Below are 72089 nucleotides of genomic sequence, written 5' to 3'. Positions count from 1 at the left end.
TTGACTTTGAGATCAATAATTACTATCCCTAATTTTTACAAAATTAGTTCTCCTGATCATTGTCATTGTGTTTGTGTATGTTTCTTGTTTTCTATTCCTGCTAACTCTTCTACTTTACTTCTACCTATTAACTTGCCTTACTATTACTTAACCTCCCCCACATTAAGGATTATCCTTTGATTAAATCATATGATCTTCCCTTAAGTACACCAGATAATATGGTTTAATTTTTCCAGTATTGACTCAAATGTCTCATCCTTCCATAAAACCACAGGGCTTTAGAAATATATTAGACATTCTTGTGACAGTATTTTTAAAGGCAGGAATAATGTCTTGCACACTGATGCCTAGCATTGTAAACCAGTGGTTTCTGAAAGGTTTTTGTTCTTCCCTTTTGTGATGATGGATTTTCCTGTGAAGGAACACAATGAACATTCACAATAGACTTTCTAGAATAGCTCTGTAATCATTGTGTAGTACAAGGATTCCATCTGCTCTGGTTCCTCTTGAAATTGAAAACAAATAATGGGGGCTTTTGAATAGTATTTGATCTTTTTAGATTGTTCATCTCTACCAAATTTGTCAGCTGGGAACATCTGAAACTAATTCAGCTCTAAGTATTTTACTGCTGACCACAGTAACTAACAGACCCAGGGAAGAAACAACATTAAAAAAAATTTTTTTTTATTGAAGTATAAATGGATGATGAAAAAACAGAAAACAATTTCAACCATCTTAAGAATAAATAAAAATTCATTCTCCTTTTCTTTCCTCAGATGTTAAGCTCCAGCAAAACCCATATTTCTAAAGACTCAGCAGGCTGACGGTTTACTTTGGTAGTTTGTCTAGTTTCCCATGGCCAAGATATTTCTTCTCTTTGCACTGTGAGACCTCAATGATGTTTCAGGTTTTCTAATATCCAGGATTCTGCTATTGCCATGTATTGGCATAGATCCACTAGAGACATCTATTATTCTTCCAGCCAGTGGTAGTGTTTTATCAATCCTCTGATGAAATTAATCTTATAGTGGACACACATTTAGCATCACTGGAATTAGAGTTCTTGTTCTCACAATGAATATTTATGCTCTGAGCCCACGAGTTCTGGAAAATGCAGCTTTTCCCCCCACTTGCTTATAATTGTATCCTTAAAGAATGCTTGTTGACTGCCAACAGATTTGGCAAAAAGGTCTTTTGAAAAATATTGTGGAAAGTATATTCAACAATTTATTGAAACAATGCAGCCATCTTGCACTCATTGCTATTTATGAATGCTCTTGCAATTACTCCATAGAATGAGGCATCTTGACATAGATCCTTTGAATGTTATACATATCATAGATTTTTTTAAATCAATAATAAATAAAAAATCGGGTAATGTTAACTATAGTGATAATTCCTGAACTTTCTTCTGATAAATTGTAAAATACATGTTCTCTCTAATTGATTCTTACTAAATCTTTACATTTAGAATCACAATGCTCCTGTAATCTTTATAGATTATAGTGTTATGCCACAGTTCTCTTTAACTGTCCTGACTCAGTTTCCCTGTACGAGTTTCCCTTGTCTCAGTTTCCTTAACTGTTCTGTCTCAATCTCTTTAGTTGTAAATCCCCCTCTGACCCAATAAGACTGAGGACTATTTGTTCAAAGGTTATAAATTAGCAAGATAAACAAGAGACTATACCTCCTGATTCTTTTCTGTCCTCAAGGATTTACAATATCCCTCTAAAATATTCCAAGATACCTCACTGATATCTTTATTTCTTTGTATTCAGACATCCTGTCTCTGGGTTCTTAGAATTTATGGCCTCCCCATCTTGATAGAGGTTTTCCCTCACTTCTTACTCCTTCCTTTGTTTAGAGAAAAAGTATTTAAGAAGTTGGAGTTCTCCCATTCATTGCTGGAGGCTGGCAGCTGGCAGCTGTATGCTGGACGCTGGATTCTTTGGGATGACAGTCTCCTCCAGCCCTGGGACCAACATGGATTCCTTGGTCCCAGTATATCTTTATCTCTGTCTGACTGGATAATTTGAGATGAGAGTCCTGTTCAGTCAATCTTACTCTCCCATTAATAAAACATTAAAAACTCTCTAATCTCTCTCCTGCCTCTGTTTCTCTGGCATTACAATAGGTTCATTATCCTGTCATGCTGATACACCAGAATAGGACTTGTGGAGACCGAATATATGAAGGATTTGATAAATGTTTTCTGAATTAAATTGTGAAGAGTTTGTCATTCTGGAGTGAGGATGGGGAAAAACTTTGTGGTAACTGACCAATAGGAAGCTCAGTAGTTTACAATGAGGCTTAGCTCATGCAAAATATGACAAAATAATTTAACAACCTGCCTTTATTTTAAAATAGTCAGTAGAAATAAGTGAACAAATGAAAAATGATCTGGGGATATTTAAATTTACTGTTTTTACTGTTGGGAAAAGCTCTCTATAATTGGTTATGAACAATAGGAATATTTTAAAAATATATTCTTTTTACTTTTTGTGACTATTTCACTAACTGGGGCTTGACTCAGAGGCATTATAAACATAAAGTTTAGTTCACAGCAATAAATGCCATTGGAGTACTTCATCATGAACTTCACATACAAGATGACACCACATTTTGTCTGGAAAAAAGTCCATAAATTGTAGAGCTGAAATGGATGGGGTAGCTCAGAGATACCATGCTCTCAGTGAGTTTTTTGAGAATCTCTGAACAGTAAATATAATTATTGTTGAGACATTAGATTTTATTAATCCTACAAGTTCATTAAATATCTTAGTTTTAAAGGAAGCAGGCAAATGAGACATGTTAAGATCATGGGGCAAGACCAAACTTGTGAGATCATTAATTTAGGAAATTCCCAAAGAGGAAATTTCTTCTATCAATCAAGATGAGTACTGTCTTTGCAATTTATAATCCTAGAGACTTGATTTGGGGAACTGAGAGGTTAAATGATTTGCTCAAGGTCACCCAGGCAACAGGGTTATGCCATCAACATATCAAAAGTGGGATTTCAACTCAGGTTTCCTGACCTGCAGACTGACTCTGCCTGCTAAATCATTACTTCCTTTATTAGGACCAGAAGACTACAGATTTGGAGTAATAAGGAACCTTATTATAATCATGTAGTCCAATGGTTCTCAAAATATGGTTCAGAGAATCAAAGGGGGTCTCTGAACACCTTTCAGAGAGTCTACAAATTAAAAATTCATCTTTATTTCTAATATGGCTAATATCCATAAATATAACTCACATAAAAAGTCTTTGGAATCCTTGAAAATTTTTAATACTATAAAGATACTGAGAACAAAATTTGAGAATCACTGATCTAATCCAACCTTGTCATTTTATAAATGGGGAAACTGAAGCCCAGGGAAACTAAGTGTCTTGCCCAAAGTAACATAAGTGATAAGAATTACAAGTGAGAATTAAATGCAAGTCTTCTCACTTTAAATCCAGGACTATTTTCACTGCACTGCCATTATCATGGTCCCATAGACTGTTGAGGGTATAGGATCCCAAACTTAGAGCTGAAAAGAAACCTTTGAGACCAAATAGTTTAGTCCCCTTATTATAAGTGAGTAAAGAAAATTCAGGGAGTCTATGTCCGAGGTACCTAGGATATTCAGTCTCCAGGGCCAGTGCTTTTCACTGTAGGAATAAGCTAGTAGTACTTGTTGCATCCTGCTTCATGGCAGATAGGCTTCTTTTTGGTCTCTCTCCTATTGGACTGTATGTTAGCAAATATTGCTGAGGAAGTTATACAACTGGGTTGACTGAGTTTGTTATGAATTTAAATAAAGTAATATTAACTGGATGCTCGCCACTGTATAGCAATACTTATAGACTTCCCTGACTGATTCTGTCATATTCTTTATAGCAATTGTATCAAATCTTTTTCTCAAATCTGTCTCTACTGATTACACACATAGTCAAGTCTTTTAAAAAAAACAAAAAACAAAATTTTTACTTGATCTTGACATGTTGGTATACTATTTCTTCTCTCCATTTCACAGCCAAACTCCTAGAAAAAGTTTATATTCATTATCTCTACTTTCTCATTTTTTACTACTCAATTCTTGCTCTCTGCCTTTTGAATTCAACATTTGACTCAAATTAACAAAGATCCCTTAACTATGAAATCTAATAGTTTTTTCTCAGACCTCATTAAAATTTATATCTTTATAGATTTTTAATCTTCTTATCATACTTTTCTAATGGATATTCTTTTTCTTGATCATTTCACCTGTTTTTATGGTTTCAATTATCATCTTTACAAATAGCTTACAAATAGCACTGGTCTCTGTTGAATTTTGATCCCACATTGTCAACTACTTGCTAGATACATCAATCTTGACGTACTACTTGGACAGCAAACTTAAAATTTCCAAAAATAGAATTAAAACTTTTCCTGTCCAATCTGTCTTCCTAAAAACTTGATTATTCCACCAGAGAATATCAAAGTCATCTATCATCTTTCCTTCTCTATCATCTCCCATACTCAGTCAATTGCAAGTCTTATCAATGAATTCTACCTTCCCTAATCTCTCTTGTTCCTACCCTTTTTCTATTCATATATATCTTCCTAGTTAAAATCTTTCATCTATTTCATTACCTCTTACCTGGACTATTGTAATAGCCTCCTTGCTCTCCAATGTCTTCCCTTCTAATGCATTTTTCCATAATTGCCAAAATAATCTTCCTAAGACACAGACCAGGTAATATCCCTATAATTCTCAAAAAGTTTTCAATGGTTGCCTGTTGTCTCTAGAATAAAATATAAACTCCTAAGCCTCACAGATAATATTCAATATTCTAATTTGAGCTTGCTTTTCACATTTATGGTTTATGGTTAGAATGTGAGCTTGCTTTTCTAGACTTATTTTATATAGTGAACATAATATGTATTATTGTATTTTATAATTGTAGACTATTGTATATTCTACATTCCAATCATATTGGTAGATTAGGTATTCCTTAATTAGGTTCTATTACCTGTCCTTTTGTCTTCCCATCATCTATCCCTCATGTCTACAATATACTCCCTTCTCACCTCTCCCTTTTAAAATCCTTAGCTTTATTCAAGACTCAGTTCAGATGTTATTTTCTAAATGAAACCTTTCCTAATTCCCTAGTATTTAGTAAGGGGATAGGGAGAAACTTTGCAGCTCCTCAAATTGCCTAGTATTTAGTAATTTGAAAACGTATCGTATCCTGTTAAGAGATGTGAGGACAAGGACTGTTTCATTTTTATTTTGTCTCTATCTTAGATGGAATGTCTAAACATAGCACATACTTAGCATTCATTGAATTTGATTATTATTGTGGTTCATTTATGAAAATCTAAACCCCTAGAGATATCTTTTTTCCCCCAGGTATTTCATGAATTGAAAATTTTCCATGCTTTAAAAAAATTTTTTTTAATATCACCTCCAGTTGTTCCATACTCCAGTTCCTTTCTGCCCTTTCAATATAGATATTATCTTTCTCTTTCTTTTCTGTCTTACTTTCATTTTATACTTCCAATATTACCTGGGAAAATTTACCTGTGGACTCATGAGACCACGTACTTTTACTATTATATGGCCTATTGTGATTTTATTCATTAGTAAGGTAGGGATAAGAGGAAACCCCCTTTGAGATGAAAAGGATAGAATGAGGAAGGAAAAGAAAGCATCTTCTCATTAGGCTACCAGGACTTCCCAATAGAGTGAGAGCAGACTGAGATGACAATCTTCAGACTCTGCCCACAATGGAGAGTGTGCCTGAGCTTGAAACTGTTTCCAAAAAACCCTATGTAACCACAGACTCAGTGAGCTTGGTCATACTCATGTTTAGAAATGAAGCAATAGATTAGGTAATGCCATAGTTCAGACTGAATTAAAAAAAAATTCCCCTCCATATTCTGCATCAAAGTAATTTTGGAGCACTGGTCTTGAAAAGAGGTCTAAAAAACCATTCATCTGGGAGGATACATGATGCTTTTGGGGTAGATTATTTTGGTGGACAGTTTTTCCTGTTGATTTTAGGAGTGCTTACCAGAGGTCAAACATTTTTGGTTCATTTTATAATGTTATATTTAGGATTTGTATAGGTATAATACTGATGATAGGACCCAATCATTGACTCAAATAGCTTAAATAAGTGTAAGGGGATTCAGAATAATTGATGTTTATTTTGGTCTTTAAAATTTGCAACATGCTTAAAGTTTCCCAAGAATCCTATGAGATAAAGACGAAAACTATTATTTTAAAAATAATAATAACTTTTTATTTTTCAAATTATTTGTAAATAACCTTGTAAAACTTTGTGTTCCAAATTTTTCTCCCTTCTCCTCTCTCCATTACCCTAGATGCAAAATAATTCAAGATAGATTAAACAAGTGCTATTGTTCTAAACATATTTCCATATTTATCATGCCATGCAAGAAAAAATCAGATCAAAAATATATATATTTTTTAAAATAACTTTTTATTGATAGAACCCATGCCAGGGTAGTTTTTTATATCATTATCTTTTGCATTCACTTCTGTTCCGATTTTTCCCCTCCTTCCCTCCACCCCCTCCCCCAGATGGCAAGCAGTCCTTTACATGTTGAATAGGTTACAGTATATCCTATACAATATATGTCTTCAGTTTTCTTGTTGCACAGGGAGAATTGAATTCAGAAGGTATAAATAACCCGGGAAGAAAAACAAAAATGCAAGCAGTTTATATTCATTTCCCAGTGTTCTTTCTTTGGGTGTAGCTGCTTCTATCCATCTTTGATCAATTGAAACTGAATTAGCTCTCTTTATCGAAGAGAACCACTTCCATCAGAATACATCCTCAAACAGTATCATTGTTGGGGTATATAATGATCTCCTGGTTTTGCTCATTTCACTCAGCATCAGTTCATGTAAGTCTCGCCAGTCCCCTCTGTATTCATCCCTCTGGTCATTCCTTACAGCAGATCAAAAATATATAAAAGTGAGAGAAAAATACAAGTGAACAACAATCAACACCTTAAAAAAGATGAAAATTCTATGCTTTGATCTACATTTAGTCTCCATAATTCTCTCTCTGGGTGCAGATAGCTCTTTCTATCACAAGTCTATTAGAATTTCCTTGAATCATTGCATTATTGAAAAGAGCCAATCCATAAAAGTTGATCATTATATAATCTCGTTATTGCTGTGTATAATGTTCATTTAGCATCAATTCATGTAAATCTTTCCAGGCCTTTCTGAAATCAGCCTGTTAATTATTTCTTATAGAAAAATAATATCCCATCACTATTTTGTTATTTTTAACAGAAGAGGAAGCTGGCTCTTGGAGAAGTCTTGCTCATGATCATACAAATAGCTAATAAGTATCAAGAGCAGGATTTTAACTTTGGGAAGTTTGATAATTAAGGTAAACTGAGAAACAATAATCTGAGAATAATCAAATTATTATTTAGGCTAATAGTAACCAATAAATTGGGGCAGTGGCCTCTTTCAATGACGAAATTTCTTCTGATTGACCTGGCAATATATCTTTTAGATCTTCCCTTGCAAAAGTAAGATAACTCCAAGTTGTAGAAATTTTAATAAGGAGTTTGTTAAAGAGTCGCCTCAGCTCCTCTCCATTACTTCCTCATTGAATTATGGGAGTAATCCTCAAGTAACAGGAGTAGTCTGCAGACTTGGGCTCTTTGATTGAATCAGCTTGAATCTGGACAGTTCCAGGGTAGAGATATAAACTAAAATAACACAAGTGAGACTGTTAACTCAGAATTGGAAGTTACCTTAGTAAATTTTAAATTTTAAAAGACAAAAAATTGATCTTGTAGATGAAGGGTGAAGTTATAAGGGTAAGGAGTTTAGACCTACTTGGTATGGAAAGAGTATTAAATCTATGCCAACTTTCTCATGCTTTCTGTTGATGTTTGCTTGCATTTTGTTTTCCTTTTTTTTAATTTCAGGCTTTTTTCCCCCTAGATCCGATTTTTCTTGTACAGCAAGATAACTGTTTAAATATGTACACATATATTAGATTTAACATATTTAACATATATTGGATTACCTGCCATCTAGGGGATGGGGTAAGGGGAAGGAGGGGAATATTTGGAACAGAAAGTTTTGTAAGGGTCACTGTTGAAAAATTATCCATGCATATGTTTTGTAAATTAAAAAAAATAATAATTAATTTAAAAAACATGCCAATTTAATTAAGCCTTACAAACAGAATTAAAATCAAATTTAATTTTACAATATAAATATCCATCTGCTTATTCAAAACAACTACAATAGCCCAGAATCTTACTGTTTCAGAGATGAAAAGGCCATAAAAATGAGTTTTCCTGATTCTAAGGCCAGTCAGTGGTCTATCTATCATGTCACCTAGCTATATGTGTTCAGGAAAATTTGGTGTGAGGGCTTGCCAAACCTTTTTGATGGCTGCTCATCCACTTTTGGTGTTCATCTTTCACCCATTTCTCAATTGTGGCTCCAAGAAGTTGTAGAATGTGTATTGACTAAACCCTAGTAAAAAAAAAAAAAAAAAAAAAAAAAAAAAACAACACCCCAGCAGATGGACTAAACCAGTTTGAGGTTAATTAACAAACCTCAGACTCAAAACAAGTATGTGAACACTTCCTCTAGTGGAATGGAAGGATAAGAACAATTTGTCCTATTGGCCATGAAGGTGGCTGAAGTAGGTGCTATGGAGAGCTTAGAATTTGGTCAGATACTAAAGATACCACTATTATTCATTGCAACCCAGCCACTGCTAGTCATCTTGATTTTGAGTGCCACTGGACTTCAATGACATTGCTAGGATCATTTAAGAGACTTGGCATGTAATATTACATTTGATATTGATAATTTGTATCACTATATTAATCATTTTTCTGTCATTTACACAACCTATACTCTCCCTTCCTTCAGCAAGTCAATGATCCTAATATCTTAGAAACAAATTCTAGGCAATGATTTGTATCTACTTGATTCTGACTTCTGTGATCACTATTCCACCAGTTATATGTTTGGTTAGGTTTCTTAAGACTAATAAGATACTTAGATATGAATAATAATTTGCACTAACTTTCACTTCCTAACTGGAAGGAAAAAAAGAAAAACAAATGGAAATGTTTAATGAAGGAACCTAAGATTCAGCAGATATGTCTTATGTTGTTAAATGGCTTATCAGAAAAGAAGAGCAGGAACTTCTACCTTGAAAGGAGAGGTATTTTAAGTAGGCACACTCTCTGTATGACATCACTCTATGAAGTTCTACTAAAATAATTACAGCCATACTGAAGTGGGCTTGACATAGCTCACACTGGCAAAAGCCACACTATTTAAGAAAAAAAAAGGAAATTAAAAAAAAGTCACATTGCTTAAAGAAAACTTCTGAACCAAGCAGAGAGAACTGAATTTCCTCCAATGGTAATGAATTGAGGGAAATGTCACATTTCCGGCCTGCCCACTCAAATTACCAACGTCCTTTCCCTACCCCACTCCAACCCTCCTTCCCCTACCCCCTACTTTTAACAACAGAAAAAGAAATCACAGTAGTGAATTATTAGTGAGGTGAGCCAGACTTTCCTTCATCATGGGTGATTCAACTGGCTCAGCCCGGAAGAGGGGGGTAACCTAGGTAACTTTTGAAGATTGTGGGCTGTCTTTCAGTATTAGACATCTGGAGTTTTTGAAAATTAACACTGGAACAAAAGTGACAGTTACAGTCTACACCTTATTCCTTTACCCAAGTTAGATCCAAGATCATATCTTTCTTCTATTTGTCTTTATGACCTCTTTAAAAAAGGAAACAATTGGAAAAAATTGCAAGAGAATGGGAAGTCATAAGAGGGGGGAAAAAAGCATATAAATAATCCTCTATGTCTGTGACAAATGCCAGTAGTAACCCAGAGGAAAAAAGACATTTTGCCAATAAAGGACAATACTAAATCACTCCTCCTTCCTCTGACTTTCTAGCATATCATTATTTTATCATGCCTGACTACAAGACTACAAGAAGGTAATGTAATGGTTTTTGTGTAGCCTCATTTAGTTAAGAATGCTTGTTTTAAGAAAACATATGTGATCACTAACCTGTAGGCATTCTTGAACTCACTGAACTGGACCTGACATCAAAGGCTTTTCCATGGCTACTTGGCGGGGGCAGGAACACAGTGATTGCTATCTTTAGTTATGGCTTCTCTATCTATTTCAGGGGTTTTTTGGTGTTGTTCAAAGGTACAAAAAGCATTAAAGGATTCACCAAACTGAAGGAGTACACTAATAAAAAACTATACTGACCACTCTAAATTTCTCACATTCACACAAATGATCTATAGGAATTTGTTTTGCTATCCCTGACTTCCATTATTATACTGAGATCCTGTTTTGGATCATAGGGTTGAAGTCAGATCTTATTAATGATTTAGTCAAAGAATTAATAAAGTACAGTAAAGGGGCCAACCCCTGTCCATCAACTGTTTTTGTATATAGGGAAAGCTAAGAATGTTTTTTTGTTTGATTGGGTTTTTTTTTTTTTTTTTACATTTTAGAGTACAATGAAAATTTTATTTAAAATTGTAAAACAAAATAAAACATTTTACTCTTGGGTTGTACAGAAGCAGATAGGCATGATTTGGAATAATAGCTATGTTTTTCTAACCCCAATTAGTCCAAAGTCCTCATTTTATAGATGAGGGAAGAAGGTCTTGAGATTATAAAATGCTTGTTCAAGGTGGCAAGTAATGAGAAAAACAATAACTAATGTTAACACAGCACTCTGAAGTTTGAAAAACTCACTACAACTTCATGAGGTAAATACAATAACTATTATTATCTTTATTTTACAGATGAGGAATCTAAAGCTGAGAAGAAAGGTTAAGTGATTCTACCACATTCATACAAAATTGTTTTAAAATATTTATTAAGCTCTAAGTCCCTTGGACATAAGTTCTAAGTATGGGAAGCAGCATTCAGGTCTGTTTTCCTGATTCCAAAACTAGTGTTTGATCAAATATGTATTCTGTATGTCCAGTGGATTTGAGATTCAAATCTAGGTCCTCCAACTGCGGATCTAGTTTTCATACTTCTTTCACATGGTACTATATCTTCCTTAGCATGTTATAATTAGGTATAGAATGTGGACAGAGAAGGGGGAAAACCAATAATAATGTTGGCCCCCTGTTTACCAGGACACTTGGCCCATAGTCATACAGAAGTCTATATAGAACATCTTATTGAATCAGGTATTTTCAAGTGTGTGAGCAATAGTGTTGGATAGCCAAAAAAAAAAAAATGGTCCTTTAAATTGAAGTCCTTGCATGCTCCACATCTTAAAGGGGTGAAGAAAAACCACAGAATGGTAGAACTGCAGAGCTGAAAGGACTTCAGAGATTAGTTTAGTTCTAACCTGTATCCAAACAGGAAATCTCTCTACAATATCCTTTGAAAACCTTTAGGGGGAACCCCATCTAAGACTCATTCCACTGTTGGACTACTCATTCATTGAGAGGTTTTTCTGTATGTGGTGTCAAACCTATCTCTCTGCAACTTCCAACATTCCATTTTTAGTGGAATAATAAATCTAATCTTTCATATGAAAGCCGCTTAATTACTTTCTAAAACAGCTTGCTATTTGCTAAATCTAACTTTGGTCCCATCAGTAATAAGGTAACACTGCTCTACTCTGGCAAAAGTAGGAGAAGCCTTTGAGGAAAGCCTATTGATATCTTTTCAGAAAAAAATGTTTCTAAATGCACAAAATAGGATATGTATACTAAAGCATCCCCTTTGTTTCAAATTCTTTGCTACAACAGAAAGTGCTTCTGTAAGTTTTTTTTTTAATATACATACATCCTTTATCTTCTTCTTTGATCTCTTTGGGATATAGCCCAGTAGTTGGAACACTGAATCTAAAATTATAGACAGTTTAAATGATTTTTTTCCTGGAGATTTGGCTCCAAATAGTTCTCAGAATAGCTGCATAGATAGCCTTATTAAGAGTGCATTTGTGTGCCCAGCCTAAAATTGTTGTTTTAATCATTCTTATTAATAGAACAGCAGTATGATACAGTACAAGGGAACACAAGATCTAGTTTTAGGTTCCAATTTTGCCACTAAATAGCTGGATGATTTTGGACAAGTCATTTAGCTTATCTGATACTTGATTTCCTTACCTATAAAAATGAAGTGGTTGGACTAGGTGATCTTTATAAGGTCTCTTTATAAAATTAGTTTAATCTCTTGCTTGTTGATGCTCATTTTCTGCAAGGATTTTTGGACTTCCTTTATTGTCTCACCATCTTAGAAAATATAATTTTACTTTGCTCTATTCTTTAAATGTGTTGTATAAGACCTGATTTTTTTTGAGATAATTTTTTTTTAGTTCTATTATAGTTTCATATCTGTCCCCACTAGTGTGAAAGGGGTGAGAAAAAGCTGATGTCATACTATTTAACAATTCTAAAATTCAAACTTATTCAAACTTAGCAATTACAATGTAAAAGAAGATAACTTTGAAAAATGAAAGTAAGAATTAGTGATCAATGATGATTCCAGAATACTTATCATAAAAGTGCTTCTATGAGAGATGGTATGCTGGACACAGGAGCTCTTAAGTTGTGTTAGGGACGCTTTTGCCGGTCTGATGTAGTCTATTAATCCCTTCTCAGAAAAATGTTTTTAAGTGCATAAAACAGGGTATATGATATTGCAAAGGATTTTTTTGTTTTTGTTGTTTTACTTTGCTTGACTATAATTCTTGATTACAAGAGAGGGCTTGTATTCGGAGAAGGGGAATTATGAGATAGAATGGGGAAATAATGATAGTAATGTTGAAAACCCCTTCTTCAGGAAAAAAAAGAGCATTAATGAAATATACAGAAGAGAACAGAAGGAAATTCAGAAGGGAAGACAGGCAATCAGAGATGAGTTGGCGTTAATATGTTAAATTTAATACAAAAATAAGATCTGGTCCTGTACCAATACATAATGATAAGCAAATTTTATAGGATTCCATCCAAATGTACGTGGAAATTTGAGAAGAGACAGTCTTTATCTACTTAGTTTTTCCTACATGGATAGATATGCCAAAGTCCTTTGAGTGATTATAAATCTCTTTCAGGAAATAAAATAAGATATTTGTAAAATACTGGGCAAACTTATTCAAAGTTCTTAGCGATATCATTGTCATTTTTCAGCAGATCTGTAATTTTCTAGGCTTGATGCAGTCAGCATAGTTCATAGTTTATAGTTCATAGTTCAGTTCATAGATAGGAACATCTGAAGGAATTTATCATCCACAGGGAAAACCTCTTCAATCTAGGCTGTCTGCTGGACCCCATTGTTACAGTGATGAATATATTTCTCTATTGATTTTCTCTCAATTTGTTTTTTTTAAGTTTTAATAAAGTTTAATGGTTCACTGTCCTCCTTCCTCCCCCTTCACCAGTATCTGAAGTATGTCTGACTGACTTCTGAGGTATCTGAAGAAGAAAAAGCTACTCCAGATAATGATTCCTCAATGTCCTTACAATTATGTTGCCTCAAGCACAGATCTCTGGAATATTCTTGGTCTAATATGGCTGGTTTTTTCCTATCCTTGTTCTCTTCCATACCATTTCTACCTACCTTATCAATATATCTCTCAGTTTATGATATTAGGATCCAAGTAAAGTGGTTTCACTTTTCCCTGATGAAGAAAAATATCTTGTCATAATGATGTGTGTGTATTACCACTTTTTTCTATGTGCAATCCTTCCACTTTTATTGTTGGATTTAATTTTTTCATATTTTAAAAAAATATTTGCTATTAATGCTAGAATACATGATGATCAACTGTCTCATAGAATAATTCTTCTTGGTGCCTTTGATTGTGCAATAAAACCTATTCTATCAACTCCAGTCTTGTTCCTTCAAAGACTACTTGTAAGCTTTCCTTGTATCTAGCTGCAGTTTCCTCTTCTTTTTCTGTTAATAGTAAAATGGTCATTATTGATATGATTTGGTTCTTCTAACAATATATGTACTCAATGGTTATTTGACAGGGATATCACATATATAGTATCAATAGTCAAAATGAAGTTTGTTATTGGTCTCAAAACTGTGTTATTCTTAAAACCCTCTACCTTCTTTTCCTTCTGCTACTATCATTGCAGAAATTAAGGGGGCCACACAAATCTCCGTGCCATTTTTTATTTGTCACTTACTGGAGTTGCCATGAATTTTTTAAAAAATGATGTTGGTGGGAGGAATTATCTCTGGCTAGCTAATCTCCTGATAAGGTGCCTATGTGTAATTAGTTAGTCTGCTTCTGAGAAAACAGATTTGGTCTGTTGCTGAGAACATACTGGAAGCTTTCCCAGGATGATAGAATCTGTCAAAACTTTCATTATGCTAGTACGGTCTTAAAGAGGTCAGGGTTATTCTTAATCCTAACTAAGTTATTGGAGTAGGATTTTGTTGAGCTTATATTTATATATTTATATTTACATTACTATGATAGAAGCATTACCAGTCAGGGTTTTCCCTCCTCTTCCTGAACAAAGTAATCTAAAGTATATCAGTTTTTCTCTGAAAGGTGAAAAGGCTGTTCTTGAGACTTGGTTGGCCCACTGGAGTAAAATTTAGGCTGTGCTTTTTTTTTTTTAATCAACTTCCTAATAGTCTCTGGTCATATTAATCCTGTTTCCTGGTCAACGAAGAACATAAAAAAGTCTACCCACATGAAAGCAGGATACTTTAGACTTGGAGGATTTCCAAAACCAAGTGAGTTGCCACATCCTATCCTACAGATTAGACATAGTTTTGTAGGGAAGCAAGGGGGTTGGGATGTCTCCTCAAATTAACTTGAATATCTTTCCTTCGTTATACTTAAGTAAACTTCATTTTGTTAACTCTTGAGTAACCGATTAGTGCTTCATTCATTCTTACACAGACCTTCAATTAACCTAAGCTGAATCAGACTCATTAAAACCTAATCTCATCAAATTGTCATGAAGATCTAAGGTGATCACATACATGAAAAAGCTTTTTAGTTATAACATGTTGCCATAAAAATCTCAGAGTTGGAAAAGAGTCCAGAGTCCTCTGATGTATAAATTTCTTCTATCTAAATATGTATTACAAGCATTCTAAACTAATCCATGAGGAGTAGAATATGGGTTTTCCTATCAAGCTTGTTTCTAGCTTAAAGGGAATTTAGAAATTAGCCAGAACAAAATTTCCATTTAACAGATAAAGAAACTGAGGCTCCTTCATGTTAAGTTACAATGTCACACAGGTAGTTAAGTAGCAGAACACACATTTAAGCCCTCATCCTCTGACTTCATAACTAGTCCTTGTTTTTACTATATCACAGTATCTTTCACCTTCTCTGCTTCTTTTATGTATTTGTATTACAACAAGAACTTTGAATTTGTTCCCTCCAAAGAGAGAGTGATTACGGAATTTTGAACAGTGACATCTAGTCAAGGAGGTATTTTAAGGCAGGCTGTAAGGAGCAGGGAAACTTTTAGGGCCCTTTACAGTCACCCTATGTGGGCAGCTGTTTCTCCTCCCACAGACAAGACTGGTCTGTGTTTTACTTAGATTTAGTTTGAAATTCATTTGCATCCCATGAGCATGTACCACGTGATGAAGTTGAGTGTGAGAGGGAAGGCATCTATGAGATTAAGTATTGCTAGAGTCATTTGCTTGTATTTGAACAGAGATACCTGATAGAAAGACCCCTCTTTCCCTCCTTTCAAGCTGAAAATACTCCATATTTTACTCTCCAAGTTCCTCATTTTCCTTATTTCAAGTTGTCCTTTCAATTATTTCGTATGTTGTTGAAATTCACGTTCATTTCAGAACTGTCTTACTTTTCAAGATCCCATTTGGAATTTTTTAGGCAAAGACACTACAGTGGTTTGCCATTTCCTTCCTCAACTTAATTTTAGGATGAAAAACTGAGGCAAAAGGGTTAAGTGACTTGCCTAGGTCAGGATCTGAGGTCAGATTTGATCCCAAGAACATGAAACTTTCTGACTTCAGACCCCTTACTTTCTCTATCATAATACCTAGCTGCCTAATTATTTCAACAAGATAACTTCCAACCATTATAAACCAGCTTTTAAAATCTGGTAGTTTTTTTTCTCTATCAATGATTGTGTGTCTTTACCTTTCACACAATAATAACAATAATCATAAGAATAATAAGAACAATTAACAATACAATTTTACTAAAAATCTCCCATGCAGCAGATCTCAGAATATTCAATATAAAGGAATAATCACAGTCTATGTCTTACCATAGCACTGTTTCAATCTGAATTATGCTAAAAAGTAGCAATGTGTTTTAGTGGGTAGAATGCTAGACTCCAAATAGGGAAAACTTGGATTTAAATTCCAGCTCAGACACTTATGACTTCCTTATCCCTGAGAAGTCACTTTGCTTTCCCTCAATTTTCTCTCACTTGCAAAATGAAAGGATTGTATTTGATGGCCCTTCCAGTTCTAAAGCTAAGACCTCATAAAAAAGAGTAGTTTCATCATAATAATGTTAATAGTAAACACATTTCTATTGCAGCTCATAATTTATAAATTTCTATCCTTAATATTCTCTATAGTTTCTAATTCATACCTGAATGAACAGATTTTGTAGGGTATAATATACTTTAATGGCTTCAAGTTGAAACTCTAAAATGAGAAAAAGGCCTAACTTAGCAGTGAGACCTAGTGTTCTCCAGGGAATCATTTGAGATTTGTCTGGAGACAGAGTAGTTGCTGCCTTGCTGAGGCTAGCCAAAGTGTGGGGAACTGGGTAATGACTCAGAGACCCAAATCAATCAGTTTCCATTTGAGTGGAATGTGGTCTTGAGGTTAGAGCAAGGGACTGGGAATCAAGACTCTTGAGTTTTTGACCCTGCTTATCACCAGTCTCTTAAACCACAAATTTTAGGTCCTCTATTCTTCATATTATACATTTTTTAAACATCCAATCCAATTCAGTTCAATAAACACTTATTAAATGCCTAGTATTTGTAGATCAATAGCCTTTGCCCTTAGGGACAGGGAGAGACACATAATAAAAGAGGCAGGAAAATGATGGTTGGGGAAAGACCAAGGGGCATATTGTTCCTTGGAGTTGAAATCAGGTAGAAGAGTAGAAGCATAGTGGAATGAGACAAGAAGCCCATTTTCTATTTTTCTATAATGGAAGGCATTGAAAGGAGTTTGATATTCTACTCTCTAGTCCTCTAATCAGACTGAGACAGGTGGTTAGAGTCACTAGTATAGTGATGAGATAAGAAGTGACGAGCTTAATCTGGAAAGGGCATCTTGTTCTGTGTAGTTGAAATCAGGCAAAGCAATAGAAGCAGTGTGGAATGAATAACCCACGACAGTAGCCCCTTAATTATAGGTCTATTGTGACAGTTACCAAGTAACTGTAAAAAAAAAAAGCTTTTTTGGTGGTCATATGAAACTATTGTCATTTCTAAGTAGATGCTATTCTTTGTTTAATGCTGTATGTTAAACAACATTTCTCTACTCAGATATAACTATATAAGTAATTCAAGGGATACTGAGTAAAGGCCATATATCCTCAATTATTTTCCTCAAGAAGTATTTTATACTTTATGAAAGCAGCATGAAATTCTTTGAATCTTGAAAATTTTCCCATCTTTAAGAGTCTTTAAAATATATATTTATATAAATATGCATACATAAAATTACTTATATACATATAGATGTATACATATATATATGTGTGTATATATGTGTATGTCTGTTTGCATGTGAAAATTTAGTTAGAAATCTATTTTCTATTTCTACAACTCCTTATTCCATTTTGGGGGAAATTCCTTTTAATAAATAAATATGTATAGTAAAGCAAAATAAATACCCTCATTGGCCATATTCAAAAAATATTTCTTTTTCTGCTCCCCAAATCCATCACCTTTCTGTCAGAGGGTGAATAACTGTACTTCATCATTGGTTTTCTGGAATCATGGATTACAATTGCATTGATCAAAATTCTTACAATTTTCAAAGTTGTTTGCTTTCATAATGTTTTTGTTATTATACTAATTGTTCTTTGGATCCTGTTCATTTCACTCTGTATCAGTTCATGTATCAGTTTTGTCTTTTTGAAAGAATTTATTTCCTTGAAGTGGTCTAGTGCCTTTGCTAAGTCAAAAGACATGCATTTGGGGGTGTTGTCAGCTTTGCCAATCTGATGGATGTGAGGAAGAACATTAGAATTGTTTTAATTTGCATCTATCTTATTATTAAAGATGATTTGGAATATTTTTATATGACTACAAATAATTTGGGTTTTTTCCCTGGAGAATTTCCTTTTCCTGTCTTTAGACTATTTATTAATTAGGGAATCATTTTTATTCTTATAAGTTTGATTTCTTATATGTCTTGGGAAAAAACCTTTATCAAAGAAACTTGCTTTAAAGATTTTCTTTCCAATTATCTAGCAAATATCCAAACATCTAGCAATGTTATCTAGCAATATCTAGCAAAATATCTAACAAAAAAATCTATGAAGAAAAGTTCATTACCAAAGGATAGAGATCTTAGAAGATAAAATGGCTAATAGGAAACAGAATCAAGATGGTGAAGTGATAATTAGCAGTTTTGCATAGATCACCCAGTATATCTATTTCACAAGCTAGAAAATGCTCCAGACTGAATTCTGATTGAAAAATCCCCCCCCCCCCAAAATGGAGTTCCATATACCAATGAAAACACTTGCTCGGTCCAAAAAGAAAAAAAGTATGAAATAGGGCAGAGATAAGGTGTGTTTTGATGAGGGTAGGAAGGTATCTAAAAAGGTTCAGTAATGTTCTTGACATGTATATTCTTTTAAAAATTTACTTAATTAATTAAACTTATTTTAGGAAACATTCTAGGAAGACAGGAAAAGAACTGGCTGTCTCTATTATGTTCCCTATCTCTGGTTTGCTAAATTGGGGACCAAGGAAATTTTGGGATGAGAAGTGGAACACTTTCTTAGTTGAGCTGAGTTATTTTGCTCCCAATGGGAAAACTCCTTCATTCTGTATTGTCTGATGTATATTCTCCTGTATATACTTTCTCTGATTATTGTTTTGCTACCAATTTGGAAAAATGGATTTTCTGGGATAAATGTTATATATGTTCATTGTAGAAGCTGGTATTTGGTGGGAAAGGAATAATCTTGGATATATACAGCTTGGAGTCCTCCTTTCCTCAGTAATGGCACAGTCATAACAAATTAGATTGAATTCCCTAATCTAACAATATCTAATGGTATAGGTATTATTTTAGCTGAGGACCCTTTCTTTTTGAAGAGAACAAAATGACTTCTGGCTCTAATCTCTCATTTTCCTTCCTAGAAGTTAAAGAGAACCTTGGAGAAGGGTGAGAGAAGAAGCTAGATATATCTATTTTGCCTCCCACTGATTCACACAATAACACCACCATACTGCCTGTGGGAAGAACGGCCCTTGTTGCATAGAATTATCTATGTCTTTTCTTTTCTTTTTTTTTTTTTTTTAAATTCAAAGATGCTAAATTAAGAACCACTGTTAAATGATTTGGATTTTGTCAGAATAACTTAGAAGTCAGAGGATTAGAAGTGATTATATTTTGTCTCTTCCCAATCCTGTTTCCTGGATGTAAATATAAGCCCAGGCCTGCCCTCTGCCCATGAGAAAGGACCACATATCCTATCATACTCAATTTCTTCTAGGACCTTGAAGAAATCACTTTTCTATTGCTCTCTCCAAGGCTTCTTCAAATTCCCTTTTCTTGATAGTCTGGGTATACTTCTAAATTTCTATCCTAAATTTACTCAGGTTACCACATTTCCAAAAGAATATTTCATGTTTTCTGACACCACAAATAATATTGCTGTTACTATTTTATTACAATTTTGTATCCATAACCCACTTATCTGCCATCCTAGAACACATTGAACTCTACCCCCTCCTATCTATGTGACCTTAGTCAAGTAGTCTCCATTTTCCATCTGGAAAATGGGGGGTTTGAAATGAACTATTTCTAATATTCGTTCTAGCTCAGACTATAATCCTATAACTTCCAATGTTATTTGAACTTCTACCAACAAAGCTTCTGATAATCAATTATGATTTTAGCAATCCACATTGCTAAATAAAATATCATAATATTTTATTATTAATATATATTAGAATAAAATACTATTACATTATTAAGACAGAATACCAAGATTTATTTGCTTCAGAATAAGAGGAACTGAATAAAGAATTAAGAATATGTGATGGCAAAGCAATGTTCATCCAAAATTCATGATAAAATGATTGGCAACTTTTTCACAGTCTGTACTTAAGAAAATATTCTCTGCAAGACTAATGAAGCAGATCTTGCAGATATGGCCAGGAACATCTGTGTTAACTATTTCCAATCATTAGATATTTTTCTGTTCCTAGAATAAAAAAAAAAAAAAGAAAAGAAAAGAAAAGAAATCTCTTCCTTTTCATAATCCATTCAGAAAACTAATTTCTTTTCAACATTTTTTACTAACACATTCATTTTTGAATATATCCTTCTCTCTTTCCATCCAGTATCTTCCTCTTCTAATGAAGATTAAAAAAGTAATAAAGCAGTAAAGCAAAATTAACCAAAAAAATTAGCTGTTTTTTGACAGGATGTATATTTCACGATCATAAGACTCAACCTTTACAATGAAGGGAGAGTGGTATATAGAAAACAAATTTCTAATAAGTTATTCATGCCCTCCCTTTCTTCCTGCCCTAGTCTATTATGTATTTTAATTTGGAAAATTACAGATAAAAGAGATGAGTTTCATCTATTTTGATAAAAATACCCCATTTTGTCAATGATGTTTTAAGTAAAACCGAAATCTAGAGATGATACGTAAACCTAGAAAACACAGAATTTCTCAAAGTCTGAATAGAAATGCAAACTAACTCTGACCAGGTGGCATATTAAGAACTAATGATTTTACAATAAAAGCTCTGCTTCAAACCACAGTATTGATAATGGTGTGTGAATAAGGAAGGGGGAAAAAACCCATAAACTTACCAGGGTCCTCAAACTATATCCTCCTCACCCAGGGTAATAAAGTTTCTTTATTTAAAAGCCCACAAAACAAAGTTTTTGTTTTTACTATAGTCTGGCCTTCTAACAATCTGAGGGACAGTGAACTGGCCCCCTATTTTAAAAGTTTGAGGACCCCTGAAATAATTTCTTTAAAGGTCATGGAAAAATACCAGATTTAAGAGATCTCCTAATTTTGGGAAACTGCCCAAGATTTTATGTAACTTTGATTGTATTTGGGTGTGGGGGGGGGAGAAAGACTGTTATGGGGAGGGATGAAGAATGTAGATAGATAAATATAGTCTAATAATAGGTGAAAGGGAATACTAACAAAAAAGGAAAACTGAAAAGGCTTACTGGGAGGTTGGTGATACCTGTTAGCCTTGATGAAAACTAAATATTCTAAGACAGATAAAAATGAAGAGTTATACTATACCCAAAGAGTTATCAAATTGTATATACTCTTTGACCCAGCAGTGTTTCTACTGAGCTTATATCCCAAAGAGATCTTAAAAGCGATAAAGGGACACACATGTACAAAAATGTTTGGGGCAGCCCTTTTTATAGTGGCAAGGAACTGAAAACTGAATGAATGTCCGTCAGTTGGGGAATGGCTGAATAAGTTATGCTATATGAATGTTATGGAATATTATTGTTCTGTGAGAAATGACCAGCAGGATGATTTCAGAGAGATCTGGAGAGACTTACATGAACTGATGTTAAGTGAAATGAGCAGAACCAGGAGATCATTGTACATAACAACAGTAAGATTATACAGTGATCAATTACGATGGACATGGTTCTTCTCAACAATGGAATGATTCAGATCACTTCCAATAGTCTTGTGATGAAAAGAGCTATCTATATCCAGAGATCAGACTGTGGGACCTGAGGATGATTCACAGCATAGCATTTTTACTCTTTTTTGCTGTTGTTTGCTTGCATTTTATTTTCTTTGTCATTTTTTTTCTGGTTTGATTTGATTTTTCTTGTACAGCAAGATAATTGTATACATATGCATGCATATATTGGATTTAATATATATTTCTAACATGTTTAACATATATTTGACTACTTGCCATCTAGGGAGAAGGTGGAAAAAGGCAGGGGAAACTGGAACACAAAGTTTTGCAAGAGCTAATGTTACAGAATTATCCATGCATAACTTTTGAAAAATAATAAGTTTTAATAAAAAAAGAAAATGAAGTCAGTTTAAATACTGTGGATAGTTTGTAGAAAGGCATGGATGTCAGAGGTGATGATGAAGATAATATTGATGATAAAAATAACAACAATAATAACTAACATTTATATAGTGGACACTGGGCTAAGCACTTCATAGTTTCTTTCCCCAGCATGGTTCTAGTATTTTGCAAGTTGGCATAAGAAATTACATGGGCATTTTGGGAGAGTTTTGAAGAAGCTACAGATGACACATGAAGACTAGTAGATATAATAAAAGTTTAGAAACTTAGAAAGTCATAAAAATATATTTATAATATTTTTAGCAATATATTTTATCTTTTAATACTAACCAATACCTTTTTAATACTACAAGAATTCAGACTTCTCTGGTACAAATGAGGGCCAAAAAATTTTATGTGAGTTTTCCAGATCATAGGAGAGCCAGGGTTCTAACTCCAATGACAAAGAAGGGATAATTGTATTAACTCATTTGATCCTGAGATTTTTTTTTTTTGATCATTTGATTCTCACAACAATCCTGGAAGGTAGATGTTATTATTATCCTCATTTTACAGATGAGGAAACCGAGCAAATTAGAACTTACGTGACTTGTTTAAGATTACACAGTTTATAAGTGTCTGAGTTTAGATTTGAACTCAGGTGTCACTGACTACAAATCCAATACACTTTCTATTGCATCACCTTCCTGCTAAAAAATGGAATTTCAAGTTCAGGGAACAGTAAACCTGTTAGTTTGGCTAGAATAGAATGTATACACAGTGCACAGGGGAACTCTTTCCCATTGAGAGCTGAGTTCAGGCACAGACTAAACAAGCAGACAATCAAGGTACAACCTGCAGGAGGATTTTCAAATTTTTTTTTTTTTTTAAAGCATGATATTTGACCTACATCAGAGTGTTTGCTATCTTGAGGAGGGAGGAAAAAGGAAGAGAGAGGGAGAAAAATTTGGAACACAAAGTTTTGCAAAGGGGAATGCTGAAAACTATCTTTGTATGTTTTTGGAAAAATAAAATACTATTGAAAAATAAAGACAAGAAAAAGAAGTAATTGTGTGCCAGAACATATTGTTCTCTATAGTATATAAAGATTATTTTTGTACTGTCAGGTGCCTTCAGATTTAAAAAAAAAAGCCAAACAAATCAATCTATTATTTAAATACTGTAGAAAGAGAGCAGTGAGGAAATTTCTCTATCAGTGCAGATCTATACCTTGCCCCTAGTAAATAATCCCTAGATCATAAGATCTTTTAGGAGGGACAAGGATGGCTTCCAGCTTCCGTGTTTGGAAACATTTATTACTACTTATTGCTACTATCTGCCAGGCATTGTGCCAAAGATTTAAAAATGAATTTCTTTGATTCTCACAACCATCCTGGGAGAAGATCCTATTATTGTTCCCATTTTAGCATTGGAAACAAAGAGAGGTTAAGTGACTTGGCCCATCTAACACAGCTAATAAGAGTCCGAGGCTAGGTTTTGCAAGAAATACTAAAAAGTTGGGTTTCCACAGAGTTTTGCAAGCTTCAAGATAGTGTAAAGTAATGAGGACCACTGACTAAGAGGTTTTCAAAATGTGAAAGGTTAAGAGAGGATAAGATTCCACAAAACAATTAAATGATCAATAGAAACATTGAGCAAACAAGGAATTGGAGAGCTAGGAAGACACAGGTGGATTCAGCCAATCAGAAAGAGTCTTGCAGTTTTGAGAAAATCTCAAACTTAATAGCCAATCCAGCCCAAACTATTTGGGGTCAATGACCTGACTTGACCAAATCATTATTTAATAGGCTAATTGAATGTTAAACAACAGATGCTGTAGGAGAAGTTTTCTGCCATTTCTGAAGATGGGATGTATGATGAGGGAGGGGGACCGTGTTTATACATATTTAGGGGGAAATATATATAGTGGGCATATCAGAAAGATTGTAACCCAGAAGGGAATGTAATGTTAGAGAAACTGAGGCAAAACAGAGATTAGAGTTTTTAATATTTTATTAATGAAGAGCTTTGACTAGTCAGCTGGATCAGACTCTTCTCAAAGCATCCAGGATCTAGCAATTAATTCTAGAGACTTTCATAGGGCTCCAATTATCAGGGAAACAAAGGCAAGGGGGGTGGGGTGGGAGAGAAACATCTAATAAGTCATAATTTCAGAAAGGATCATAAATTCTGATAAGTTGGGAAGTGAAGAAGGTAGTCAAGCAGGAAACAGGAAGTCTAAAGCAGGAGAGATAGAAGGTGCCATCTAGGTATTTGAGATAAGCTATATGAAATGTTGTGACTCTTTTTGAATGCCAAAATGGCTAGAGCTCCACAGCCCTAATTATCTCAGTCCTAATGGTTGGGGAATGGGGAAAGGGGGTAAGGGGGGAGAAGACATAACATACTAGCATACTAATTCAGAGAAACTGAGATATAATTCAGGGAAACTGAGGTATTTCAGGAACAGACCAATCTGGTCTCTGAAGGGAAGGAGGCACTTAGGATGACATAATGGGAGATACTAGAGAGGCTCTTGATATTCTAATGATATTTAAAATGGAGAAGTGGACCCCACTTCTGGCCAGAAACATTAAGACAATTCTTTAAAATTCTCCTTTAATAAATTTTCCTTGGCATCTGATTTTCAGTGTCAAGAGTGTATTTCTAACAATTTGAATTAATTTCTCCAAACATAATGCTCCAGTCATTGTATCATTTGGCTGCCTCTTCAGAGATGAAGAATGGACAAAAGGAGTAAAAAAAAAATGCATTGTGGAGCCAAGAATGCTAAGTAAGAGGTCTTGCTTGGTTCAAAAACAATTGAAGAAGGAAGTATTACCCAGTAGAGAGGATGCTACACTGAGCTGGGAAGAGGTTTGTCTTGAATTCAAAGTGTGCTGGATAGAATTTTAGGATTAAAAGGAAGTCTCATCCTCTCTGATTCTATTTAGATCTTTAAAGCAAATTGCCCTCCTCATGCTTCAGCTCAAGTCATTTTTCAGTCATATCTGATCTAGGTTTTCTTGGCAGAGATACTAGAGTAGTTTGCCATTTCCTTCTCTAGTTCAGTTTACAGATGAGGAAACTGAAGTTGTGATGTCAGAGAAACTGAGGCAGGATAGAGATTAGAACAACAATTTAATAATTTATTTAAAAAGGAGAAATTTACTGGGACCAAATGGATCCATGATTTGGTCCCAGGGTTGACTGAGACTATCATCTCCAAGAATCCAGCAGCGAATGTCGAATACAAGATTCTTTTATAGGGTAACAAGAACAATGACATAATGGGGGAGGTACCTGAATGAGAATGACCTAATTGGGGGAGGCACCTAGGATGACATAATGGGAGGTACTGGAGAGGCTCCTGATATTCTAATGATATCTAAAATGGATAAAGACCTTTATCCCATCAAATATTAAGAGGGAATGATTATAGCTTGAGGTCTAAGATATAAGACCTTTATCCTATCAAACATTAAGAGGAAATGGTTATAACCTGAGGCAGAGTAACTGAATAGGACAATTAGGGAAACTGGGTCAGGACATTAAAAGGGAACTGTGGCACAACAAAGTAAACTGGGGTGACTTGTCTAGGGTCAAACAGCTAATAGGTGTCTGAAGACAGATTTGAACTCAGAAAAATGAGCTTTCCTGACTCTAGGGCTGGCACTCTATCCACTGCCACACAAACTTAGTAGGTATTAATGGAATCTGTGGAGTTAAAATAGAACTAGGTAAATCTATTTGATTTAAGAATTTATTTTATGAGTATTCATCCCAGCTGCAACTTGATTATCTCCATTAAAGAGAAGGTTCATTAATTCTACTGTGGCACGATTGTAATTGTCAGAAATTCCTACCTTGTATTGAACTGACAATTCACCTCTCCAAAATTCTAAGGAATCATTAAAAAGTGATCTTATCTCTTACCTCTAGGCAGTACTATATCTAAACAGGAGGTAGAAATGCTCAACAAATGACATAGGGGAATTCCTTATGTCAGCAATTCTTCCTCATCCTACTGTTTAGGTATAGAATTAAGTTTGTATTTCATTGCTGAAGGACAAAAAATTGATCTGATTTGCCTCACTGTTAACTCATATTGAGTTTGTAGTCTATTGGAGTCCCCAGTTTTTTAAAAGTGAACTTTTCTAAACATTTTTCCCTTATCTTGAAGTTAAAAAGTTGAAATTTGGAACCAAAGTATAATATTTTGTATTGAGGAACAGGGAGGGGAACCTATGATTTCAATAGTATATCTCAGTCCTGGTAAGAAAATTCCTTCTATTAATGTGGTTGAAAACCCCTTTTTAGCTTAGTCTCAGAGAGTTGCCTGTAGCATTAAAGTGACACAGTCAGTGTCACTTATCAGACACTTATCTGACTTGTCAGACAACAGGATTTGAATCTGGACCTTAAGAGTATATCTACCAAATCAGGTTGCCTCTGGTCTTACAATAAGACTCAAGAATAGATAGCTCAAATCTAGTAACAAAAAATTTAAGGAGTGTCCACCTTCTTTTTGAAAATAATTTTTTTTTACGAGAATTTTCAGTGTCCAATGAACTCCCTCTGAATCTGACCTGTAATTGTAACCCTTTTCTTTTAATTGTTTTTGAAAAAGAGATGTAGGCCTAGAAGTTAGTACTAGACCAGTAGATTTGAGAAACATCAACTTAGAGATGATGATTGAATTTATGAAAGCTGATGAGATAACCAAATGAAATAGTATAGATGGAAAAGAGGACAGAACCATGGGATATACCCACAGTTTGCAGGTATGATGTAGGTGAAGAACTAGCAAAAAAGTTTTGGAAGGCCAGAAGAGATAGGTAGGAAGAAAACCAGGAGAGAGTAGGGTCATGGAAACTCAATGAAAAAGAAAAGATGATTGACAGACTTAAAAGCCATAGAAAAGTAGAGAAAGATGAAGACAGAAAAGTTCATTAGACTTAGCAATCAAGAAATCATTACTAACTTTGGAGAAAGCAGTTTCACTTGAATTGTGCGGTTGGAAGTTAAATGGTAGAGAGTTAAGAAAAGAATGAGAGATAGAGAAGTGGAAGCACTGATTGCAGATGACCTTCCTGAGGAATGTAATCACAAAGAGATAGAGTATAATAGCTAGCAGGAGTGAATGGATCAAATGAAGGATTTTGAAGATGAGGGAGACATGAGCACATATGAAGACAAAAGGGAATCAGTCAGCAGATATAAAACCAATGAATATAAGTGAAAAGGTGAGGATGATAATGAGGGCAATCTGTTGGAGAAGATTGGATGGAATGGAATCTTTTGCTCCTTGTAGAGTTTGGTCTTGATAAGGAGAAGGAAGTTCTTCATTTGAGATGAAAACAAAGGAGATAGTTGAAGGAACCATCTGGGTGGTATAGATGGCGGAGATAAAAGAGTATTCTCAGTAAATTGCCTCAATTTTTTTTTAATGAAATGAGGCAAGGTTCTCATGTAAGAGAATGAGGGACTGAAGAGTCATGGGAAATTTGAAAAAGACAAAAGGTTTGGGGAAGCTGCTGTGGTAAGATAATGAATTAAATACATATAGAAAAAGTTGCTGCAGTGAGGGCCCAGTTGAAATTCTATAACATAAACTTATAGTGGACACAGCACACTCAGATTTGATTTTTTGCAATTTTTTCCTTAATTTGGCAGCATGAGTTGGAGAAAAGGCAGGGAATGGTAAGAGTAATCCAAGATGGAACCTTGACAAAATGGACAATACAATAGTGGGTGAGAGAAACTTAAGAAGAAAGTGTAGAACTGGATTGTTTCATCAAGAGTTAAAGATGGGGAATGGGTTGATGACCTGGCAAAGAAATAAAGGATTGAAGGTTATGGTAAGAGTAAAGAACAAGGTTTGAAGTTGTAAGAAAAAGGGAGAGGTAGAATAACAATCGACTATGACTGGGTAAATTAATTTCAGAATTCATAAACATGAAAATAGTGTGTTTTTGAGTGACAGCAAGGTCAAAGATATGAAAATCTTTGTGAGTGACTGAAGTGAGATTGAAGAGATCATGGGGGGAAAATGTTGAAGAATTTTGAAGAAGTATCAATATATATGTTGACCTCTTCGAGTATGATGGCAAGAGTTGGGGAAAAGAGAATTGTTAACCAGGCCCTGAACTTATTGTGGAAAGAAAGAGGTTGCTGTAGAGGTAGATGGTCAACAAACTACCAGAATTTTGGTTGTGAACCCCAAAGAATGATAGGTGAGGGTGGACTTGGCAATGGTAAGCAAGGAGTATTAAAACTATTTCATCTTGATCAATTAATTTGAGGGAAATGAGGGAAAGTGTATTAGTTTTAAAATGGGAGACTGTCAGGGCAGTTAGTTGGTCCAGTTGTTAGAGCACCAGCCCTGAAGTCAAGAGGACCTGAGTTCAAATTTGACCTCAGACACTTAACACTTCCTTGTTGTGTGACCCTTGGCAAGTCACTTAACCCCATTTGCCTCAGAAAAAAAAGGGGGAGACTGTGACATCAGAACAAAGCTAAATTTCAATGAGATCCAGAAGATGGAATGAGTAAGAAAGATGTAAGATGAAAGCAAACTTTGTTATCCATGATAATGAAGCTATTTATATATGCTCCTTCATACCTTTCCAGTCCTAAGTTTTACCCACCTGCACATGCTCAATAGTCCAACTACACTGGCCTAATTATTGTTCTTCATTCACAATATTTCAACTCCCACCTGTGTGTTTGCATTGGTAATGACCCATATCTGGAATGTTCTCCCTCCTCAGTTTTGGCTCTTTATTTCCTTTTATACTCAGTTCAAATCCCACTTTCTGCAGACTTTTCTTGATCTCTCCTGATTTTCCACTCCTTATCTATATTCTATGTAATTATTTTCATGTTGCCTTTTCCTCTGATTCTGTTTTGCTTTTCTTTGAACTCAGCATACAGGAAATGTGCACATTTGTGCATACGTGCATTAGTACATAGAAAATATTTCACAAATGTGCATTGATTGATTCATGAATTATCTTCAGAGTGAAGAAATCGTGGGTATTTTGAGTTTTGAATATTTGTTGTGAATGATGCTTAATGAATAACTTGCCTTAGCTTCTCTAATAATTTGTTTTCTTTGTGCTCTCTACCTCTTCCCTTTTTCTCTCTCTTTCTCTGTCTCTTTCTCTCTGCCTTGTAATGCCGGAGAAACTGAGCAAGACAGAGATTAGAGACCAATTCAATAAGTTAATTAAATGGACAGATATAGTGGGACCAAATGAATCTTGGTCCTAGGACTGGACGAGACTATGGTCTCAAAGAGCACAGCTATTAAGTATCAGACAGCAAGCTTTTTATAGGATAACAAGAACAATGACATAATGGGGGAGGTACCTGGTTGGGGATGACCTAATGGGTGGAGGCCCCTAGGATGACATAATGGAGGGAGCTTACTGATATTCTAATGACATCTAAAAATGGATAAACCTTTATCCTGTCAAACATTAAGAAGGAATGTCTATAACCTAAAGATATAAAACCTTTATCTCATCAACCATTTAAGAGGGAATGATTATAGCCTGGGGTTTTGGGGCAGAGCAACTGAGGTAGACCTTTTATCTCATCAAACATTAAGAGAGAAAGGTTATAACCTGAGGCAGAATAACTAAATAGGACAATGGGGAAACTAGGTCAGGACATCAGAAGGGAACTTTGGCACCACATGCCTGTCTCTGTCTGTCTTCCCTCTCTTCCTTTCTCTCTCTCATCTTCTATCCTTTAGGAAATGGAGTTACATATTGGGAATATTTTTCATTTATCCTGACCTATAATAAGGGATAACCTGATATAGTGGGAAGAGAATAGATGTGGAATCAGAAAACTCAGGTTTAAATCCTCTACACATTATCTTTGTCATTTTAGACAATTCATTTTATCTCTCTGATTTTCAGTTTTCCTAGATCAAAAATGAAATGGTTGGAGGTCCCTTCAAGTACTAAATAGGTAATCCTAATAATAGCTTTCTCAGCATTAAAAAAAAAAAAAAGCAACTTTTTTCTTTTTAATCATTAGAGGTTTAGGTTTTAGTGAATTAGGAGTCATCACAACATTTGAAATATTCCATAATTTATATTATGAGCAGGGATGGTAATAACAAGATATATTATAGGGATTTAATGTGCAAGTATGTATTCTCTGAGCAAGGTTTACATGATTATGTAAGTAATGCTTTACAAATGTTGCCCAACTCACTATGCAATAATTTGTCCCTAGTGATAGTGTTATATTGTTTCAGTAGAATAGGTTTTTCTCTTATCCTTAGACAAACTACTAGAATTCAGTATTAGTCAAAATAACGTGGTGGACAAAAACAGCATGGTCATGGAACTCCAGAAAAATATGTGCCAGAAAATGTTTAACTGGATCTTTGGTGGGGGATCTTTAAATGTATCCTTGGGCCATTTTTAGGGTTAACTTGTGCTATTAACATTTTCTCCATCATTTTCTTAAGTCTGATAATCAGCAAAACAATAAACCAATCCCTAACTTGTAGCACTTTCTGCCACTAAAAATTTAATGGCCAGATGCAAGCACACTCTTGGCTAGAGACCTTCACTTTATTTTAGCTGTGTGACCTTACATAAATCACATTTTCTCTGACTCTTAGTTTTCTTATCTAATCCAAGGAAGAAGCTGAATGTCTAATGTCCTCAGCTTGGGGAATCTGATTCATAATCAATTGTTTTCTTTCAAAAGGTCTAACCTAATTTATGGCAGATTATCTTTGGGCTAAGAATGGCCCTACCATTTAGGTGTGACTTAGAACACAGACATTTGAGAAGCCCAGCTTTATCTGGTTAACTTATCTCTGCCAATTGGAGGAGTATTCTGCTCCAATAATTTATTTTTTAAAATACACTTTTCTGAAAAGCTACATTTACTTATTAAAAGCAAAAGAATTTTTAAAAGTTTAATGTTCATCCTAGTGTAATTCTAAATGTGCAAATTTCATCTATCTTTCATACTCATATAAGTATTTGAACTTGACATTAACAATTAAAAGCTTTACAAATAAAAAATAATAATAAAATATTAAGTCAAATGAACATGAGAGGACATAATTGGGATTCTTGTTTTTATGTTTTAGTTTTTGTTTCTTTGCAAAGAAACTGAAAAACTGGCAAAGAAGCTTTCACCAGTGCCAATTACTCAAGAAAATCAAAGTATATGTGTATCTTTATAGGTAAGACTTGTCTGTAGGCAATCTGCCACATATTTTCTACTTGGAATTCTAGAGCAAAAATATACATAATAAATCTTTAGCACTAGGGAAATTTCACTTCCCCTTTTTGGGAGCAGATGTGACTATGAGATAATAACAATGGAAAAATGAGTTGATAAACTGTGCATACCCTTTGATCCAGCAGTGTTACTACCGACCAGGCTTATATCCCAGAGATTTTAAAGAAGGGAAAGGGACCTGTATGTTCAAGAATGTTTGTGGCAGCCCTCTTTGTAGTGGCCAGAAACTGGAAACTGAATGGATGCCAATCAATTGGAGAATGGTTGAATAAATTGTGGTATATGAATATTATGGAATATTATTGCTCTGTAAGAAATGACCAGCAGGATGATTTCAGAAAGGCCTGGAGTGATTTACATGAACTGATGTTGAGTGAAATGAGCAGGACCAGGAGATCATTATATACTTCAACAACAATACTATATGATGATCAATTCTGATGGACATGGCCCTCTTTAGCAATGAAGACAAACCAATCTCATTTCAGATTATGAGCCAGTTTCCTCTTATTGCAACTAGGGGAAAAAGGCCCTGGCAGTTGTCCCAAAAGAATTACAATGAAGTCAAAATTAATTTAATTTTTATTTCTTCCCCTTTTTTGTCAGGAGAAAATCAAAGTGTTTTTTAAGAGACAGACATTCTCACACTGGAATAATTCAAATCCCACAATGTGAACTGGAGCGAATGTATTAACTCAAAAAAGAAACTCTAATATTTTACAAATAGCAAAAGAAATGTACACTTAAATAACCAAGAAGTTTATAATAAAATAAATAAGGTGAATTTCAAGAAAACATATCAACAATTATAAAGAATAATCTGAGTTTTTACTCCTTTGGAAAAAGGTAGCAAGTCTGTTTTTTTTTTTTTTTTTTTGTTTGTTTTGTTTTGTTTTGTTTTGTTTTTTACAAGCTGTGCACGTTGTGCCCAAATGACAACCAAAAAAACAGGTTATTACATATTTTTTTCTCTTCTACAACTAGGGTAATATATAATTCAATTATAAAATAATCCCTCATATATAATATAAGGACATATGACTAGCTCTGGAATCAGAGGATGTAAGTCCAAATCCTACTTTTTATACTTTTCATCTAACTTTGAGTCTCTGGGACTCAGTTTTCACATGTGTAAAATCAAAGAGTTGGATTAGGTCACCTCTGAAGTCTTTTCCAGATCTAGATATATATCCCAAGTTAATTATATATGTACACAACTGACATTCACACCTCAGGTCATGTCATTTGCTTTTAAGGGTGAGGACAGCAGACAAGTAAAAAAGGTTATGTCATATCCTCTTCCCCCCAAAGTTCTGTCTTTTAAAAGGTGCATATTAAGGGAAAAAAGAGCAGCTTGTTTTTTCAGTGCTGACTTTTCCTTGTCACTTAGATTCAGCAGCTATTAAATGATGAATTCCAGAATCCATGAACAGGTCTGCTTTTGTCATGTCCCATGGGAAAGGAACCAGCAGATAAGAGAATACTGTCATACTCCGGTCTCTCCTTTTAGACATTTTCCCCCTGAGCTTGCTTGAGCATCCCTTGGAAGGTTTTCCTCACCAGTAGAATCCAGGTTCACATCCAGGAGACATACTGTTGTGTAGTCATGTCCAACTCTTCATGACTCCACTGGGGGTTTTCTTAGCAAAGATACTGAAATAGTCTGCCATTTCCTTCTCCAGCACATTAGACAGATGAGAAAATGAAGGCAAATAGGGTACACAGCTGGTAAGTATCTGAATCTGGACTGAACTCAGAAAAGAGTTTTCCTGATCCAAGCCCTGTGCTCCATTCATTGTACTCCCTAGTTGCCCATGAGACATCCTGAGCTGGGAGTTAAGGCAAAAAGGGGTTCATCATTCTGTGTGCCTTCTAATATGTATCTTTGCCCTCTGACATCAGACAGAGCTCACAAAGTGAGAAAGAGGTATTCACACCCCAAAATACAAGTTTTGTGTCCTGATACAGTGGGCATTCCAGATTTCTCTACGTCTCCAGATCTTAGAATGTGGAGACAGGATGAACTCACAGAGAGGGAGTGACCTTGAGATGATCCTTGAAAGCAACAACTGCCAAACTCAAGACTTTATATCTTAGGGCAGGAGGTAAGTTTTTCTAGAGATGCCCTAGGACTCACCGTTCCTCAGGTGAACATAGTTGCTGCCAGATCCCGGTTAAAAACCTACTCTCTATATGCTAAAACCTGATTCCAGGGGCAAGCCCCAGTGAAACAGCCAAATGTACACAAGGTAGCACCATTTTGGCCAAAAAAAAAATACTCTTTCACATCTGGGAGGTGGTCCTGCTCTTTCTGGTTAGCCATATAGCTGTTTGAACTGATAGCATTCATTGCAGTACCCATTACACTTGGTATTGCCAAAGTGATCACAGGCTGGGGCTCGGCAACGTTGCTTAGGCAGCTCTTCCTTAGCGGGCTCTCCCCTAGGGATGCCAGGCCCTAGTCGCTGGTTATGTCGCTGGCACTCTGGACACAGCTCTTCCCCTCTGTGGGCCACAAAGTTCTTACATGCGGCTTTTGCACATTTTTTTCTCTGAGAGCTCTGGACTGTTCGCTGAATGTCCCGGCACTGGTTGGATCTCTGAAAAGAAAAATTCAAAAGAATGGTCAGTTTGCAAAGTCCAAGAAAGAAACAAAATTCACTTGATATTTTTTTTCTGGGACATTCTTAATTTATCAACACTATTATCTTTTCTAGGGGAAAAAATATGAAAAAATACTCATAGACTGATTTTCATGTCAAGGTCTTTAAAGGGGGGAAAGTATAAAAGTTCTACCTTTTAAGTACAAGAAAAAGACAAAGAGACTTTAATAAAGTTGAGCTGATTTCCTCAGATCACTATTTGTAACACAAATCTTGCCAAGCTGTAACTATTGGGGAAAGAGTAGGAGGGGAAGAGTTTGTTGCTTTACATAATTTTACTATACTTTCCTCTCTCTGTCATGCAGAAAGACCAATACCATAGCAGGGCCACACTAAAAAACTCTTAACGCCCTCATTCCCCTCAATGATTGTGAGTCACATAAAAACCTGAGCTTATTTCCTGATTAATAAAGCTTTTTTTTTTTCTCATAAGCACATGCCTGTAACTTTGAAAGTTACTTCACAACCAGTGCCTTTGCCCCTTGCCATTCCAATTAGGAAGCATCTGCATTGGCCAGTCATTGAGAATTCTGCCCCAATTTAATGGATTCAATTTGAATTATCTTGGAATGTCATATCACGTATTTAGAAAGCTCCACATATATAAATATTATGGCTTATTTCCTTCCTTCCTTCCTTCCTTCCCCTCTCTCTCTCTCTATCTTTTTCTCTTTCTCTTTCTCTCTTTCTCTTTTGGAACTCTTTCGGAAGGCCTACTTATTACTTTGGAAAGAAAGCATATGACCCTAATGATCACACATGTGTGGTAGGGCTGGCTACCATCTCTTATATACCTCTGATTGTCTCACCAGCTGTTCTTCAGTCCTTTTTGCTTCACGAAATCTCAGGTTCTGGGCTTCAATGAAACATTTCTGACAGTATCCCTCAAACAAGGTACTGCCTAGGGTGCCACATTCTCTCCCTAGACAAGGAATGGCATTCTGGAACCTAGAGGCTGAGGGATCAGTCTGACCAGAAGCAGGGAGATCACCTGGAATGAAATATAAGTGAATCAGTATAGGCAACTAAGCAGTTATGAAGATGTAGAGATTACAAAATTAAATCAACTCTAAATGCAGAGTAGAAGCTCAGAAAAAATAAAAATGGAGTATTGCCATTTGTAGTTAGATAGCACCCTTCCTCCCACCACCACCAACAAAAAAGGATAAATACTACAATTGGAACATTCTGTTTTCTTAAATGAATCCCTTCTTTTTGCCAAAGTACAGAAAGCTTTTTAAAGAAAAAGATTTCTAAAAGGCTTCTCCATATCCTCCAGATATTCAAAAATAATCAGGGAGGAGGACAATGTGAACTGACCAAATTCAAAGGCCATCAGTCTATGTAGTACCTTCTCCCTTCTGAGTATTCTCTTTATAGAAATTTTATCAAATCATCAGACAGGTTGAAATCACAAAAGAGAGAAAAAAAGGATAATATTTTCTATCACACTAATGTGTATTCACCTGGTAATAACTCTCTTACACTATGAGCATTCTTTTTTTGAAGATAATGTACATGTTTCTTCTTAATATATAAGATACATATTCGAATAGTGATACATGGCTATAACATGTGGAACTACTATTTTTCAAAAGAATAATTTTATTTAGAATCAGAATCACTTTCCCACTGGTTGAAATTCAAGAAACTCATTGCAAATTCATTTCCCACTTTTCAATTAGGTTAATAGAATATCAGCTTTCTGCTCCCCTTCTACTCCCAAGTTTCTACTGCTTCCTTGAATTCAGCCAAAACAAAATTTAATAGGTCATCTTGTATACAGTCAATCATGCCTGCCTGTCACCTAGAATGTTTCCCTTTCTTTGGGTCACAGTATTATTGGCAAAGAAAGACGAACTCTGTCAAAGCTACTTGCTGCATGTGAAATACTTTGCAAATTTAAAAATATTACACAAATGACAGGTTTTTTTTTTTTTTTTTTTTGAAAAATGGTATCTCAGGATATATAGTTCCACTTACGTTTATTTTCTCGATATTCGATAAAACACAGAGTACAAAAGCCTTGGTTTTCCGGCGTCCCAAAGTACATGCAGCCAGCTTTTCGGCATTTACTGGTTCCAGTCCTGTTCTCCAGGTTTCGCCCAGCCTGGGAGATGGTCCCAGAAGCGGCCTCATGACCAGTTCTATGGCAGGGATGTTGATGGATACTCTGGCTCAGCTGCGAGGGATCAGAGAATGATCTCTGATGGTAAGAAGGAGGAAAACTGGAGCTGGTGATAGGGGAAGACTCTGTAGTCCTTTTGAAGCAAGTACTACAAATCCCATTAAAGGTCCTGGTGACATCCTGATGACAGGCCTGGCACTTCCCAGCTTCCAAATGGCGATGGTTGCTTAGGTCACAGCCAGGATTGAGTTGCCGAGTATTATGACACCGTTCACAGAAGCCATTATGTTGCACGTTCAGGGTGAAGGGACATCCAGGGTTTTTGCATTTCATTGCGGTTGTTTCACTAAATAGAAAGAGGCTGGGAGCAGTTGGGGGAGCAGAGTGAGGCCCCATTGCTGGCAATTCCTCAGGCTTCCACCCCGTGGGTGCACAAGCTTCACCAAGTCCTATCCCCTTGAGTTTCTCCACCCCTGGTTTAGAGTTCTGTTTTCTGGGTTTATTTTGTGTATTTTGCCTCCTCTCAAAGCATTCATGGCAAAAAGGCTGCGTGTTTACGGACATGAAGAAAGGACAGTTTGGGGTTTCACATTTGACTTCCATGAGGGAAAGCTGGGGAAGGTGGGGTTCTAACCCATTCCTAGCATGGGCTTCTCCATGATTGAGTTCAGTGTTCTCTTGCCATTTCTTATATTCATGCTGAACAAGCTCAAAGTAGTCTTCTACCAGATTGATCTCTTTGGGTAAGTTAGCTTCATCCAACCTAGAGACCAAGAAAAGTGGGACAGCATTTACAACACTGACCTGTGGGGCAAGAATCAAGACAGGAAATTTGGCAAGATAAGCATTATACAACTGAATTTTTATTAAAGGACCTTCTTTTCTTCTTTTCCAAATTGCCATGGACCCCCACCCCCAATTAATCCATTGACAAGTATAGTTGAGTCATATATTTAAAAAAAATGGATAGCCTTCTTGGAAGAAACTATCCTTTCCTTATATGAAATATCGTATCGCTTTTCTGTCATTTCACAAATCACTTTCTGGGACTCAGTTTGCTCATTTGTAAAATGAGAAGCTAAGTGGTATAGTGGATACAGTGCTAGGCCTGAACTCAAGACTCAGATCTAGCTTCAGACACTTAATAGCTGTATGAATCTGGACAAGACACTTGACACTGTTTATCTCAATTTCCTCATCTGTGAAATTCAGCTGGAGAAGGAAATGGCAAACTACTCTAGTATATTTGCCAAGAAAACCCCAAATAGGGTCAAAAAGAATTGGACATCACTGAAGTGAATGAATAACAACAAAAATGGGATTAGATGAGAGAGCCTAAGTCCTCTTCAAGCTCTACATTTATGATATATTCATTTAGCCAAATTTGGTTTATTTAAAATAGTGCAACATCTGAAGAAAATGCTACCATCTACTCTTCTTGTACCATATGCTTTATGCTTTTAAACCTCACAGGAGGAGGGGGAAACTTTGCTTTCAATTACTTGAAAGTTAACTCTCCTCCATAGGTTCCCAAAAATCTCCTTTATGTCAAAATATTGATTTGGTTTTGAATAATGCCTGGTCAAACTTTTAGTCCCAGTTTTCCTGAAACTCAAAATTATATTAAGATTTCAAATGCATTTATTTTGCTTCTATTTGTGTTAACTTTTTGTGGTGGTCACTAATAAGTTAGCATGATCCTCAGGTGCTCTCTGTTTGCATTTGCATCCCTCTAATTTGTCAATTTTTTTTTTAAACACTGGGACACTGCTTCCTTCATCTACTCTTGTTGCCATCTCTTATCTATATTTAAAAATCTTCAAGGAGAAGTAGGGATTTCTCTAACTTCAATTCAATTCCATCTGATTTGACAAGTATTTATTAAATATCTTCTATATACCAAGAACCATTTAGGGAGCTGGGGATAGAAAAAACTTAAGGGAAAAAGCTGCTATCTTTAAAATTTTATGTTCTCTTATTCAGAGAAAGTAAACACAAGATACATAAAAGTAATGTTGAGGGCAGGTAGAGAGGTGATAAATGTGGGAATCAAGAAAAGTCACATGTTGGAATTGAAACAATCTCAAAGGAAGCTAAGGCTTCCAAGAGAAAGAGGCTAAGAGGGATAGCATTCTTGTGCTAACCATATGTGAAACATACAGTTTGGGCTTCTTTGGTCCCTTCCCGAAGTCTGGTGGCAATCATTTGAATGCATATGTAATATCTAATATAAACAGTCTAAATCAGTATGTACATATATGAAAATATATAAAATCCAACAAGGTTGCAACTAAAACAACCTTAATAAAATACATTAAAAAAAAAAAATTTCTCTGTGATTCTTGTTCTAATGTGCTATCTGAAACTGGTTTGTACTTTCTGAATCTAAGTTTAAAAACCAATCATATGGTATTCCTAATTTATTCATACCTCCTAAAGAAGGCAATGGGTCAGTCCTCATTTTATTTCCCAGTGGAGGTTCCAACAATCTCCTAAAGGAGATTCCAACAAAGCTAAGACTCAGCTTCAGGTGGAAGGCTAGTGGAATATTGTTTTAGGATAAAGTGTAAAAATGCTCAAAAAACAAAACAACATACAGGAAGTTACTTACTTTGCAGCATTGATTAAATGAATTGTCCCATGGTCCCAGCCTTGCACAGGGATTTCTACCACAGTCAAGTACTCTTTCAGTAACTTCTCCTTCATCTCTGCTTCTGGCTCTGTTAGAAAATGAACTTTCAAGTCCTCAAACCTTCCTTTTTCTCTGTGAACAAGTGGAACAGCTCTGATTTCTGAGGAGAAAATGATATGTGGATGTTTTACTCTACTAAATGAGAGTGCCTGAAATAAAAAAACATGCTAAGTACATTTCTGAATAATAAGTAAACCAAAAAAGAGTGCTGGATCAAAGCTAGAGAACCTGGGTCCAAATTCTTACCATAGGATTTTAGACAAGTCACAACTTTTTGGGCAGTTTTTTCAACTGTAATATGAGGGGGTTGGACTACATGATCTCTGAGATCCTTTCTAGCTTTTGTTACATGAAACCATAAATAGGAATGATACCATGAACAGATTGGGGAGGAGGGGGAGCAGGGGAAAGTCCAAAAGAGTGTTGCCTAAAATCTAAATCATCATTTAGTTGGCAAAAAAAAAAAAAAAAGACTACAGTTCCTCCATTCTGTTTACCTCTAGCACTCAGAATACTAACAGGAGTATAATTAAAAGAATTCTAACTCTTATGCAAATACTTCACTGGTTTTAGGTAAAGCTAACATTACATTTACCTGATAAGTGACAATTGAGAAAACTTTTTGAAAGACATAATTTTATTTAAATCAGGAATGCAAAAACTCTAAATACGAACAGAGACGATTACCACTAATATCTAAAATAAGCTGAATTAAAGTCATAGTTTAATTTTCCTACCTGGTCCGCTGTCCTTTAGAGTAACAAGTGGTGCAAAGTGCTGGCTGTCATAACCAAGGACGATGGGATATCTATAACACTCCTGGGCGGGCCAATGGAGAGGCAAATAAATTCCACCAACTTTCAAAGGAGCAAAATTGGAACCAGATTCTAAGCTTCTCAGCATTTTGTCTGTATAGAGAAAGAGGGGGAAAAATGATACACTGAGAATTATCCACACCAAATTCCTTTCAATTATTTCCTGCTTTTTCATCATAAGAAATGCAGTAAAATTTTGGACCGTATTCTAGAGATGAAAACTTTATAGTGGAGAAGTGCTTTAATGTATAATGATTAAAATGTACACCAGATGAAACAACTCAACTGAAATCATGTTACTCTTACCTGAAATAACAATAATTGGCCTTCTGAGGATGTTAGAAAGAACAAATATATGGATTTCTTCAAGTGAATGATACTGAAGTCCACCCCGGGCCACGGATGTATCTGTGGATGCCATTTTGATAAGATTGTCCCACTCCTCATTCCAATTCTAAGGAAAAAATAAAAAAGTAATTTAATGTAATTTGTCTTTCTTTCCCTCTCCTTCACCCCAGTTTAGATCTATTCATCTGTACCATGCAGTTTTATTTTCTCTCTTCTCTAAAAAATCATCTAAATAACTTAATAATGTCTTTCTTTTTATACCCCTTTCCTCCTCCCCCCATTTTTTGTTTTGGAGACTTTTTCCATTATAATTCAAACTCAAAACTGAAGCTACTTATGGAGCTGTGAGGAAAGCTGGGGACATCTTTACCTAAAAAGTCTTGAAGTGACATAAAATTAAAAACCATCCAGATTGTCCACAAAAATTCCATACTCGTGATTTGGAGAGAGATGAGTTGGATTATACATACATGCCTGAATCTGACTCACTGCCTCAATAATGAATATAAGGGCAATGACACATGAAAACCAGGAGTGGCTCCTGAAAAAAAAGTCACCCTCGGAGATTCTTTTCTTATAAGAGAGATACCCAGCAGGGATTTGGCCAACATAAGGTCATTTGTGACAACTGTGCCTGCTCTGCCTTCCAATCCCCCAAACATACAGAGAATTAACTTCTTTGTATTTCCCAAGGAGCACACTTTGTTTGACCAGAATCTTCTTACCCTGGTGTCATAACGGAGGCCTGTTTCCACAAATTCTTGGGATTTCAGAGACTCCAGCTGCCAACGGAATTTGAAGTTGCGGATGTCGGTCTCTTTCAGAGTGCTGTATAGTGCCTTCCTCAAGACCAAGTCAGTATCTTGAACACCCCACATGTACTGAGAGGTAGCATGCATGAGGCAATTCCCATCACCTGTAGAAAAGAGCATGTACATTTTATTAACATTTCTGTGGAAATGATGAGAAGGGAAGTAGAAGTAAGAAAGCAAAAAGAATTTGTTTAGAAAGCCTAGTGAATGCTTTCCAGGACAAATCAATTGGATTTTAATCAATTGCTTGAACAAAGCATTTACTTAACTATATTCAAGTCATTTGCTGTGCTGTTATTTAAAGCATCTTCCTCAGCATCATGGCTAAATTTTACAGTTAGAATAGTGAAGAGGGGAGGATTGCTTTTTGTTTTGTTTTATTTTTTGTGGGGGATTCCTATGTAATGAAAAGCATATTCAAAATTTATCTTTAATGAAGGGTAATGGAATGCAGGAAAGATAGAACTGGAGGTGGGTTCTAGCACCACTGAACCTTTATGGTCACTATAGGAACACAGTTTTATAAGTGAAAGGAATTCAGTCCTATCAATTTATAGGTGCAGAACTGAGGCACAAAGGTTAAAGTTAACTTGCTCAGAGTCACACAAGTTAAATGTCTAAGGCAAGATTTGAACTCGGGTCTGATTCCAACTTCAGTGCTCTAACATGTCACCTAGCTACCTTAGTTTCTTCATCTGTAAAATAAGAAGCTTTGACTCCTTATTTAACATGTATTTAATATAAATACTGCGCTTTAGGGTTTGCCAAGCAAATACATAATCTCATTTCATCCTCATGACAACCCTTCAAAAAAGGTGCTACAGGCCACATTATCTCCCATTTTATAGGTGAAGAAACCAGCTAAGTTAATTCACTAAGTCATTTAGTTGCAGAGCTGGACAAAACTGGGTCTAAACTGTGTCTCCTTATCACACCTAAGAGCACATTTTGAAATGATCCCAAACTATGCTTTTATATCCCTTTCTGCTTTTATATTCTGACATCCCACCATCCAGGGCTGATGACACTTGGGCTTTACAACTCCTAGGAAACAAGCATAGGGTAAACATACAAACATCAGGAAGCAATCCTGGCTTTTCTTACCAGGCATGGGACTGAGATAGTAAGTGACTCACACTGAAGTGACTTGGCTCTAAAGTACTTTACCCTTGGTGCTGGGAGTTTCCTCTCACTTGTAATATAGGGCTGACAAGACAAAGCTGCTCTGAAGGAATGTGGTATGGTGCTCGGTTTGTCAGCAATATTTAAAGTACTTATTTAAATGGTCAACTCCTCATTAAAAATCATAACATGGCATGGAAACAAGGGCTTGAAATTCCTTAGATCAAACAGCCCGTGCTCCTAGTAATTAGGGTTGAAGTATTGAAGGCACTATTTCTAAGAAAAGTGAATATGACTATCTTTAAAAAGGCACTATTTGAAATAAAAAAAGCTTAAACTACATACAGATCTTGCATTTTCCCAAACTCTCAACAACAAATGCACTGAATCTGTGTTTCATTTGTTGAACTGAATTGAGACAATCACATTCTCTGAGAAACTCACAGTTGCTTAAAAGCAATATAATCTGTTTTCTAATGTGGCTAGGCCAATAGTTTTGAAATCTCATGATATTTTCATCCTAAGAAAGTTTTTCAAAATATTTAGATACATCATAAATTAACATTCTTTCCACTCACTTATTTGTTTGTTTGTTTTTAAATCATGAATATTGTACAGCAAGGTTGGCTAAACAAATATTCAGGCAAATAAACGGAAAAAGGATCGTTTATGTCTTGGTCTAGGCCAAAAGTGTGGCAACTATTACATTCTGTTGAAATTTCCCCTTTGCAAAATCTAGAGCAAAGATAAGGCTTTTTTTTTTTTCCTTGTTCTTACTTTCAGTTCTTTATTGAGACTCACCAGTACAAAATTCCCTCAGTAACATTTGGAATTCCCCAGTGCCAAGTTATTTGACTAGCAATTGAGCAACTGCTATTGTACTTTTTGTTCTGGTGTGTAGACATTTAAACTGTGAAGCGCATACTGGACTTTCCAAGTGGGTGTGGTTAGGGTGAGCTGGAATAGACCTATTCATTATACAAGTGAAATCGCAGCAGCCAATAGACGCTGGAATTTTTCGCATGAAGTTTCAATTTTATACCACCTACTCCCTTCCTCATTCACTCTAGTCTCATATCCTCAAATGCAAACATTGTGAATCACCTACCAACTCTTTCCCCCCCACTTCCAAACAATCCAGTAACTTTATATAATTCACCCTACAGGTTGGGTTAGGGGCTAAAAAAAAAAAAAATTGTTCATAAAAAGTCATAGATGAAATGGCATTTGTTCGTTTTGTTTTGTTTTTGTTCCTGAATATCTTTCCTCCCCTTTTCAGACTTTAAAGAGTTTTTAAGGGGGAAGGAGAAGAAAAAGCAAATGTAACTTAAAAAAAAAAAGCTTAAAAAAATCTTTGCCTAGAAAATAACACTCAAACTCCTATAAGCAGATAAATTGGTATCTCTTCTAAAGTAAATGCCAGTTTATTATTATTATGAAATTATTATGAAAATGTTTTAATCAACAGAAAACATTTCTCATGCAATTTTTCCTCAAGAAAATGAATTACTTTACAACCAACAAGTCTGAATCAATCCACTAATACCTTGCTGATATCTACTATGGGCAAAGTACTCCCAGCTAAGCATTGTTTGGTATTTCATAAACTCCTAATTCTGCAAGGCCACTCCCCTTCTCAATCCCCACCCTTTTCTATGACTCCATCCCTCCTAGTAATGAATGGGGAGGCAATGAAAACCACTTCCCAGGAGACACCACAGCCTGGCTAGAATCCTATTTAACATCACCACTGAAAACTATTTGTGTCTACCAGATTCTGTGTTAGGAACCATGTAAACAATCCATCTCACTTTCTCTATGACAACAACTAATGCAGTATCACCTATGTAGAGTATAAAAGAGATTATTTTGGAGTCAGACAAGACCTAGGCTTAAACACTGCTCATGATCTTAACTAGCTATAGAAATCATTGAATTTCTCTAAATCTCAATTTTCTCATCTATAAAAGTGGAATAATATCTATAGTTCCTATTCCCAAAGGACTGTAAGTTTGAAATGTGATAATGTATGCATTTTTTAAAAAAGTGGTTTGCTAACCGTACTTAGTACATTATACACATTTAGCTATTATTATTATTATTGATTTTCTTAAAAAGTCTTTATTCACAGAACATCCCCAGTTGAAGATGCCAAATATTAATGCTGTTTCATCACTGGATAACTGCCTTTTCATAATGGTCAGCAAGTATCAAAATCATCTATTCTTATGAGCAAGATTTAGCAATATTACTGACAATAGGAAATATGGTGCTTCCAACTTCTTATCCAGACAGAAGGACCTCACTGAGTTTGCTCTCTAGCAGTCATCAATACATGTCCACAGACTGCAATGTCTACATCCACAACAACTAATAAACCAAATCATATTTAAAGAAGTAGTAGTAAAAGTTACCCAGAAATAATTTAAAACTAAGTAACAAACTTAAATTGTGAACCTGCTGTGATTTTTAAGGAGAATCCGGCATCTCTATTAGTAGCCTGCAGGGGGAGAAATCAAATATCCTAGGAAGAAAGGTCATAAGCAACAGCCAATAGAAAACAGCTCAAAAATGGGGGTGGGGGAACCTGACTAGAATGTATTAATTCTTAAGAGAAGAGAAAGAATTCATCAGATGTAGATTTAAAGCTGAAAGAGATCTTGAAGCAGCTGATCTTAATTTGGCCATTGCAGACTTAGGATGGATAGAAAGAAAGGAAGGAAGGAAGGAAGGAAGGAAGGAAGGAAGGAAGGAAGAAGGAAGGAAGGAAGGAAGGAAGGAAGGAAGGAAGGAAGGAAGGAAGGAAGGAAGGAAGGAAGGAAGGAAGGAAGGAAGGAAGGAAGGAAGGAAGGAAAAAAGGAAGGAAAAAAGGAAGGAAGGAAGGAAGGAAGGAAAGAACGAAGGAAGGAAGGAAGGAAGGAAGGAAGGAAGGAAGGAAGGAAGGAAGGAAGGAAGGAAAGAAAGAAAGAAAAGAAAGATTTCAGGGTGTCCATGAACTTGAATAGGGGGGGAAATCTTCAAAATAAAGGTTAAGAGCTTGCCTTTAGAAGCTCTTGAAGTATCAATAGTTAGGGAAAAAGCAGGTAAAATGCTGAAGTCCACAAACCCTCCACATTTATAGTTAATATTCCCTAGGCTCTGAAGTACAGGCTAAATTCTTTGTGCAAATAATGAATCTTTCCTTGAAAGGGTTTGGAGGTCTTTAAAATCTTGTTTACTGGGGCTACGACAGGCAATTTTTTAATAGGTGGCAACCTGGACGTACAAAATCAGGTAGATTTTGCCCACTTTAAATATTCAGGCCCAATTCTCTTAACCCTTCAAGCTCTGACAGATTTCATTAGAAAAAGAAAAAAAATTCACCTCATAAAACAGCACAACAAAAAATAAAAACATCTTGCCTCTTTCCTGAGGTTCCCAGGTCAGTTGAATCATCTAGTTTTGATTATAATGGCTTTAGCTATTGCATATAAATAAATCCATGTGGGAGACTGGAAGGAACCTCAACAAACTCACCATTTGTTTTTAGTGCCACAAGCTTTCTGACTTCCCGGCACCAGTTGAGCTTTCTCTGGTTTTCTAGTGAATTCTGGATGCTTCTGTCAATTAGAGCAACAAGGATAAACTCCCGGAATTGAGGACAAAACTGGCAAGTCCTGAACATCTCCACTGTATATCTGTGCATGGTCTTAAAGTGATAAATTATCCCATTGGTAGGCTTGATGATATCTTCAGGAGTTCTTTCTCTTATCTTCACAGCTTTTCGCATATTGCTGAGATATAAAGCCTGGGGGAGAACCTGCTGTTCAGCCATGTTGTTGTAGAGTACCTGAAAAAGAAAAAACAAAACAAAAAACAATTAGGCTAGCCTTAATAGCTGCTCTGCTACATCTACTCATAGGAAATCAGAGTTTGAATCTTGCCAGTACCCTAATACGGAGACAACTGAATCCTAAATTGCCTCTATTCCCAGGATGCTTGTTGCTACTGAAGCTTTACTCACACTGGATTGTTGCAAGTTACATCACTTTTAAAGATTAACCTATACAAGAGTAGGAAGGAGGAGAGTGGGTCTTGAGGAGGAGGGGAATAACCCATGTTTAAGTAATGCTTGTGGTTGAGACAATCCCTCCTGTGAGCAAAGGTACACAATTAGTGTCTCATCATTGGTTCTGACTGATGCAGGGGAATGAAGTTCACTGAGAACTAATTCCTCTAAACCATAATTCATTAGCTAACTCTTATGAACTCAGTGTAATCACTGGCTGCCCATAGACCCACCCCCAAGTAACAATCAAGAGATCCTATCACTGCTAAGCTGCTGGCATTTGGAACTTAAATCTTTTATTCCTTTATTAGTATAGAAAGTGAAAACAATGCTTTCATAAACAATTGACATATCGATCATCTCTTATTTTAGGGTCTTAGTGAAACATGTATAACAAAATCTGAGGTTCAATGCCATCAAACCACTGATGATGAAAATCTCTCTTAAAAACAATACCTGATATCCACCTCCCTCTCATGACTATTTAAAGCCATTATATATTTTATTTTTAAGACCTTTTTTTTTTTAAAAAGAGATCATAGATTTAGAATTAGGTGGGGGAGAACCTTAGATAAACCTTTTAGTCCAAATCCTTTTTTCTTTTTTTACAGATAAGGAAACTTTTCTATAATCACATAAGTAGTAAGTGATTCAGTAAAGATTTTAACCTAGAGTCCTTGGGGTGAAAATGAGTGTTTTTTCCACTATACCAGACTTTATGCCACCTTATTCCTTATTTCTTTGAAGGTTAAAAATGTCTCTGTGAAGTGATATTCTTATAATCAAAAGTTTATTAGCCTACATTTATAGAGTAGGAAATTAAGAGGAAGGTTAAGTGATTAAATGCCCAAGATGAAGAGTCAGGGAAGCACAAGCGCCAAGGAACGTTCCTGACTCAACTTTATTTAATATGTCATACTGTCTTCCTAATCAATATCAAAATTATTTATGATGTGCTAGGCAAGATGTTAGGTATTAGAAATAAAAGTTTTGAATGCAACAATTACTACTTTCAAAATCAAATTTTTAACCTCTAGAAATTGGTATACAAAGTAACCAGTTAATAATGCTTCACTATCTGTCCAGGATCCCTCAAGACATACTTTGGTCTATAATAATTAAGCTGTTATAATAGTTAAAATTGGAGTTCAATTATTACTCAGCTCCAAATCAATAAAAATTGTACTCCAGATGCCAACTAGTGGCTGCATGCCACTTTCTGCTTCACCCCCAGGGACCTTCATGACTAATCAACAGTACAAGAAAATGAGGGCCTTGAAGAGGCAATGGAAAGAGTTTTTAAGATTTTTAATAAGAATGCGCCTTAAAATAGAAGAAAGATGGAAAAGTGGGTGAGACCAGGAGAGATTAATTTCTGAGTGGGATGAAATTAGATTCTAGTTATCAAGCCAATTCTGTTTGACAAGCCATTGTGGTAAACACTAGGTATTGTCATTGCTCTCCCTTTCCTATCATTACCACATCTCACTTAAAAAAAACACACACACACAAAGAAAATCCCTAAACATTTCCCGGTTATCCTGGTATTTCCCCGGGTAGTCCCAAAATATCTCCCTTTCTTTATCTGACTCCTGAACCTTCAAGATAACAAAGATATGCATCAAGAATGAATTGGATCTGGCACTGTATCAAGAAGAGTTTTACACTGCACTCTTCCAAAGCTAAAAACTAACCCACCTACCATATATCTTAAGGATGTCTAGATCCTTGCTTTCTATCTTGGTTTATCAAAATGAATAAACTATTAACTAATGCAGACATCTGCTACTTTATAGGATTTCAATCCTAGTGATCACTATGAACCTTGATACTTTTTTCATCATTTTTATTATAAATTGTGAAAGGATTTTCTCCAATGGAATTTCTTCAGATTAATTTCAATTTCAATTTGACATTGCTATATGTGACTTTAGGAAAATAATTTTTCCTTCCCTTGGCCAAATATGAGATCGATTTTCTCTCTCAGTAACAAGGAGGGCAAAGACTGGCACACAATGCTACAAATGCAAGTGTAGTGGTAATAGGTTTTCAAATGTTCTTGATTTCCTCTTCAGAAATATGTTTATAAACTTCATTAATCTGAGAGGGAAAAAAGGCACTAAAGAGAAGAATCTTGATTTGCATCTTAATTTCTTCTTTATATGACCAGTGCAAATCACTTGCATTATTTGAATCTTAGCTTCATCTAAAAAAAAACAATAACAATATTTACATGAATACTTCTGAAAAAAAATGCTTTGTAAATGTACTTAAAAATGGATTACCATAAGATGGTCTTTAAAATATTCTGAAAAATGTGAAAAATAATTTGCTTTTATTCACTACTTCTTCTAGTCCTAGAAATCGCAATTTATAAGGAAGAGTGCAGTGATTCTTGAATGTCCAAGAGTCATCTAAAGAAAAGGAGGTATTTTGGGACTACCTGGGGAAATACCAGGATAGTTGGGAAATGTTTTAGTCTTCCTTAGATTCTGGGAACCAAAATACATCCATATAAAGCCACCTGAATATCAATATTGAAGAACCTAAAGCAACTAAACCATAACTATAGCTTTTCATCCTCCAAAACTATCCACTGAAACAAAATAACACTGTTCCAAGTTTCCAGTTCTTGGATTTGCTCCACATGGAACTACAGAATAAATATCCCCTCCCCTCAAAAAAAAAGTTTGCTATATATACTTGTAGAAGAAAACAGTCTTATGAATATGTTTTTTAAATGATATTCTGTAATATTTCTCTGACTCATTTCACAAAAATTTCCCCAAATTCTGTCACTGGGAACTACAAAATTCTTTAGAAGTTATTCATGTCTAGAAGTTGCCTCTCTTTTTTCCTTTTGGTTTTTCTTTTTCTTTTCTTTTTTTTTTTTCCATTTTGCACAAATGTTTTGATGTGTGACATGGAAATATGTGAATTACATATATATATAAAGAAATATGTGAATTATTTATCAACAAAAACCCCAGTTCCATTTTTGGAAAGCACAAATACAAAGCTGCAAAAAATCCCAAATTGTACACCAAAAATGCTGGAGGCAGAACTGGAAGAATATATAAATCATTGATTGGACCATATTTTGATCTTCTTTGAATCCTTCACAGTAGCCAACATGATGTCTTAGTCTTAGTGTGGGCTCAATAAATGAGCCATGCTCTGTAAGAGTAGGGACAGACTTTTGCCTCTTTTTAAATAAATAAATAAATGCATAAAGGCATAATTGTGGCTCCTTTTGCTCAAAGGCAATCATTCTTTTACTTTTCTGGTAATATTAAAGACTTATGTTTGCATCTTTTAAATCTTTCACTGTTCAGTAGTCTCAGACTTCAGGGCTATCACTCTTCCTTTAATCAGGTGAAATGACAGCTCTCAAAGAACAGGGCTTTTGAAACACTTTATCAGATTGGTTACACTAAGAGAAGAGATCTGGAAGCAGGGAGACTTGGATTCAAACCAATCCATGGGAGCTAAGCTCCATTCTTAATACCCAAGCTTTCCTGAAGAGGCCAGGTGGCAGGATGTGGGACAACCAAGCCTGACAAAGCTAACTGACCTAGGGGTGGGACTGGAGCAGAGATATTTAAATCGCCTGAACTTTTCCTCTGCTGGAATTAAAAAAAAAAAAAAAAAAAAGTCAACCTTGTCTGCTACACAATCGTAAAATACCTGGGGAAATGAAAGAACTCCCAGCGCAAAGTTTTGTTGCCATTTCCAATACATCATCCTTTATTTATATTCTGCACAACGGAGAATACCAGATTCTACAAATTCTCTGTGGCCCTTTGCAGAAAATGAAGAATCCCTGCTTCGAGTAGCAGAGCAATTTTTTTAAGCGCAAAATTTTAATAGCATCTAAAAGAAGTTGAATCCAATGGCTATTATCAAATGACATTCTGTCCTTTGCAGCTAAAGGTCTCCGAATTGATTTTACTTTCTCTTAAAGGCGCAGAGCTCTGGAGTGATCCTGAGATGCACACTCCCTCCTCATTCCCCCTCCTTTCCCAACATCTTTGCAGCGAGCACAAGCTGCCTGCCCTCCCCGCTTCCCATCCCAACACTCAAGCTGCAAGCAGTCTGCTCACTGTCAAGCAACAACGCTCTGGGTCCAAGTCTGTGCCAAACCCGTGCGGCCAGACCCAAGTGCCAAACCCGTGCGGCCAGACCCAAGTGCCAATCGTGCTAGCAATGAATCGGGCTCGCCGCTTCGCAATGGCCCCGGAGACTCCCCCCCGAATCCAGGTATCTTCCAGGAAACTTTGGGGAAGGAGGGGAGAAAGATAAAAGTTACCTTTGCGAAGCAGGAGTGAGCGTCCAACGAAATGCCAAAATCCCTGATCAATGCACGAGAAGACTGGGTACAGTCGTAGGGGCACAGACGGCGGGACGCTCCATGGGCAGCCTGGGGGGAACTGGCTGGCTCTAACTGCAAGGCTGCGGTAGTCCCAGCGGGCCGGCCTGAGTCCCTGGGCTGAGCTGCTGCTGCTGCGGCGGCTGTTTTTGCTGGAGCCGCTGCTGCTGTTTCTCCTGGAGACGACTCTCCACCACCGCTGGGCTGCTCTCCTAGCTGCTCCACCCCCGCAAGCTCCAATCCTAGATCCTAGAACTTGAAGCAAACGACTGCGCAAGTTCTCTTTTTTCCTTTCTTTTTGGCCGGGTAATATATCAGCCCGGGGATTTCCAGCCAGGCTCTGGGACTTTCCGACATGTGACTGTGACGCCCAGCGGCGGCTCTCAGAAAAGCACTCGGACAAGGGGCGGGAGGGAGGGAGTGCAAAGGGCGCCCGGGGCAGGCAGAAGAGAGCCAGCCAGCAAGAGGGCTGATGACCACCAGGGGGCTCCCGGAGGGTGTCCGGGGGCCCGGAGTCCGCGGGGACTGAGAAATTCCTTAACCTTCAAACCCGGGGTTGTCCCTGCGTGAGTCAACCTGGGCATTTCGGAAGCACGGGCCGAACGTCATATCCATGTGGAAATCGCGGTGATGGGAATGGAGACGGTTCTTTTTTTCGCCGTCTTTTTTCTATAAAAAATAAAAATGAAAATCACCCACTTTGGAAAAGAAAAAAAAAAGTGGAGGAAGGGGGAAACATAGAAAGAAAACCCTCGATCCCGCCCTCGCATTCACCCGCTAATTACCGCCTCCCCCGGGGATGTCTGTGGGATGGTTGCTCGGGAAGAGCTCTTGCTGCTCGCATTTAGCGAGTGGGTTGTCCAGGAAGCATCGGGGGCTGTTGCGTTAAAAAGAGGGTCACATTGCCTTCTCCTTCTTCATCACAGCTTTCCAGCAATCGGTCCGAGATACTGAATTCTCCCAGATTTCAACCTAATAACTTCTGGGTTCTTTGCCTGTGGGACAAAATAGGGAATTAGAGCATGTTTCTTTACAGCATCTTTTCGCCCTCTTTTTCACTGAACTGCAGACAATATTTCTGGGCTGTCACGGCAGGTCATCAAGCTGCCCCACTGTGACCCCACACTCCCACCCAACAACACTCCATCCTTTCAAACTTTTTTTGACCTCCAAGCAGCGCTTTGTCTTCTTCCTTAGAAAAACCCCAGCTAGTGTGACTGATAAATTTATTGGAGATAGAGACCGGGACTGTGATATGACTGATATAGGGAACTGCCACAGAAGGAAACTCCCTCTACCAATGCAGGTTGGCATCTTCTCTGCAATTTATAATCTAAAAGTTGCCTAGTGCACTGAGTAACTTGCCCAAGCAAGATTAGATACAGGCTTTTTCTATTATCATCATCATCGTCATTATCATCATCATTACCATTGTCAACCATCATCATAGGCAGACTAATTCAGAAGCCAAGAAAATCTAGATTTAAAGCCTGCCTAAGTGACAGAGTGAGTGTGAGCTAAGTTAAGTCATTTAACCAGAAGGGGAATTTTCTTTCTTTCTTTCTTTCTTTCTTTCTTTCTTTCTTTCTTTCTTTCTTTCTTTCTTTCTTTCTTTCTTTCTTTCTTTCTTTCTTTCTTTCTTTCTTTCTTTCTTTCTTCTTCTTCTTCTTCTTTTTCTTCTTCTTCTTCTTCTTCTTCTTCTTCTTCTTCTTCTTCTTCTTCTTCTTCTTCTTCTTCTTCTTCTTCTTCTTCTTCTTCTTCTTCTTCTTCTTCTTCTTCTTCTTCTTTTTAAAATAAGTATAACTTTTTATTGACAGAACCCATGCCTGGGCAGTTTTTTACATTATCCCTTGCACTCACTTCTGTTCCGACTTTTCCCCTCCCTCCTTTCACCCCCTCCCCCAGATGGCAAACAGTCCTATACATGTTAAATATGTCACAGTATTTCCTAGATACAATATATGCAGAACCAAACAGTTCTCTTGTTGTACAGAGAGAGTTGGATTCAGAAGGTAAAAATAACCCTGGAAGAAAAACAAAAATGCAAACAGTTTACCAGTGTTCTTTCTTTGGGTGTAGCTGCTTCTGTCCATCATTGATCAATTGAAACTGAGTTAGATCTTCTCTTTGTTGAAGAAATCCACTTCCATCAGAATACATCCTCATACAGTATCATTGCTGAAGTATATAATTCGGCTCATTTCCCTTAGCATCAGTTCATATAAGTCTCTCCAGGCCTCTCTGAAATCATCCTGCTGGTCATTTCTTACAGAACAATAATATTCTATAACATTCATATACCACAATTTATCCAACCTTCTCCAATTGATGGACATCCATTCAATTTCCAGTTTCTAGCCACTACAAACAGGGCTGTCATAAACATTTTGGCACATACAGGTCTCTTTCGAGGGGGAATTTTCTATATTGATCTATATCGATTTGAGATTTAGTATCTGTCATAATTGTTATTATTGGTAGTAGTAGTAAAAATAATACATTATTTATGTAGAGGCCACAAAACATTTTCAAACTTCATCAATCAATATATCATCAATATTTATTAGATGCCCATTATGTACCAAGTAAAAAAGTCTGTCCCTGTTCTTACAGAGTTTATAACCTAATGGGAGAGACAACATGTAAGCAAATATATATAAAGCTATTTATAAGGTAAATAGAAAATAAGAAATAGAAGGTGCTAAAATTAAGAGGAGTTAGGAAAGATTTCCTATTAAAAATAGGATTTTAGTTGGGACTTAAAAGAAATTAGGAAAGTCGGTGGGTAGAACTCAGGAGAAAAAGCATTTCAGGCATGGAGAACAACCAGAGAAAATGTCTCAGCCAAGTGATATTTCCTCTCCTTCATGGAACAGGCAAGAGGCCAGTTTAACTGGATCAGAATGTACTTGGTGGGAAGTAAGGTGGGAGAAGACTGAAAAGATAGGAAATGTCTAATTTATGAGGAGTTTTGAATGCCACATACAGCATTTTGTTTTTTATCTTGAAAGTGATAGGGAGCCAATAATGTTTATAGAGTAGGAGAGTGGTTTAGTTGGACCTATACTTTAGAAAAATCACTTTGGTTGGGGAATAGAGAATGGATTGGAGTGGAAAGATAGACCCACCAGCAGATTGTTACATGATCCAGTGAAGATGATGTCCTTCACTAGAGTATGGCAGTATTGGGGGGGGGGGGGGAGAGACGGAGGGGGGGGAGGGGGAATTTACCATTGATATTACAGAGGTAAAATTGATACAATTTGTTTTGATTGGATATGGAGAGTGAGAGATAGTGAGGAGCCCATGATTACTTCTAGGTTGGGAGAAACTGGAGAGGATTTCTTATAGTAATAGGAGCTTTCTATAGTAAAACGGAAGTTAGGAGAGGGACAGAGTTTAGGGAGGAAAATAATGATTTCTGCTTTGGACATTTTAGCTTAAAATGCGTGCATCTAGTTTGAGATATCTTAAAGGCATTTGGAGAAGGGAAATTAGAGATCAGCTGAGAGTTTGGGGTAGGATATTTGAGATTTGAGAATAATCAGCATAAAGATGGTAGGTTACCAAATAAAACATCATAGATAAAGAAGAGAAGAGGACCAAGGTCACAACCTGGAGGAAAACTCAGAAGTAATGATCTGGATGAAGATTCAGCAAAGAAGAGTGAGAAGGAGCAGTTAAGAGAGGTAGGAGGAAAACCAGAAGAAACCAGTGTTCTACAAAACCTTAAAAGAAGAGAGAATGAAGGAGGAAAAAGTGATCAATAATTTCAGAGGCTGGAGAAAGTTCAACGACAATGAAGATTGAGGAAAAAGTCATTAGATTTGGCAACAAGAAAAAATTAAATTAAGACAAAAATTTTCTGAGGTACAGGCTGCATGGTGACAAGTAATATATTGAGTTCTTGGCCTGGATGCAGGGCTTCAGAAGCTACCTCTGATAATTACTGTGTGACCTTAAGTAAATCAATTTGTTATAACCTCAATTTCCTCATCTGTAAAATGTGGGTAAATAATTTCTGTTCCCACCTCATAGACTTAGTATAAGAGTCAAATGAGATAAAGTGCTTAAAAACCTTAAAGCCATATATGAGTAGCTTTTTTTTTTTTTTAAATATTTATAATTGTCTCCGTTTTACAGAATTACTATAAGAAAGTAACTTGCTCCACCCCCATCCCTCCTCCCCAGGAATTAATGAGTTGTTATTCTTGCCAATGAACATTTTCATTTTAACTCCAATACTTCTGCAAAATCTTGGAATTTGAATGGGGTATGTAAGTTCTTTGGAGAGGAAGGGGTAGGATTTTAATGCCCCTCAAATCATACCATGTATATTTCTTTGCATTTATAGTTCCTACTGCCTGGATTCTCTTTCTGCCAGGTAGAGACCTGAAAGGCCCTGCAAGAAATGTTTGCTCTTGGAAGAGGAGACATTAGTAAAACTATAATTAAGGGTAGTGTTTAAGATATCCTGTGGATAACATTGAAATAATAGATTTCCACATTAAAACTCTCCCCCATTTGTTAACAATATTGCTGCTGTTTCTTCTCACTGTTGGCTAGGTACATATAAAGAGATAGTTATGAGGATTGTATTTGGAATTTAAAAATATAAGCTTGAATCCTGGCTTTGCTTCCTTGCTACCTATGAGATCACAAACAAGGTACTCTTTGGATCTCAATTTCCTTCCCTGTAAAATGAGGAAACTAGAAAAGTAGATCTTTAAGATTCTTTCTAGTTCCAAATACAATGAAACCTATGAATTTTGAACTGATCAAGAGCAATGTATGTTTATCTTTATATCTTATATTATCTTCTGGTACTCTCTCTCAGGAAAAATTAAGTTGTTTTGAAGTAAATGAGAAAGAACTAAAAAGAGACCCTTGCGCATGTTGACAAATGTTTATTTGTTATCTCCCTCAATTAGAGTATAAGCTTCCTAAAAGATGAATTATCTTGATTGTTTTTGTATTCTTCAGGCTTAGTAAAGTAAACTCTTAATAATTTTTATTCATTCATTCATTCTCTATTGCTAAGGTTGGTCATACTATGGTAAGATAACTCATCCTAAACAAAAACAAATCAGAAAACAGAAAGACAATTAACCAAATATTTAGGTTTTATAATTATAACTATATATTATTTAATTATAATCACTTACTATGACCAACTCCCATCCTCATCTGAATTTTAACCCCTACTCTCCCTTTGAACAGTTTTAAACAGAAATGTCTACATTCTTTTATATCTAAATTAATTCTATCTACATTTTATATTAGCTCTATCTTGCGCTAATGATTCAAGCAAGTAAATTTATTTTCCTGTAGACAATTAATTCTCTATGTCTTAAGTAATTAATTCCTGTTTCTTTTCTTTTCTTTTTCTTTCTTTCTTTTCTTTTTTTTTTTTCTATTTCATTCTTTGCTTCTAGATTTTGAAACATGGAGTGAAAAGAAGGGAGAATGATCTCTCTGGAAAGGGCAAATCTGAGAAGTTATGTTCTCGGATGCTGTGTCCAAATCTTCCCAGTTCAGATGATGGGAATCAGAGGGGAAGTAGGGATACAGCTCAAATGTTTTGGTGCATAATATTTCATCTCCCTGCTCCAGATTTTTGCATAGACTATCCCCACATTCCTGGAATATATTGCCTTCTCCCAGAATTCCTATCTTCCTTCAAGTAAAACTCTGTGCTACCTTTTATGGAAAGCCTTTTCTGTTTCTCTCAGTTGTTAATTATCAGGCATTTACTGAACTGTTTACATGTTGTCATCTCCTAGTAGAATGGAAACACCTACAGCTTTAGGTTTTTTTGTTGTTGTTTTTTCATTTATTTCCTTTTTGGATTCCTATTAGTTAGAACAATTCTTTGCACATAATACTTGTTGTATATAAAACTTGTTGGTTTAAATTAAATACCTTTTCCTTGCCTTCTGTCCCTTAGTTGGCTTTAAACTTTGCCCTTTCCCATCTTTTTTTGTCCTCGGAACATTGGCAAATATTAGTGGGGATTTTCTTTGTGGAAAATAGAAGAGGGGTTAAGAGAGTGGGGAAAGGATGAATAGAGAGGACTCATGGGAAAGGGAAAAATATAAAATTTAGGGAGATTAATGGAAGTGAAACTTAGGAGGTATGGAACTTAAAAGACAGTATTGTGAGGAAGCCAAGATCCTACCATTAACCTGTCAGAGTGGAAAGAAACCTGGGGTGAGAGAGAAAGCATAGGATGCCTGTAATATTGCTATCTGGTACATGCTGAAAAGAATATCCTGTTTATTCGTGTCATGTAGAACTTTATTTCAGAGTGTTCTTTTTGGAACAGAACAGAAAGTGCCTCTTTGGGGAAGTTCCCTGGTTATAAAGTCTTACCAAGTTAAGAAGAAATCAGGATTCTGATCAATTGCCACTCCAACCTTAAAGGTGATGATCTCATTTGACTTTCTATACTGTGATAGATCCATAGTAATAGGTGCATAGTTCATATGTTTACAGTGTACATTTAAACAAATCTAATGGATTACACCCAGAAGAAAGTAAGGAGCCGTGGAAAATAGATGTCTGGATAGACTGATGTAAAAAATGAGTCTGAGGACACATTTGTTCCAAAAGAAAGCAGAGTCAGCAAAACCCCAGATCTTCTTCAAGACACCATCAATGTATTTAGACAATTTGGCAGATACTGTGGCATTTGAGATTGTGTTAACTAAAATCACATAATAATAACAATCATGTATATTGTACTTTAGATATATTATACTTTTAGATGCTTTATTAATTTGATCTTTACAACAACACCACGAGATAGATAGTATTATTACCTCCATTTTACAGAGCAAGAAACCGAATCTGATTGAGGTTAAGCTAGCTACAATATACTATGAATTGAAGTGAATATATTTAAATGCAAATAGTTATTAAGCAAGTTTAGTAGATTACATTAGTATTCAATATAATGTTTTTTAAAATAAAAATTATTTTGAGCTCCTTTAAAACAGGGATCATTGATTTAGAGCTAAAAGAGAATTTCAAATTTGAAAAATTCGAGGCTCAGTTTGAATGACAAGCCCTAACTCCCACAGGTAATAAGTAATAAGGTTATTGGGATTCATACCCAGACTACTTTATGAGAAATCCACTATTTCTATTCTTTCATAACACCTCAATTTTATGTTATAATCACTTGCATGATGTTGATGATGATGATGATACATTAACAAGCTCTTTTATATAGTGGAACTGACAATCCCTACCCATTCTGAAACCTAAAATTTTACAGATTTATCCTACCTACTATAATGAGCTTTCATGAAATGTTAGTTTTGAATTCTGAATCCATTTTTGAGATAATTTCCTAAATAGCTACAACTTCATGATTATGAGGAAACAAGTTTAAAATAGAATAATCTTTAAATATAACAGTTTAATAGAAAGCAATATAAAGAAGAGTTCTATAAAAGATGAAATATATAGAGGGAGTTAGGTAGTACAATGGTTAGTGTTGGATTTGGCATCAAGGATATTGAATTGGAATCCTGCCTCAGGCACTTACTATCTGCCTTCCTCTGTGCAAGTCACTTAACATTGGATTGCCTTAGTTTCTTTATCTGTAAAATATAAATAATAATAGTACCTACTTCCCAGAGTTGTTGTAAAGATATAATAGCATATTTGTTAAGTGCTCCAGAAACCTTAAAGCTCATTATATGAATACTAGTTATCGTTATTCTGTCACTTTTTAGCTCACTTACTCAAATTCCCCATCAGGATTCCTTATCCATTCTATTCATTTTCCTCTTATCATGGTCTTCTGTTTCTATTTCTCTCCTTTATTTTGCATTATAGATCATAGTTTTTTTTTTTTTTTTTTGACATTATTGACCAGTCCTCCCACAATACATTGTACTCTGAGTTTTAATTTCACCATTTTCTTGGTTCTCTCCCATTTTGATTATACCTTTCAATTTCCTTTGCACATCATCCATGTCAAAACATAATTATGGGTGTTTCGAGAGACTCTGCCCCAGTCCTTTGTCTCTTTTATAGTCTTGTACTTAATGACCTCATCAGATCACATGAATTTCATTTACCTCCATATCAATGATTTCCAGATCTATAAATCTATTTCCAGCCTCTCTTCTGGGCTCTAGAGCCACATAATATATTGTATTTTGCACATTTCAGACTAAATGTCTTGAAGGCATTTCAAACTGGACAAATCCAAGAGTGAATTCATAATGAATTATCTTTCCCATCTTGTAATTGTAAGCTCCTCAAAGGCAGGAACTGTTTCATTTTTTAATCTTTATATAAAATCAGAGCCTAATAATTGTTTGTTGTTTAATAATTGTTCATCAAATTATTGAATTCATCTAATGACAACACTAGAACTAGTAACAGGAACAAAATTTTTTTTAAACTAGTAATAAAGAATCTGGCCTAATATCTTATTTGGCTGCCATATAATTGGCTGAAAGCAAGGTGTGTTGATACCAGAAAATATGTCAGAAAGTTTATTTTCCTGATAATACTAGGTTAGAGGTTTGTTAGCTCTTGGCCAAAATATTTGGCATAATAATAAGGACTCCACATCATGATATAATGACACAAGGCTTCATTTTATTACTGTGGTTGTTAAATTTATTACTGGTGACAGAATAACAAAAATAGTAATTGATCATTGAGATAAGTTATTAGACTCCAAGATTCATGTTCATTTGATTATATGCTAGGAATGTGTGTGTTTGTGTATGTGAGAGAGACAAATAGACAGAGACAGAGAGCAAGAGAGAGAAAATTCAATACTATAAATCCCTATTAATTTAGACTAGGAATAAGCCTGGGTAAATTGTGAAGACATCAGAGTTTATTTATAGTGCCCTCCCTTTATTTTTTGTTATCTTTTTTTCTTTCGAAGGGTAAACTTCCCCTGATACAGGCAACACATATTTTCATATTTCCTGTCTTCTCAAGGATATATCATTTGCCTTCTTTTCCTCATATTATCAACCTTTTTGCTTCTCTAATTCACTTCGTATACACACACACACACACACACACACACACACACACACACACACACACACTTCTTCTTATATTTAGATCTAGAAGGAACCTTGGCAATCAAAGGAACTCTTATAAAACAGGAAACTGATGCCTAGATTAAAAGGAATAAGCAGGATTTGAACCCAAATCCTTTCATTCCAAATTCAGTATTATACTACCTCATTTATCAGTTCTGAATTCCATTCCTTAAGGATCCTTCGAAAAAATATGCTAAACAAGTACTTAATTTTTAGTGACTACAAGTCTATTATTTGGTACTTACCTATTAAATTTATGAGAATTTAATGAAATAATTTCTGAATTAAATCCATCATCATTTAATTCAACAATGCAACAAGCACTTAGTAAACAGTTACTATGTGCTTGCTTATCAATTGAGAATGGTAAGAAAATGATAAAAATGAAAAAAGTTTTGTTGCAGGAAAATTTTCATTCTGTTATTCTGTTGATATGTGTGTGTGTGTGTGTGTGTGTGTGTGTATACCCCCCCTATAGATAGATAGATAGATACACTCATGCACACACACACACACACACACACACACACACAGCCTATCTTAAATAACTGCTTGACATTTAAAAAGAAAACTTGAGATAAAATGTTCAAATCTCCCCCAAAATGTCTTCCACCCCTAGCTCAACACAAAAACAGTGATTATACTACAGCGTTACGGAAAATTCCAAGTGTTCTAGTAAGGAAGTTGGGGAAATATTTTGAGATGAACAGGAAAACTTCTCAGAGTACAAATTCAGAAAGCAGGAGTTTACTTTTTTTTTTTTTTTTTTTGCTGTGGCAATTTGGGATTAAGTAACTTGACCAGGGACACACAGCTAGGAAGAAAGTGTTACAGATCTGAGACCAGATGTGTTAAGTATCTGAGATCAGATTTGAACTCAGGTCCTCCTGCCTTCAGGACATACTCTATTCACTGCACCACTTAGCTGCCCCAGGAGTTTACTTTCTAAAAGGGGCTGACAGAACTTAGGAACATATGAGTCAAGTCTTTCTTCGCATTAAAAAAAAATTATAACTACATTTTACATTACTACTAGATTTCTCTCTTTGAAGAAGAAACTTACATTAATTGTCCCTTGTTTTCTTTGAAATGGGCCCCCCAAAATAAATCAGTACAATTCACTTAGAAATTTCTACTTGGATGATTCAAAATCAAGATGTCTGAAAACCAAACTTCCCTTTCAAATCACCTTCCCTTCCAAGCAATTCCCTACTCCCAAGTTCCTTTTCATTCCTCCTATATCTATTTAATCAATAGGATATGTTGATTTTCCCATCCCCTTACTCCCATTTTTACTCTCACCATTCTTGGTCAAGCCCTTAACAACCCACATGGACACTAGCAATAGCTTTCTAACTGTTTTAACAACCTTTTTTCTGATCTCTTTACCTTCAATCCATTTTGGAGACCAATGTTACATGAAAGAAATTCCTTTCATCATATAATTTCACTCCTTAGCAACTTTGTGTCCTCCTATTCAATAAAGTTAAATCTACAAAAACTGACACAAGACAATCTGTATCTGGTCTTAAATTATTTTGTTAGACTTATTCCCTATGAATTCTCTCTTCCTATAAAAAATATCAGCCATTTCTTCTTTGCTTATGACATTTTCTTTCTGAAATGACCTCTCTATTCTTCATGAAGTAGCTTAGATTTCACCTTCTTTATAAAGCCTCTGAGACCAGTTCAAATTCATTTCTTGTTTTGCTTATAATTGTAGCAATTTAGTATATAATAATAGTAATTAATAATAAATATAATAACAATAACATTTTCATAGCTCTTTAAAATTTACGAAAATGCATTCTTTTTACAAGGCACTCAAGGTTAAGTGACTTGCCCAGCAGAAAGGGCTTTCTATATAATGAAGTCATCAAGTGATGAGGCACAATGGGATCCCCTTGGCCAGTGGCAGGCTTTGCCGAAAAATTAACAGGTCTGAGATTTGTGACAAAGAATGGGATTTATTTACACTAAGAAAACAACTTGCTAGGAAGACAGCTTTCTTAGTAGGCTAGGTCCTATCAGGAATATAGCAAAGGAGGGTTACATTGAAAAGAAAATATCTTCATCAGTGGGCTTTCCTGATTAGGAATTAGCAAAGGTTTGGGATTCAGACTTGTCTTTTATTAGCCTACTGAGGCTTGGGACTCCAATTCAATTCAAAATTGAATAAGATTACTTAACTAGGAGTTGCCTAATGGACAGAATGATGTGCCCCTTCTAGAGCATGGGGAGGGTTTGAAACCCTGAATAATCTTTCCCCCCACAGATTAAAGGGGGACACAATTTACATCATTTTCCCCCTCAAGCAGTCCCCCCCAAATTCATTTGGGGCAGCAGGAGGAAGGTTTCATCTTCAGTAGCTTCTTCAAGCTGGCAAGGGGTATAGAGCTTTCACTATGTTCAATGGGGGTTCAGGCCAGGAAGGAAAGTGGGAGATCTGAAGATTGAAGCAGCTCAGGCCAGGACATGTGGAGTGTTCCATGATCTTCAAGCTAAAGGAGTAGTTAGGTAGATTGGAGCCTGGAGGAAACAAATCTCAGAGCAGATTAAAAGTGGGGTGACATCTAGGGTGGAGATGGTGACATTTGGGAATGAGGCCTTTGCAAAAGAAAAAAACAAAACATCAGGTCCCCTCTGTGGGCCACCTTGGGGGTGTTGATGGCCCACCCAACAATCCTGAACTCCCTTACTGCCCACGAAGCTCCCTAGCTGAAAGGCTAAGAAGAAGTTAACTGCTGGCAGGAGCATCAAGAAAAGCCCAAGGGAAAATGCTAGGAACAAAGTTCTCATTTTTGGAGTGAGAAAAAAGTTAGGTAGAAGAGTGAATGTGAGAGAAAGAAAAACTCAGGCAATTTCATCCTTCTTTTTCCAGGGTGTTCTGAGAAATAAAAGCTGGACTATTTGTAGCTTTGCAAAGAGCTAGGCAAGCTTAGGCCCAGGTATAATCTCTTTTAGCAAGGGCCTTGATACCTCCAGAGCCTTCTCAGGCCTGCCGGGAAAAGCTTCTACCCAATTAGTAAAGGTGTTGACAAAACGGAAAGCAGTTTGAACCTTCTGCAAGAGGCACATGTACAAGCCCTTTTCAGAATTTATTTGCTTGGGAGCTATATGAGGGAATGCAGGAGTCAGGATTTGGGGAATTGACGTTGTCATGCTAGGAGCAAACAATCAGCAACATGAGCAGCTAGCTGACCTGCAAGCCTGCTTCCCCTTTACCTGGAGTGAATGCCCCTTCATTTTAGAAACAACAGCCTCTATGAATAACGTCTGCTGAGTATTTTCAGGGAGCAAAGTGGCAGGATTAAGAGTGTGATACACCCGGAGAGTCAGGTCGGGGTATCTAGCAGGAGAGTCTGATACTTAGTAAGCCTCCCACTAGCAAGCCACTGATGCCCTTTGGCATCTAAAGTGTTCTGGTGCCCTGAGGTAAACTTTGAGGCTTCTTCTCTAAGACACAAAAGCCATTCTAGGGAAACCGAGTCCAGTTCCTTTGAGAAAGAGGTGACAGATCTGGGCTTTGCCCAGGAAAAAGGGGTTCCATTCCTTGTATCAGAGGGATTGGTTCAGGTGAGGGGGATAGAGTTAAAGAAATATTGTTGGACATAAGATCTGGGCTCTGCCTTTTGGGACTACAGTTACCCGGCTCTGAATCTCTTAACTCTCTAGTTAAAAGCTTGTGCTTAAGAAATTTCTCAATTCTGACTAAGGCTGGAGGGGAGAAGTCTATTTTCTCTCAGACTTCAGAGGAAATATAGGAGAGCTTTGGGAGCAGCACAAAAAGATCATCTGGAGGTCTGAAAGGAGAAAATTGGGTCCCCAATTTCACCATTAAATGATGCTCCACTAAGGGAGCAGGATAGGAGGGAATAAGAATTGAGTATTTAAATGACAGGTCACCACACTGGCAAGGCAGAAGAAAAGTCTCCAAACAATTCTTAAGTTCCCCTGCAATCCCCACTCTATGGGGGAGGGGTAAGTGAGACCAGAGTGCCAGAGCAAGAAGGAAGAAGTCCCCATAACAAAAAGAAATTTCTTATCGGCCATATCCGGATGTTGGTGTGTGGGTGGTGGGCTGCCGTGGTGTATTGAGGGGGAGCTCTACCAAGCGCCAAACTCCCTCCAGAGGGCAGGGCACTGGGGTGAGGGTGGGGGGCAGCTTGTCCCCTGTAGGCAGTCTCTTCTCCAGTGCCCCTCAGAGCTTCCTTGGACAGTTTCCATGATACCTAAAGCACAAACCTCTATGGTTCTCAGAAATGTCAGCAGCCAAGAGTAGGGACTTTTCTACGTCTCTCTTTAATTTTGTGGTCTCTCTCCTCTGCTCCAGTCTGAACCCTATCATTAAAGATTCCAACAGCTTTTTCTAGTAGCCGAGGGAGAGAAATTTGAGGGTCCAAAGCTGGTTTCTGCAGCTTCCTCCATATGTCTGGGGTAGATTGTTTAATATTAACATCTCCCCAGGAAAGATCAAGGAGGGCATTGGCCTTGGACCCTTTAAAAAGCTGGGTGGGGTCCTCAGAGTAATGGCCAGGTTTTTTCTTAAACTGGGAGAGATTTGACATTGAAAGAGGCATCTCTGCTCTGAGTGTCTCTCCTTGAGAGTCTGCTGCTTTTCCCCAGAGGGAGAGGTTAAAATCAGTATCCTGAGGAGGAGAAAAAGGGGTTCCACTCCTTGTATCAGAGGATTGAAGAGTAGGGGCTGTGAGGTCTCAGGATCTGGTTCAGGTAAGGGGGATAGAGTTAAAGAAATATTGTTGGACATAAGGTCCTGTTCTGGGAGGGCTTCAGAAGCCTCCTGATAAGGACTGCATAGAGGTGCAAAGGAGAGCTCCTGTGTATTCCTAGAGGAGCAAGAAGGAGGGAGTTTGATTTCCTTCTAGCAAATTTAAGCAACATCCTGCAGTGCTGTTATAATTTAAGTTTTTTTTTTTTTTTTGAGATCTTTTAAGTCTAATTTGTCACTGTTTTTTTAAGAGATTGTCCCATTTTGACATGAGCCCCAGATTTCCTTGATTCTATAGTGCCTCATCCTTCTCTAGGCATCCCTAGAGATGGAGAGATGACAAAATGCTCCCTGATTAAGGGGACTTTTGTCAGACCACAGGAATTCCCATTTCAGGAATCCCTGAGAGAATTCTGCTGGAGTGTGGAGCTCCAACAACCCAAATCTTTCTGGGAAATTTGTGGGTGTCCTAACTATAGAATAGACAACAAGAAAAGGCTTTACCTCGGCCAGATTCTCAGGGATCCCCATATGGGGCCACCAAATGATGAGATGCAAAAATTGAAGGTAAGAGATACCCTAGCAGCAATGGGATCTCCTTAGGCAGTGGCAGGCTTTGTGAAAGAATTCTCAAACCCCAATGAATACAAGTCAGAGAGGTTTGTGGCAAAGAATGGGATTTATTTACACCAAGAAGACAGCTTGCTAGAAAGACAGTCTTTTTAATTGGCTAAGTCCTGTTAGTACTTCTGTAAAGATTCGGGGTTCAGAGTGCCTTTTATTAGCCTTCTGAGGCTTGGGACTTAAATTCAAAATTGAATGAGATTACTTAACTGAGAGTTGTCCTTATGGACAGAAGAGTGTGCTCCTTCTAGAGATCGGGGAGGGTTTGAGACCCCAAATCACCCTTCCCCCCACAGATTAAAGAGGACACAATTTAATCATATGTACTATTTCATTGGATCTTCACAAAAATCCTGTAAGATAAATGCTATTATGATCCCCATTCAACAGTTAATACCATTTTTTATTTTCAAAATATGTGCAAAGATAGTTTTCAACATTCACCCTTGCAAAACCTTGTATTCTAATCTTTTCCCTTCTCTTCCTCCCACCCCCTTCCCTAGACAACAAGTAATCCAATATATGTTATATTGCAATTCTACTATACACAGTTATATATTTATCATACTTCATGAGAAAAATTCATTTTACAAATAAGGAAACAGACTTCAAGAGGTTAAGTGACATAATCTTGCATCTACTAAATCTCTGAGTCAGGATAGAAACTCAGGTTTCCTTAATTCCAAGTCCAACAAATTCACTCACCTCCATTGGGGTTTTCTAGGCAAAGATACTGGAGTGGTTTCCTTCTCCAGATCATTTGACAGATGAGGAAACTGAGATAAACAGGGTTAAGTGACTTCTCAAGGTCACATAGCTAGTAAGAGTCTGAGATCAGATTTGAATTTACAAAGTTTGTCTTCCTGACTTAGATCTGGTGCTCTATTCATTGCAACTCCTAGCTGCCCAATTAATAAACTTGTTAGACAGCAAAATTATATTAGTGGGGGAATCACAATTTGGCTTTATCAGAACCAGATAAAAAGAACCACAAAATAAAGAAGGAATTTAAGGAGGTAAATAGAATTTTAGAAAAAATAAGTATGATAGACCTTTGGAAAAAATTGAATAGGGGCAGAAAAAAAAATACTTTTTTCTTCAGTGACACATAGAATTACACAAAAATTGATCATGTATTAGAGCATAAACTTATCAAAATCCAGTGCAGAAAGGCAGAAGTAGTAAATGCATCTTTTTCAAGTCATGCTGCAATAAAAATTACATGGACTAAAAGGCTGGGGGAAAATAGAACAAAAATTAATAGGAAACTAAATAATCTAATCCCAATTGATGTACTAGTACTGTTGAAATCTGACTTCCTTCCACTATTTATTAAAGATCTTATTACCCACTGGATTTTTAAAAATGAATAATGCATATGGGTTCTTTGTGGTTATCATCAGTAAGCATTTCTCAAGAATAGAACAGATACTAAACTGCATACAAAAAAAAAAATTAGCAGATTCCCTATCTCATGTTCTAGGACGTTGGTTCTCAACCTAGCGTTTCCAAGCAAGAAAAAATCTTGTCAAGAGGGAATAGGGAATATTTGGTAAATTACTATATTATCCTATTTAAATTAATCAATTATTTGATCTCTTGTACATAAACACAGTAAACTATAGAATTTAGTTTAATGCATATTGAATAGGAGAAATTGGGAAAGCTTATGGAATGCCTGTAGTTTAGTAGACTGTAGAATTTTTTTTTTTTTTTTTTTTTTTTTTTTGCTTATTGGATAGGAAGTTAGATTGGCTTTTACTAAAAGTCAAGGGAATTTTTAAAAAGATTGGGGCCCTTTGAGCTGGAGACTTAAAGTCTATGATAGGCAGCTGAATAAATATTGAAGTATACACATGTGATTTATACAAATAGAAAGGCAACGAAATATTCTGAACTATCAAGAGAAGAAAAGTCACAAGTTTGTCATATTTAAATACATTGAAATATAATTCTTATTTCTTGAAATATAGTTTTAAGAATCATCTTTAGAAGCTGTCAGAGTAGCAAGAACTATCATTGAGCTTCATTCCTCTCCAATCTCCCCAGACTTCTCTAAAAGATCTAGAAAATACACCAGACCAAATTCTGATTAAGAAATTCAAGACAACATCGTGTAACATTTTTCCAGCCCAAGTTGGCATAGGGAAAGAACAGAGAAGTCTTTGGTCAATGGGAATGAGGTCCGGCCAGTAATAATGTGAATCATTCCACACAAGAAGAGCCTGTATATCAGGACAAGAAAAAGTCCCAGCACAAAAGATTGTCCAAAATGCAGGGACAATATAACCTGCTAAGTCTATTGCTTTCTATCCAGTTCTAGGTCACAGATCTAGGGTTGAGGGTCCTAAATTGTCAACTGAGACAAAATCAGGTTCAGAAAAAAAGGAATAACTGTGACACCAGGAACAAGGCAAGATCTCATTTCTAGGTTCCAGTGGAAGTACTCTAGTTTTTCAGTTGAACAACTATGGCAGGAATCTAAGGCAAAAGGGGAGGCTACACTTTTATCACTCTGAACCAGCAGAGATTTCCATATGGCTGGGCCTAGCAACAGCCTACTGGGACCTAAAATGGTTCTCGATAGAGGGGTATAGGTATTCCCCACACTACTGAAGCTACAGATCTAGTTCCCATTCCTTTTCATTAAAAGAAAAATACAACAGCAATTAAATTTAATGTATTGTAAATTCTAGTTGTTATTTGTCTACTTTGATCACCCCTGTAATGAAGCAAGAATCTGTAAAAGCCTTCAGTTGCTTGTTATTTCATTGTATAAACTTAAAGTTGCCACTTAGCAACTGGGCCTTCTCTGACCTGTCATTTTAATTACATAATCAACTCATTTAAAAGCAATTCTTCTTTTCTTCTTTTATGGAAGTGAAACAGGAACTTAGTGGCCACCTGGGAATTTTCAACACAAGGCATTTGTACATTAGAAATGCTTTGAAATGTCTTTTTCCATGTGTGTTTTTAATCAATAAATTAACATTTCTTAAATATTTTTCAAGTACAAGGTACTGTTCTAGACCTTGGGATATGAAGATGGAAAGAAACATAAGTTTCAAGGAGTCTTTTCACTACTGAAGAGATATAATATGTACAAAGATTAATGTAATATGAGATTTAGTGGAGAGAGAACTGGATTTGGAGTCATAAAATTAAAAATCTAGAAATAGGACCTTAGAAGGAGGTCATCTAACAAAAGGAACCTTATCACTTTTCTAATTAGGACATTGAGTCCCAGAGAGGTTAAATGTTTCCAGAGAAGTAGTGAATAAGGCAGTGAGTAAATCATAGGATAATTAAATCATAGATTTATAAAAGAAAGGAATATTGGATACCATTTAATCCCATCTCCTCATTTTACACATGAAGAAGTTGAGATCCAGACAAGTTAATTACTTGACTAAAGTCATATAAGTAGTAATTGAAATAAGAAGATGTTGGACTGAATCCCAACTTGTCCACTATATGAACGCATCAATTTTATGAGGCCTCCAGTCAACTTAATGACATTACAGGATTGGCCTTGTAGAGTCCCTTGTTAAAAAGATAATACGCTTCCCCTGATTGGTTGATAATGAATGGGACTGCCTCTGAGATGATTAGTTCTTATCATGAAAAATGAGTTGTGAAATGACTCTATTCACATTCACCCACCTTTCCCCCCCTTTTTTTCTTCTTCCTGGGCTTAGTGGAAATAGTAGGAGAAGTGGGGTGAGATTTTTCATGCAACCCTTGTCCCATCACTCCAGAAGAAGAAAAGGGCAAATGTTAGAAGAAATACATGGTGAGCAGTATGTGCTTGTATAGGTGAATCTGAGAGATAAGTTCATGGACCTAATTACTTTCAACTTCTCTGTTTCCTTTTTGTTCTGACCACAGATCAGAGTCTAGAGTTCTGGTAAATGAAGCTTACATGGGAATTAATGAGTTCCCACGAAATCCAGAGTTTCTGAGTTCAAAAATCAGATACCAATTTCCCTAGAGGAAGATGATTTCCTTTTTTGGGTGCATGAAGAATAAAGTGACTTGATTCCTTTACAGAAGATCAAGCTTTGCATCTAAAGAACTAAAGCCATGCCATCATTGGGGTGGGTTGGCAAAACATCAGAACCTTATCAACTCTGACACTGCCTTGAATTTCTGGAATGGTGCAAGTGGATGGAAATTTTTGTTCAGCAGTCCCTCAGTATGACTTAATATTCTATAGGAAATCTAGTAGAATATTTGAATTCTTTGTATTTCTGTATTTGTTCATGGGTTCCAGTGACTTCTGCATCTTAAGGATTTTCTGTAATGGGTAAAACAAAGGCAGTCAAATATTCACTACCCATATGGTATGTTGTGTGTTTCTGGGGGAGCTAGAGCTTCTATCACACATTTTTGTAGAAACCTAGATACAAGCCAAACCTAAAACTTCATTCAGGAGATTTGCTTGCAGTTTTCAGGCAAGAAGAAGAACAAAGGAAAAAAAAAAGTAAGTTGAAGCTGAACCATAAGCTCAAACCAGGTCTGTGAGCCCAGAGTCCAAAAAATGGGGGAGGGGAATTGGAGGAGAATTTGGGACACAGATCATACATGTTGGAGGTGGAAAAGGTCAATTGGAGGATTGAACTATATGGCTTCTAAGATTTTTTCCAAATTTAAATTTATTGCATTGAACAAAGATTTCCTTGTGAAGTTTAATTTCCCCCTCCTTCACGGGTCAAATGCTTTCCCCCTGGGGAACAAATCAAGTTGAACCATTTTTCATATTTGTAGAGCAAAGAAATATAACTCTTCCCTTCTCAGTAGGTGAGGAAGTTACCTGAAAAGGTCACATTGAGAGGTGACTCAAACAGATGCACCGTTCCTTGAACAAGGCCATAAAAAAACAAAGATGAGGTTCTGAAGTACTATATCCCTGGGGCATTGTAACCTTATTGATTTTCTTCTCACTGGCCATTAAACACTTCAGTCACAAGGAAGACAAATGTAGCAAACAAAAAAATTGTTTTATTCACCCAGGACTTTTAAAAGATTTTTTTTTTTTTTACCAAAGTGTCAGGAACTGTAAGCATCAGTCAATTTGTGATATTATTAATAAGGATACTACTAATAATCTCTTTCTGTGGGGGTGTTATTCCAGTTGAAGTAGCATGCTTAGATTGTAATGCTGGAGAAACTGAGGCAGGAAAGAGATTAGAGAGTTTTTAATATTTTATTTTATTTATTTATTTTTTAAACTTTTTATTGACAGAACCCATGCCAGGGTAATTTTTTACAGCATTATCCCTTGCACTCACTTCTGTTCTGATTTTTCTCCTCCCTCCCTCTAAGATGGCAAGCAGTCCTTTACATGTTGGATAGGTTACAGTATATCCTAGATACAATATATGTGTGCAGAACCGAATAGTTCTCTTGTTGCACAGGGAGAATTGGATTCAGAAGGTAAAAATAACCCGGGAAGAAAAACAAAAATGCAAGTAGTTTATATTCATTTCTCAGTGTTCTTTCTTTGAGTGTAGCTGCTTCTGTCCATCCTTGATCAATTGAAACTGAATTAGCTCTCTTTATCGAAGAGATCCACTTCCATCAGAATATATCCTCAAACAGTATCATTGTTGAGGTATATAATGATCTCCTGGTTCTGCTCATTTCACTTAGCATCAGTTCATGTAAGTCTCGCCAGTCCTCTCTGTATTCATCCTGCTGGTCATTTCTTACAGAACAATAATATTCCAATATTACAGAACAATCTTACAGAACAATAATATGAATAACATTCATATACCATAATTTACCCAGCCATTCTCCAATTGATGGGCATCCATTCATTTTCCAGCTTCTAGCCACTACAAACAGGGCTGCCACAAACATTTTGGCACATACAGGTCCCTAGGTATAAGCCCAGTAGAAACACTGCTGGATCAAAGGGTATGAACAGTTTGATAACTTTTTAATATTTTATTAATGGGAGAGTAAAATTGACTGGACAGGACTCTTGTCTCAAATTATCCAGTCAGACAGAGATAAAGATATACTGGGACTAAGGGATCCATATTGGTCCCAGGGCTGGAGGAGACTGTCATCCCAAAGAATCCAGTGCCCAGCATCCAGCATCCAGCCGCCAGCCTCCAGCAATGAATGGGAGAACTCCCACTTCTTAATACCTTTTCTCTAAACAAAGGAAGGGGTGAGAAGCATGGGAAAACTTCTGTCAGAATGGGGGAGGCCATAAATCCTAAAAACCTAGAGACAGGATGTCTGAATACACAGAAATAAAGATATCAGTGAGGTATCTTGGAATATTTTAGAGGGATATTGTAAATTCTTGAGGACAGAAAAGAATCAAGAGGTCTACTCTCTTGTTTATCTTGCTAACAATTTGTATCCTTAGAGCAAATAGTCCTCAGTCTTAATGGATCAGAGGGGGAGTTTAAATTTAGGGGATCGAGACAGAACAGTTAAGGAAACTGAGACAAGGGAAACTCATACAGGGAAACTGAGTCAGGACAGTTAAAGAGAACTGTGGCATAACAAGATATATATACTTAAATCATTTCAACATTCTACTGAGTTTTGTTTGTTTTTAAAAATGCTAAGCTACTTTAAGTTTCTAAATGAGTGAGTAGGCATGTTTAATGAATGAATAGAACACAGGAGGAAGTGTCAAAAGATTTAGATTATGGAAATGACAATGTAACCAACAACCAGGGAACCATAAGGAAGTAGCTTGTCCTTTCTGTAGTTAATGGTCCTCTACCTGCAAAATGATAAGAATGATAATTTTCCATGGTTGCTCGTCTTTCCATAGGATCATAGGACTATTGAGAAAGTTGGAAGGGACTTTAGAGAACATCAAGTCCAACCCTTTATTTTTATAGATAAGGAACATAATAAGTACCAGAATAGGGAAATGGCTCCTCTAAAGTTGCATAAGTAGCTTTCAGTTTTCAGAGACAAATCAAACTCAGTTTCTTTGACTTGAAATCTAGTGCTCTGTCCACTACATGGTATAGGGATGTTCAGTTGTTGTGTGCTGCTTAATGGAGTGTTCCTGAAAGAAATATCAAAGTCATAATATCATCATTATGGTATTATGAGCCCCAAGAGGCTCATTATAGGCAGTCTATCTAGGAGAAGTGG

General features: G+C 36.2%; 1 protein-coding gene across 2 annotated transcripts; it reads right to left on the bottom strand.

Moving 5' to 3' along the window:
• Positions 1-32086: 32086 nt before the first annotated feature.
• TNFAIP3 (TNF alpha induced protein 3) lies at positions 32087-51709 on the bottom strand. 2 transcript variants are annotated; one of them, XM_051997838.1, is made up of 9 exons: positions 50460-51709; positions 45619-45931; positions 40894-41084; positions 40127-40274; positions 39743-39913; positions 38925-39105; positions 36169-37076; positions 34995-35176; positions 32087-34122 (listed from the first exon to the last, which is right to left on the bottom strand). In XM_051997838.1, the coding sequence occupies exons 2-9, from the start codon at positions 45914-45916 to the stop codon at positions 33838-33840; spliced, it is 2364 nt and encodes a 787-aa protein (XP_051853798.1). In that variant the 5' UTR covers positions 45917-45931; positions 50460-51709; the 3' UTR covers positions 32087-33837. The 2 variants fall into 2 exon arrangements, with proteins under 2 accessions (XP_051853798.1, XP_051853797.1); XM_051997837.1 differs by having other exon boundaries at positions 34980-35176; positions 50460-51707.
• Positions 51710-72089: the final 20380 nt, after the last annotated feature.

Source organism: Antechinus flavipes, chromosome 4 (assembly GCF_016432865.1).
Source record: "Antechinus flavipes isolate AdamAnt ecotype Samford, QLD, Australia chromosome 4, AdamAnt_v2, whole genome shotgun sequence".
Taxonomy (NCBI): domain Eukaryota; kingdom Metazoa; phylum Chordata; class Mammalia; order Dasyuromorphia; family Dasyuridae; genus Antechinus; species Antechinus flavipes.
Note: the sequence above shows the minus strand (reverse complement) of the source record. Positions and strands in the feature narration are given on the sequence as shown.

What these genes read in the sequence shown, in the direction of transcription:
- TNFAIP3 (XM_051997837.1), bottom strand. Translation starts at nt 45,916, where the DNA reads ATGGCTGAACAGCAGGTTCTCCCCCAGGCTTTATATCTCAGCAATATG. An exon ending in TCTAAAGGACAGCGGACCAG is followed by an intron (nt 39,106 to 39,742) that starts GTAGGAAAATTA and finishes TTTTCTCCTCAG; the next exon opens with AAATCAGAGCTGTTCCACTT. An exon ending in CGAATATCGAGAAAATAAAC is followed by an intron (nt 35,177 to 36,168) that starts GTAAGTGGAACT and finishes ATTTCATTCCAG; the next exon opens with GTGATCTCCCTGCTTCTGGT.